This window comes from Panthera pardus, unplaced genomic scaffold, assembly GCF_024362965.1.
Source record: "Panthera pardus isolate Hobbes unplaced genomic scaffold, ASM2436296v1 HiC_scaffold_10, whole genome shotgun sequence".
Classification (NCBI taxonomy): Eukaryota; Metazoa; Chordata; class Mammalia; order Carnivora; family Felidae; genus Panthera; species Panthera pardus.
The window spans coordinates 83,265,647-83,337,735 of NW_026526655.1; positions in this window are offsets into that span (position 1 = coordinate 83,265,647).

Sequence of the window (72,089 nt, forward strand, 5' to 3'; positions counted from 1 at the left end):
TAATGATCAGTATCAGTAGCAGAAATCTTAGGTCAATATTTGGCATTGAATCAAATGATTCAGTGGCTAATTTCAAGGATGTTCACCAGGAGAAAACAAGTTTTGGGGCCAGAATGGCTAATAAGTAATAAGACCCCAAAATTCCTAGAGGCTGTGAACTACAAACTACAGGTAGTCAGGATAAGAATCAAAGAAGAAATCAGATTAAAGGAGTCAGGGCAGAGGGGATAGGGTTTTATCATAGGCATAACTAGAGCTGAGGGTAGAGTTGACTCAGTAACATGAACCACAAGATGCCAAATATTGAGCTGGAGCTCTTGAGAGCCCATCTTCCCCTTTACATCCCCCAACTTCCACATATACATACACACTGAAGGTCATTACTGGTCTCAGAACACTTGCTATTGGCACATGGAAACCCTGCAGAGGGCAGGTAATCGATTGGAGAGAAGGTTCCATTACTTGAAAGCCAGGCTGGCCCTAAAAGGCTGCCTATACACTTCAAATGTGTTGATGGAAAGGCAGACTTGGGAATGATCCATTAACAACATCAAATCTGTAGCTGGCTGCTCCATGCAATCAACAGACATTTGTGCCATCACCTATCCCTTTGTGTCCAAACTCCTTAGCATGACACAAAATGTACTTCACGGCTCAACCTTCCCAGCCCCATCTCCTTTCTCTTCCCTCCTTACTCTCTGGGAAACACCTACGCATCCTTCAAGACCCAGCTAAAATGTCACCTTCTCTGTGGAATGCATCTAACTCCCTTAGGCAACATGAATCACTCCTCCTCCATGTTCTCCAAGCAGAGTGCCTAGTATCCTTTACCATCCATCACATTACATCATCTTCATCTCTTTACACCTCCATCTCTCCCACTGGAGGTGAACTCCTCCAGGACAAAGATTGCCTTATTCACTCTTGTTTCCCTAGCACCTCATTCTATTCTTACCACGATCTTACACAGTTGCCAAGTAAGGGCACAATGGCCCAGAATGTTAAAATAACTTACCCAAAGATATCCAGCTAGTTAAGAGCAGAGCTAGTTGCAGCAGAACCAGGTCACCTGACTTCTAATCCAATGCTTTGCTCTTCCTATCATATTGTTCTCTCTCCCATCCAATGATAACAGTGCTCTTTTAAATTCTACAGCACCTTTAGTAACATTCAAACATGTATTCACTTATTTTATGCTTCTATCATTCGTCTGAAGTAGGTCAAGATGACCTCATTGCCTCCTTTTAGAGATGCCTGAATTGAGGCAGTTAGTGCATTGTTCAAAGTTTCAAAGTCAGTCATTGAAAGATCCTCTAACTTGTGCTTATGTTTTGCCACCAGACCACCTGGTCATACAGTACAAGTTGTTAGCTATTTGACATGGTTATCAAAACAACAGGAAGAAACCAGTTTAGACTATGCTGGTCACTGCTTGAGCTATTATTTATTCTTCCTGCAGTTTTAGAAAAATAAGTTAGAACTCTCCCTAGAGGAATTCTACTAATGTGGGTGATTTATCACTGTCCTTTTTCCACATATATGTTTTAGGAGTTAAAAGTAGGGAAGTTGGAAACAGGAGACCACCTGGGGCATTGTGAATTCTCTCTCTCAATCAGAGTCTTTGTCTAACTGGCATAGCTATTTGCTTGCTGTGCATAAAAAAAGCTTTTTACTACAGTATATCTTAAAGAAAGGTACTTTATGTTAACACTCATTTCCCTAAAGGAACATTTTATTGGAAATCTGGGATAAAACACTATTCTTAAGGAACACACCCAATGTGGATAGATCACATTTCATTTTTGTTTACAAGAAAAGGGATCTGTGTAAGACCATATGGCACCATGTGGACATTTTAAAGGCAACACTTGTTTCACAGGTTACTCTGTAGTTTTCTAAATAGGAGCTCCAATGATTTGAAAGATTATGTCTTTCTCAATTACAATGTAAGTGGGATACTCTTAGTCCCCAGTGAAAGGTTTTCTTGTCAGGGAGCATGCTTGTTAACAACAAATGATACTTTCTCAATAGTATCCTGGTTCCAAATATGGATATATCTTATAAAATGTCATGGATAAAACATTTCTAGTCTTTTGTCCTGATATATATACATATATATTTTTTAAGCCAAAAAGCCAAATCTAATTAGTCACATATGTAGAACTCAGTAATTTTAAGATTTTTATGCTCTTTTCATAATGAGAATAGGGAATAGAATTTCTCAGCAGGGTACAAGAAGGCGTAGGGGTCTTTGAGCCAGCAATTACAGAGAGCAGCCCTGGAGTTTGTGAGCACACAGGACTATGTGGTTAATTCCAGGACTCACTGGAAGCCGAGATGGGCTTAGGTATTGCTAGGTATTACTTAGGTGTTATTAAGTTAGAGAGAAAATAACTACCTTCTAAGGAAGAACATTTTTCTTATCCTTAAGTGACAATATTGCTACATTAGCTTTAAAAACAAATAATCAAGGCACAAACAGATGTAGTTTTCTCTTATGCAAAAATCTTACTTGGTTGAACATGAGCTTTTGAAAATTATTTATATTTTAAGAAGAGAGAAAATTGGGCTAGCATTGTCCACAAGACATTCGTTGTACTTTTTCTTTATTTTCCACAAATTGTTTAAATTAAATCTTTATTTGATGTGATAAAGAAAAGAACGTTTGAATTGCTTCAAGAATGTTCGACTATCAGTCACAAGATTGGTATGCCAAAATGGACTCAGTTGTTCCCCTCACTCCCATATCTTCACTCCTTTCAATGTGACTTTATAGTTCCTCCCATCAGAAGATAGAATCTCTTTCTTTACAGTCTGAACCTGGGATGGCCTTGTAGTTTTCTTTGGCTAATAGGATATGGCACAAGTCATGATGTGCCAGTTCTATTTTTAGGCCTCAAAAAGCCTTGATCGCCTCTGTTCTTTCTCCTGGACATCTGCATCCACCATTAGAACCAGCCCAGGCCTGCTTGTTTTAGGACACAAGACCAAGTGGAACAAAGTTAAATCAACCCAGCCAAGGCCTTCCTAAACTGGCCAGCTCCTAGCCAAATTGAAACTGATTACAGACACATGAAAAGCCCAGCTCAGATAAGCCAATTTAGAAGCACCCAGGTAACTCACACACCCGAGCAAACTGAATACTGTTGGATGCCTCTGAATTTTGTATTTGCTTATTACACAATTTTGTTATGGCAAAGAAGTTAGTAAATATTTACTTATGTAGACACTTTTAATCATAATTCCAAAGCCCCTATAGAAATGAAACTTTCACTAAAAAGGTACATGATAAACAAAATGCTACATTTTGCATTCCCTGCATTCCACCAGCGGATGGTACACTATGCCCAGTGGGACCTACCAACACACGAATTTACAGATAGCCTTTCAGAACCTAATCTGCTTGTCAGTGGAGAACCTTCTGCAGAGGAGATGGTCTTTCTTAAGTTAACAAAGATTTTTTCATCATTGAAGTGTAACCCACATTAATTTATAATTTGTTAGTATGTTTTTCCTGCTAAGATGTTTAACTCCGTCCAATGTTTGTTACAGTCATTTTCTTTCCTTAAGGCATATTTTATCTGCCTATGTCTGGAATATAATTCTGCTTTAAGGAGCTATCCTTTGCAAAGAGATATCTTATACATCTGATAAGCCGTAAAGTTCTATTTCAAAAGCAGACAAACAAGTAAGCTATTTTCACATAAGAGTTTAGTTTCTAGAGAGTCAAGGCTTACTGAACAGTCTGGAAAGCAAGTGATGAAACTAGCCAAACAGGGTTGGACCATGGCTTAGCAAGACAAAGTAGAAGCCAAGAGAGTGAGGAGGAGTAACTCAAATCCAGTAGACATTCAAAAGATATGAATTCATAATGAGGAAGTGCTTCTCTTCAGTTCCCTAATTCATTGCAGAGAACATTGGAAATCATAACTTGATGATTTTATCTTATAAATAAAAGATGCAAAATCCCAGGTCCAACCGTATTACAACTAACTTCTGCGACTCAGTTTCCTCACCTGTAAAATGGGGATAATAATAATAATAATACCTACCTCATACAGTTGGTAGGAGGATTAAGGGACTGAATATTTGTAAAACAGTGCCTGATATATGGCAAATGTTTGTTAAATGAAAAGTTACAAACTGGAAGCTGAAGAGTTCAGTTTTTAACCTGGAAAATTATGAACTAGTAGTCTTACTTGATCCTAACAAATAGAAAGTTGAATTAAAATATCAACAACCCTTGTTAGAGTCACCCAAAATGTGAAATCATAGGGCAAAACACTGTCTGCCCCCCAAGTTATAGAGACAGAGAAGTGAATACAGAAAGTCACAGGTTACCAGGACAGAAACCCACAAGCATACCACCTCAACAGAACCAGTGCCAGGGCAAGAAAACCTAAACTGTAATTCATGAACTGCTGGGAGCTCAGCCTAGACAAAGCTGAAAGCTAAAAGCTCCAGAGGGCTCAGTAGGCGGTGGGGTGGGGGGAGTTCTCACACTGTTGTGAATTTTACCTCCAGAAGCTTGTCCAAGTTCTCACAGAATATATCGGAGAAAAATCCCGCCCCATGTTTCCTGTAGAGTCGAAGTAAAGAGCCATTTTGAGATACTCCAGAGCATCTGTTCTTCTTAATAAGGTCTGCCCTCCAGAGAAAGTAGTTAACTAGAGCCCAACGTGCAACGTGCTGGAATTTTATCAGAGCCTAATTGACTGCAGGGAAGGAAAACACCCAACTTCAGCTCATTCTAGCCATCCTGCTCCATCTGGGGGAGCACTGAGAAGCACATGTGAAGTTCACACTCCAGAGGTACAGAGTCACTCAAAGACTTAAGCTACTCATATCACCAGAGAATACTTCTCCCACCACATCACCACCACATTACTAAAGGCCTATTTATAGCATTTCCTTTTACCCAATGCATCATGTCTGGCTGTCAAGAAAAGATTACAAGACAAATCAAAAGGCAAAAACCACAGTTTGAAGAGACAGAGCAAGCATCACAACCAGACTGAGATATGGCAAAGATGTTGGAATTATCAGACTGTTAATTTTTTAAAAGATGATAGAATCATGATCAGGCCAACAACATTAATTGGCAATCATTAGTAACATAAACTGTGGTCTCTGTTTCTGTGCAGATGGTGGTTCAGCTGGGAAGATGACATAAGAAACATTATCAAATAACTCAGCAGCACAGGTATATAATACTGAGAACATGAAGTCCATTAGACTGTAGACTAAAGGAGTTTTCAGTATGGGGTTGTATCAGGAAGCGGGTTTTAGAAAAGCTAAATTCTGGTATTAAGAAGGACTAAGAAAATGAAAGTCAAAGATTGAAAAAGGAGTTGTCAATCTTTTCCATTATGAAACTAACTCACATCCCTAGAATTACCCGTAGTAAGCTAAAGATAGTTTACACTCCGTCTCTTAACCGGTAGAAGGAGTTTATGCAGGTGTCAAAGGTAAAAAACTCAGACCCAGAAGAAAGTATACACATTGAGAGGATCTGGTCTGATATTTGAAATGCTTCTGAGAACATCATTTTCTGAAACAGCAGCATACTAAGAAGTCAACTGTGAGAAAGTGAAAATTAACTTAAAGCAACACTGGAATTGTCAACTACTTTGCTTCTTTTAATTTTTTTTTTTTTGTCTTCCTGAAAAAGATGAATCTGGTACATGGTAATTAGCTGCTGTGCTTTGCTTCCTCTTTGCAACCTGATGGGCCCTACCTTATGAAACAATTGGTGCTCTGCACTGTAGACATTTCTTAACAAATGGTGAAAGCATGTGCTCACCCAGATAGATGAAAACACCACTTGGAACGACAGGAAGCTGTATTAGAGGGCAAGATTGCTGTGCATGTGCAGTCCCCCCATGGAAGGTGTTGGGGAGGTTCATTCTTTTTCAAATCTTTTGGGAAGGTGGATACAGAAGTTCAAGAAAAGAGATGCCACAATTCTGACAAGTTAATTAAGCTTTCACTTCTGAGTATTATATGTATAGCAAAGAAGAAAAACCTTAATTTTCTTTGTACTGTCTGACAAAAAAGAAACACAAGATAAATGCAGGCAGATTCTTTCAAAGTTTTCCTTATTACTGATTCCTAGTCTGCAGAACAGAGGTTTTAAAGCCTAAATCAGAACAAATGAAAAGTCTCAGCATCTTTTATCTTTCTGTAATTTACATATGTATGTACATATATCAATAGATATAAGGATGTTATTCACCAAGATGTGAAAGCTGAAGAACTCATACTTGGGTTCTTCCCTGTGTGTGCTTTCTCCACTTTCACTTCTTTTCACCATGTGGAAAATGAAACATCCATTGTGGGAAGCAGAATTTTGTCTCCCCCACCCGTTTTTTACTCCATGATGTTCCACCTGGTTATGTTACATTGCAAAAGGAAGTTTTCAGGTGCAATTAGGTTTACTTTAAGGGGAGTATACTGAATTATCCAGGTGGACCCAATATAATCACAAGCCCTTAGGAGCAGAAGAGGAAAGCAAAGAGATTCAAAGCATGAGACCAATTCAACATTCCCCTGTTAGCTTCAAGATGAAAGGGCCACATGTCAAGAAAATGGGAAGCTCAGTCCTACAACAGAAAGGAACTGAAGTCTATCAATATCAAATGAGCTTGAAAGACTATCCTAAGCTCCAAATGGAAACCATTACCTTGACTGCTACCTTGTTTTTATGCTGATGAGATTGTAGATAATCTAGCAAATCTGTGCCAGGATTCTGACCTACAGAGACTATGAGCTAATAAGTGAGTGTTGTTCTAAGTTTCTAAGATTGTGGTGATTTGTTAAGGCAGCTATGAAAAAGTAATACAGCCATATTTTAACCAATGTGTTGTCTTACATTTAAAAAGTGATCATGTTAGGGGCACCTGGGTGGCTCAGTCACTTGCGCATCTGACTTCTGATTTCACCTTAGGTCATGATCTTGTATTTTGTGGGATCAAGCCCCTCAATGGTCTTGCACTGACAGTGTGAAGCCTGCTTGGGATTCTCTCTGTCCCTCTTTCTCTGCCCCTCACTCACTCAAGTGTGGGCACACTCTCTCTCTCAAAATAAACAAATAAACTTAAAAAAATAAAAAAGTGATCATGTTATAATTTGTTATCCATTTTTTTAGATATTGTATACTACATTTTGACAAACACATAAAAATATTGAGTATACACATTGTATATACACATATGTATGTAAATGCAAATAATTTTCTAAAGGAGTTTTTCCCCCTCAAAAGTATTTCTTCAGGTAGGTCTTCAAGTGAGTTCCAACCTATTTCTGCATTAAGCCAATTTACATGAATTAAGGGGCTAACTAAATTTAAGACCTTATTAAATAGGGTTCTGGCTGGATATTTGAGGTCAAGGACTAAGGATCTAGGAAGGAAGTGCTATAATGGGCATCTCTTGTTTGCTGCCTGACACTGTCTCTCCTCTTTCCAGGTACAGAGACTATGTTTCTTTGAGCAACACTCACACACATACATGCATACACCTTGTCCTCACTATTAGCCATGTTGTTTGTATAGAACTAAACCCACACCTACTATGAGAGGTAGAAACTGATTGCATTAGGCTAATCTGAACACGCCATGCTTATGAAACAGTAAATGGTTTAAGAATGGGTTTATTGCTCAGACATAAGTCAATCAGCTCATAGCATTACATTGCCCTGGTCCAAGGATATTAGTTTGTGGTCTAAGTTGGTCCAATCAGAGTGAACCTAGAGGATTTTGCAAAGAATGCCAGGACATAGGCTCTTCCCTTCCTTGACAGACACAAACAAGGAATTATGAAGCCTCAGTTGTTTCTGGAAGCAGTCTTAGATCTACAAAATGGGAACCTAGCTAAGATTAAAACTAACATCAAGGAAGTGGAATGGAGGCAACAGAGATACAGAAACATTCTCATGAACACTGTTAGGCCCAAGTGAATTCTATTTTGCCCCTAGACTCCAGTTAGAAAAGCCAGTAAATATCCTTTTCTATTTTTTTAATTAAAAAAAATTTTTTAATGTTTATTAATTTTTGAGAGAGAGACAGAGACAGGGCATGGGTGGGGGAGGGGCAGAGAGAGAGGGAGACACAGAATCCGAAGCAGCTCCAGGCTCTGAGCTGTCAACAGAGAGTCCAATGTAGGGCTCAAATTCACGAACTGTGAGATCATGACCTGAGCTGAAGTTGGACACTCCACCAACTGAGCCACCCAGGTGTCCCAGTAAATTTCCTTTTTTAAATAGAGCCCGTCTTGGGTTTTCTGTGTCTTTCAACTAAAACATCCCTAAATTGCAGAAGGTGAAGGGATAAACAAGAGTAGAAAAGACACATGTCATACTTCACAGTGTTTCCCCTAGCTAGTTAGGCTTGCATTTAGCCTTGACCAACTTGCTTTTCCCAGGTATGAGTCTAGGTTATAATTGCCCCTGAATTCAGATTTCCCAGGGTAAACAATGCCATGAGATAGTGAGCATCTCACAGATTTCTTTTGCTCAGCCTTTTCAGTACCTGCCTTCTTCCTTTGATTGTGATTTTTGTCTCTAAGAAACATACCTTTTCTTTTTTCTTATTTTAGTTTATTTATTCTGAGAGAGAAAGAGAAAGATAGAGCTAGTGAGGAAGGGGCAGAGAGAAAGGGAGAGAGAGAATCCCAAGTAGACTCTGTGCTGCCAGTGCAGAGCCTGATGTGGGGCTTGATCTTACAAGCCATGAAATCATAACCTAAAGTGAAATCAACAGTTGGATACTTAACTGACTGAGTCACCCTGGCATCCCAACATGCCTTTTTTTTTTTAATGTGGTGGTTCTCATATGATTATTCAGGAAAAGTCCAGGAGAGGTGAAAGTGAATAATCATTACCAGGAATGAACTGTTGGGGAGACTTCTTATCTTGAGGCTGTACTTCTATTTGGGGTCTTCTTGCGTTCCAGGCCATTCATTTCATCCTCTGTCTCTATTTGTCTTCCATCCTTCTTTCCATCGGGTATATTTCTTCCTGTCACATTCTGAGCAGATTTTGCAAAAATGGTGAATGAAAAATCTCAAGTCTATTAGTGCTGGCTGAAAATAAAAACAAAAGATAATCTTGGCCTCCTGTTGCACATCCACCTGACAATTTGCCCTGAAGTAATTCAGTGAGGCAAATTGAGAAATCTGTGTCACTCATACACATTCTTGAACGGAACTGCCAAAGCTTGTCTAGGCAAGTTTTCTCACTAGGCAAAATCTATTTATGACAAAACCTTGTTCATTTATTTTCAATCTTACTTTATGAAAGTATGTATATTTACACATATGAAACACACACACCCAACACTGAAAATCCTTTATCATGGGATAAATCAATTTCTTTTAGATTATAAATTATAAGAAATAAGATGTAGCTTAACTCTATATTAAGAGGAAATTGTAAAATAAAAGTAGATAAGGTTAGTAGTAAACCCATCTATGTTTTTTGGGGTTTTTTTTCCATGTATTGATTTAATTTTGTCATGATTTGTTTTATTTTTTTAAGTTTTTATTTTAATTCAAGTTACCATCCAGTGTTATATTAGTTTCAGGTGTATAATAATGTAATTTTTTTATTAAAAATTTAAAGTTTTTTAATATTTATTTATTTTTGCGAGAGAGAGAGAAAGAGAGAGAGACAGCATGAGCTGGGAAGGGGCAGAGAGAGAGGCAGACACAGAATCTGAAGCAGGCTCCAGGCTCTGAGCTGTCAGCACAGAGCCTGATGCAGGGCTCGAACCCACGAGCTGTGAGATCATGACCTGAGCTGAAGTCAGACGTTTAACCCACTGAGCCACCCAGGCACTCCCCATGTTTGCTATTTATAGTTAAGAATCTGTTTCTTGGTTTGCCTCTCCCTTTTTGCCCTTGCTTGTTTGTTTCTTAAATTCCACATATGAGTGAAATCATATGATATTTGTCTTTCTGTGACTGACTTATTTTGTTTAGCATAATATTTGCTATCTCTATCCACATCATTGCAAATGGTGAGATTTCATTCTTTTGTAAGGCTGCATAATATTCATATATATATGAATATATATGATATATATATTCATATATATGGTATATATATATACATATACCACATGCATATGGTGTGTGTGTATATGTGTGTGTATATATATATATATATATACACACACATATATATACATATATATATATATACACACATATACATATACCACAGCTTCTTTATCCATTCATCAGTAGATTGACACTTGAGTTGTTTCCATTGTTGAGCATCTTTTTCATGTGTCGGTTGGCCATCTGTATGTCTTCTTTGGAAGAATGTCTATTCATATCTTCTGCCCATTTTTAAATTAGATTTTTTTTGTTTTGGTGTTGAGTTTTGTTGTTGTTTTTCAAAGAGATACAAGTTCATTGAATATACCACAAGGGAGTAGCGGGCAGCATAGCAAAGGAGAGACTCTCTGTGATGAGGCAGTGGTGAGGGGCCACGGTTTTAGGGAGGAATGAGGGAGTATGAGGACATATGGAATTTCCTTTTTTTGGTAATCTTAAAAACTGTATCTGGTTGTAATTGGCTGGTTATGGCCTATGGCCATTTCAAAGCTGGTCACTTAGTGAGCCTGTGTGCATCAGCTCAGTGGTCACTCTGGGCCCTTCTGTCTTGGTTGTTGAGTTTTACAAGTGCATCATACATTTTGGATACTAACCCTTTATCAGATATGTCATTTGCAAATATCTCCTCCCATTCCATAGGTATCCTTTTAGTTTTGTTGTTTCCTTCAGTGTGCAAAAGCTTTTTATTTTAATGAAGTCCCAATAGTTTATTTTTGCTTTTGTTTCCCTTGCCTCAGGAGACATATCTAGAAAAATGTTGCTATGACTGATGTCAAAGAGGTTATTGCCTGTGTTCTCTGTGATTTTGATTGTTTCAGATCTCACATTTAGGTCTTTAATCTATTTTGAATTTATTTTTGTTTTAGTGTAGAAAAGTGGTCCAGTTTCATTCTTTTACATGTTGCTGTCCAGTTTTTCCCACCATATGTTGAAAAAACTTTTCACACTGGATATTCTTTCCTGCTTTGTCAAAGACTAATTGACCCTATAGTTATGGGTCCATTTCTGGGTTTTTTATTCTGTTCTATTATCTGTGTGTCTATTTTTGTGCCATAGTGTTTTGATCACTACAGCTTTGTAACATAACCTGAAGTCCAGAATTGTGATGCCTCCAACTTTGCTTTTCTTTTTCAAGGTTGTTTTGGCTATTCTTTCGTGGTTCTATATAAATCTCAGGATTGTTTGTATATATATATACAACAACAAAAACTGCTGTTGGTATTTTGATTTGGATTGCATTAAATGTGTATATTGCATTAAATGTGTATATTGCATTAAATGTGTATATTGCTTTGGGTAGTACAGACATTTTAACAATATTTCTTCTTCCGATCCATGAGCGTGGAGTGTCTTTCCATTTCTTTGTGTCATCTTCAATTTCTTTTTTCTTTTTTTTTTAATTTTTTTTTTTAATTTTTTATTTTTTAATATATGAAATTTACTGTCAAATTGGTTTCCATACAACACCCAGTGCTCATCCCAAAAGGTGCCCTCCTCAATACCCATCACCCACCCTGCCCTCCCTCCCACCCCCCATCAACCCTCAGTTTGTTCTCAGTTTTTAACAGTCTCTTATGCTTTGGCTCTCTCCCACTCTAACCTCTTTTTTTTTTTTTTTTCCTTCCCCTCCCCCATGGGTTTCTGTTATGTTTCTCGGGATCCACATAAGAGTGAAACCATATGGTATCTGTCTTTCTCTGTATGGCTTATTTCACTTAGCATCACACTCTCCAGTTCCATCCATGTTGCTACAAAAGGCCATATTTCATTTTTTCTCATTGCCACGTAGTATTCCATTGTGTATATAAACCACAATTTCTTTATCCATTCATCAGTTGATGGACATTTAGGCTCTTTCCATAATTTGGCTATTGTTGAGAGTGCCGCTATAAACATTGGGGTACAGGTGCCCCTATGCATCAGTACTCCTGTATCCCTTGGATAAATTCCTAGCAGTGCTATTGCTGGGTCATAGGGTAGGTCTATTTTTAATTTTCTGAGGAACCTCCACACTGCTTTCCAGAGCGGCTGCACCAATTTGCATTCCCACCAACAGTGCAAGAGGGTTCCTGTTTCTCCACATCCTCTCCAGCATCTATAGTCTCCTGATTTCTTCATTTTGGCCACTCTGACTGGCGTGAGGTGGTATCTGAGTGTGGTTTTGATTTGTATTTCCCTGATAAGGAGCGACGTTGAACATCTTTTCATGTGCCTGTTGGCCATCCGGATGTCTTCTTTAGAGAAGTGTCTATTCATGTTTTCTGCCCATTTCTTCACTGGGTTATTTGTTTTTCGGGTGTGGAGTTTGATGAGCTCTTTATAGATTTTGGATACTAGCCCTTTGTCTGATGTGTCATTTGCAAATATCTTTTCCCATTCCGTTGGTTGCCTTTTAGTTTTGTTGGTTGTTTCCTTTGCTGTGCAGAAGCTTTTTATCTTCATAAGGTCCCAGTAATTCACTTTTGCTTTTAATTCCCTTGCCTTTGGGGATGTGCCGAGTAAGAGATTGCTACGGCTGAGGTCAGAGAGGTCTTTTCCTGCTTTCTCCTCTAAGGTTTTGATGGTTTCCTGTCTCACATTCAGGTCCTTTATCCATTTTGAGTTTATTTTTGTGAATGGTGTGAGAAAGTGGTCTAGTTTCAACCTTCTGCATGTTGCTGTCCAGTTCTCCCAGCACCATTTGTTAAAGAGACTGTCTTTTTTCCATTGGATGTTCTTTCCTGCTTTGTCAAAGATGAGTTGGCCATACGTTTGTGGGTCTAGTTCTGGGGTTTCTATTCTATTCCATTGGTCTATGTGTCTGTTTTTATGCCAATACCATGCTGTCTTGATGATGACAGCTTTGTAGTAGAGGCTAAAGTCTGGGATTGTGATGCCTCCTGCTTTGGTCTTCTTCTTCAAAATTACTTTGGCTATTCGGGGCCTTTTGTGGTTCCATATGAATTTTAGGATTGCTTGTTCTAGTTTCGAGAAGAATGCTGGTGCAATTTTGATTGGGATTGCATTGAATGTGTAGATAGCTTTGGGTAGTATTGACATTTTGACAATATTTATTCTTCCAATCCATGAGCAGGGAATGTCTTTCCATTTCTTTATATCTTCTTCAATTACCTGCATAAGCTTTCTATAGTGTTCAGCATACAGATCTTTTACATCTTTGGTTAGATTTATTCCTAGGTATTTTATGCTTCTTGGTGCAATTGTGAATGGGATCAGTTTCTTCATTTGTCTTTCTGTTGCTTCATTGTTAGTGTATAAGAATGCAACTGATTTCTGCACATTGATTTTGTATCCTGCAACTTTGCTGAATTCATGTATCAGTTCTAGCAGACTTTTGGTGGAGTCTATCGGATTTTCCATGTATAATATCATGTCATCTGCAAAAAGTGAAAGCTTGACTTCATCTTTGCCAATTTTGATGCCTTTGATTTCCTTTTGTTGTCTGATTGCTGATGCTAGAACTTCCAGCACTATGTTAAACAACAGCGGTGACAGTGGGCATCCCTGTCGTGTTCCTGATCTCAGGGAAAAAGCTCTCAGTTTTTCCCCGTTGAGGATGATGTTAGCTGTGGGCTTTTCATAAATGGCCTTTATGATCTTTAAGTGTGTTCCTTCTATCCTGACTTTCTCAAGGGTTTTTATTAAGAAAGGGTGCTGGATTTTGTCAAAGGCCTTTTCTGCATCGATTGACAGGATCATATGGTTCTTCTCTTTTTTTTTGTTAATGTGATGTATCACGTTGATCGATTTGCGAATGTTGAACCAGCCCTGCATCCCAGGAATGAATCCCACTTGATCATGGTGAATAATTCTTTTTATATGCTGTTGAATTCGATTTGCTAGTATCTTATTAAGAATTTTTGCATCCATATTCATCAGGGATATTGTCCTGTAGTTCTCTTTTTTTACTGGGTCTCTGTCTGGTTTAGGAATCAAAGTAATACTGGCTTCATAGAATGAGTCTGGAAGTTTTCCTTCCCTTTCTATTTCTTGGAATAGCTTGAGAAGAATAGGTATTATCTCTGCTTTAAATGTCTGGTAGAACTCCCCTGGGAAGCCATCTGGTCCTGGACTCTTATTTGTTGGGAGATTTTTGATAACCGATTCAATTTCTTCGCTGGTTATGGGTCTGTTCAAGCTTTCTATTTCCTCCTGATTGAGTTTTGGAAGAGTGTGGGTGTTTAGAAATTTGTCCATTTCTTCCAGGTTGTCCAATTTGCTGGCATATAATTTTTCATAGTATTCCCTGATAATTGTTTGTATCTCTGAGGGATTGGTTGTAATCATTCCATTTTCATTCATGATTTTATCTATTTGGGTCATCTCCCTTTTCTTTTTGAGAAGCCTGGCTAGAGGTTTGTCAATCTTGTTTATTTTTTCAAAAAACCAACTCTTGGTTTCGTTGATCTGCTCTACAGTTTTTTTAGATTCTATATTGTTTATTTCTGCTCTGATCTTTATGATTTCTCTTCTTCTGCTGGGTTTAGGCTGCCTTTGCTGTTCTGCTTCTATTTCCTTTAGGTGTGCTGTTAGATTTTGTATTTGGGATTTTTCTTGTTTCTTGAGATAGGCCTGGATTGCAATGTATTTTCCTCTCAGGACTGCCTTCGCTGCATCCCAAAGCATTTGGATTGTTGTATTTTCATTTTCGTTTGTTTCCATATATGTTTTAATTTCTTCTCTAATTGCCTGGTTGACCCACTCATTCGTTAGTAGGGTGTTCTTTAACCTCCATGCTTTTGGAGGTTTTCCAGACTTTTTCCTGTGGTTGATTTCAAGCTTCATAGCATTGTGGTCTGAAAGTATGCATGGTATAATTTCAATTCTTGTAAACTTATGAAGGGCTGTTTTGTGACCCAGTATATGATCTATCTTGGAGAATGTTCCATGTGCACTCGAGAAGAAAGTATATTCTGTTGCTTTGGGATGCAGAGTTCTAAATATATCTGTCAAGTCCATCTGATCCAATGTATCATTCAGGGCCCTTGTTTCTTTATTGACTGTGTGTCTAGATGATCTATCCATTTCTGTAAGTGGGGTGTTAAAGTCCCCTGCAATGACCACATTCTTATCAATAAGGTTGCTTATGTTTATGAGTAATTGTTTTATATATCTGGGGGCTCGGGTATTTGGCGCATAGACATTTATAATAGTTAGCTCTTCCTGGTGGATAGACCCTGTGATTATTATATAATGCCCTTCTTCATCTCTTGTTACAGCCTTTAATTTAAAGTCTAGTTTGTCTGATATAAGTATGGCTACTCCAGCTTTCTTTTGGCTTCCAGGAGCAAGATAAATAGTTCTCCATCCCCTCACTCTCAATCTAAAGGTGTCCTCAGATCTAAAATGAGTCTCTTGTAGACAGCAAATAGATGGGTCTTGTTTTTTTATCCATTCTGATACCCTATGTCTTTTGGTTGGCGCATTTAATCCATTTACATTCAGTGTTATTATAGAAAGATATGGGTTTAGAGTCATTGTGATGTCTGTATGTTTTATGCTTGTAGTGATGTCTCTGGTACTTTGTCTCACAGGATCCCCCTTAGGATCTCTTGTAGGGCTGGTTTCGTGGTGACAAATTCCTTCAGTTTTTGTTTGTTTGGGAAGACCTTTATCTCTCCTTCTATTCTAAATGACAGACTTGCTGGATAAAGGATTCTCGGCTGCATATTTTTTCTGTTTAGCACACTGTAGATATCGTGCCAAGCCTTTCTGGCCTGCCAAGTTTCAAAGGAGAGATCAGTCACGAGTCTTATAGGTCTCCCTTTATATGTGAGGGCACGTTTATCCCTTGCTGCTTTCAGAATTTTCTCTTTATCCTTGTATTTTGCCAGTTTCACTATGATATGTCGTGCAGATCGATTCAAGTTACGTCTGAAGGGAGTTCTCTGTGCCTCTTGGATTTCAATGCCTTTTTCCTTCCCCAGTTCAGGGAAGTTCTCAGCTATAATTTGTTCAAGTACCCCTTCAGCACCCTTCCCTCTCTCTTCCTCCTCTGGGATACCAATTATGCGTATATTATTTTTTTTTAGTGTATCACTTAGTTCTCTAATTTTCCCCTCATACTCCTGGATTTTTTTATCTCTCTTTCTTTCAGCTTCCTCTTTCTCCATAACTTTATCTTCTAGTTCACCTATTCTCTCCTCTGCCTCTTCAAGCCGAGCCATCGTGGTTTCCATTTTGTTTTGCATTTCGTTTAAAGCGTTTTTCAGCTCCTCGTGACTGTTCCTTAGTCCCTCGATCTTTGTGGCAAGAGATTCTCTGCTGTCCTGTATACTGTTTTCAAGCCCAGCGATTAATTTTATGACTATTATTCTAAATTCACTTTCTGTTATATTATTTAAATCCTTTTTGATCAGTTCATTAGCTGTTGTTATTTCCTGGAGATTCTTCTGAGGGGAATTCTTCCGTTTGGTCATTTTGGAGAGTCCCTGGCGTGGTGAGGACCTGCAGGGCACTTCCCCTGTGCTGTGGTGTATAACTGGAGTTAGAGGGCAGGGCCGCAGTCCGACCCGATGTCTGCCCCCAGCCCACTGCTGGGGCCACAGTCAGACTGGTGTGTGCCTTCTCTTCCCCTCTCCTAGGGGCGGGATTGACTGTGGGGTGGCGTGTCCTGTCTGGGCTACTTGCACACTGCCAGGCTTGTGTTGCTGGGGATCTGGCGTATTAGCTGGGGTGGGTAGGCAAGGTGCACGGGGGCTGGAGGGGCAGGCTTAGCTCGCTTCTCCTTAGGTGATCCACTTCAGGAGGAGCCCTGTGGCAGCGGGAGGGAGTCAGATCCGCTGCCGGAGGTTTGGCTCCGCAGAAGCAGAGTTGGGTGTTTGCGCGGAGCGAGCAAGTTCCCTGACAGGAACTGGTTCCCTTTGGGATTTTGGCTGGGGGATGGGCGGGAGAGATGGCGCTGGCGCCTTTGTTCCCCGCCAAGCTGAGCTCTGCCGTCCGGGGGCTCAGCAGCTCTCCCTCCCTTTGTCCTCCAGCCTTCCCGCTTTCCGAGCAGAGCTGTTAACTTATGACCTCCCAGACGCTAAGTCGCGCTTGCTGTCGGAACACAGTCTGTCCGGCCCCTCCGCTTTTGCCAGCCAGACTCGGGGGCTCTGCTTGGCCGGCGAGCCGCCCCTCCGCCCCGGCTCCCTCCCGCCAGTCCGTGGAGCGCGCACCGCCTCGCCGCCCTTCCTACCCTCTTCCGTGGGCCTCTAGTCTGCGCTTGACTCCGGAGACTCCCTTCTGCTAATCCTCTGGCGGTTTTCTGGGTTCTTTAGGCAGGTGTAGGTGGAATCTAAGTGATCGGCAGGACGCGCTGTGAGCCCCGCGTCCTCCTACGCCGCCATCTTCCGGAGCCCCCCCCTTCAATTTCTTTCATCAGTGTTTTAGAGTTTTCAGGTCTTTCACCTCTTTGGATAGGTTTATTCCTAGGTATCTTATTGGTGTTGGTGCAATTGTAAATGGTATTGATTCCTTAATTTCCCTTTCTGCTATTTCATTATTGGTGTATATAAATGCAACAGATTTCTGTGAGTTGATTTTGTATCCAGTGACTGTACTGAATTCATTTATCAATTCTAGAAGTTTTTTGGTAGTCTTTTGGGTTTTCCATATAGAGTATCATGTCATCTGCAAATACAAAAGTTTTAGTTTTAATGAAACCCATATATATCTTAACTTTTTACTTCAAGACCCTTCTCTAGGCTTTAATGACTGCCTAAAGTTCCTTTAATATGGATAGAAATTTTTATTTTACAATAATTGGTGAAAAGCTAAATGTACAAGTACAAATTTTTTCACACTAAAATTTAATTTCAGTTAAACCTTTCTTTCTTATGAAGAAGGTTTAATAATGGATATGATAGTGGAGAACCACAGAAAGAAGTATAAAAGTATGGAAAAGGGAGTCTTTAAGAAGTTGGAGACAAATTTCAGTTTCATAATAAAATTACTTTTTATACTTCAGCCTATAACAGCAAATTTACATGTGACTATTTTTTTCCAACTAAAATCATTTGTCAAGGACCTGAAAAAATAGCCAAATGAGTTTCCCCTATTTTGTTTTAATTGCTATATGCTCTGTTAGGTATTGCCTAATGAAAGATTAGAACTGATGGAAAGAAAATAGACTTTCCTTTAGAATCTGTTTACATTTAGGGGGCTAAATTTCTTTTTCTTTTTTTTTTTCGATCCACTTATTTCTATTTTTATTTGTTTATTTATTTTTAATATAATTTATTGTTAAATTGGCTAACATACAGTGCTCTTGGTTCTTTCTTTATATTATTAACTTTTAACACTGCCATTTTAACATGTTCTACTTCCCCCCACACCAGTTTGCTCAAAAATCATGTTAGATATCGGGGCACCTGGGTGGCTCAGTCAGTTAAGCATCTGACTTCAGCTCAGGTCATGATCTCATGGTTTGTGAGTTTGAGGCTCATGTCAGGCTCTGTGCTAACAGCTAGGAGCCTGGACCCTGCTTCAGATTCTGTGTCTCCTTCTCTCTCTGCCTCTCCCCAACTCACACTCTCTCTTTCTCTCTCTCTCTCTCTCTCTCAATAATAAATAAACATTTTTTAAAAATCATGTTAGATATTGATATTGGTCAGCTAAGTTTGAAACATTCTCATAACTGGGATTTTTTTGGAGCATCTTTTCTCAGTATCTTTACTATGTTAAAGCCCATTGTAAATCTCGAAGAGGGATAGATTATCCAGAGATTTTCAAACTCAGAATCTTTTTATTTTCTTCCAGAACACCCATTTACGCCTCATATGACCCAGTTGTTTCTCAAAAAACAGATATATACATATATATACATATATACATATATATGTATATGTATATATGTGTATGTGTGTATATATATATATATATATATACACACATACACATATATATGATAGTTACAGGAAAACTGTGCTGTTGTCATTAGTTCAGGATCAGGTTTTCAGCCCTTATTGAACCAGTAAATTTTGCTCTTCCTCAATACTTGAGCTTCTGTGTAGATCCTTTCCACCTTTCTACCAGGCTCAAAAGTGAGATTGAAAGTCATGATGCCATCACCATCAGTCCAAATTTATCCCAAAATTGAAAAAAAAAAAAAAAAAAAAGCAGTACCTGCTAAAGAATTTGGAGTAGATGCTATAGAATGATATCTGATTTTGTTTATCTAACCAAATGCCTTCTTTTCAGATTTTAACAATGAATGATAACAAAAAACTAAAAGTGTAATTAGAGTGTTGATTCCAATTGCCAAATAATCATTTAATTTCAAACTTCCCATTCTTGTTTTATTGTATTGGTATTCCTGTCTTTTTGCTTGCTCATTTGTTTAAAAGTCAGTATTTTTATTTTTTGAAATATTTTCTTATTGTACTCAGTTGGTATTAATACTATTGTCATAGCATCAAGATTACATCTTTTATTATTTATTTTTTAATGTTTATTTATTTATTTTGAGAGAGAGAGAGAGAGAGAGAGCATGTGCTTGCACGTGTGAGCAGGGGAGGCTCAGAGACAGAGGGAGAGAAAGAATCCCAAGCAGGCTCCACAGTGTCAGCAAGCAGCCCAGCCCAATGCAGGGTTCGATCCCATGAACTGTGAAATCATGACCTGAGCTGAAATCCAGAGTTGGACACTTTACTGACTGAGTCACCCACATTCCCCACATCTTTTATTATTTATAAGTGAACATGTGTTATTCAGATTTGAAAAAATGTATGTGGTCAAAACTATGCAATTATAATGATCAAGTATTTATAAAATAAAAAATTAAAAAGATCAAACTATTTTAGAAAGAGGAACCCAGAATATCCATGCTCTGCAAGAGAAATGGGTTCTCAGAAACCTTAGGATTTAAAGGTGTGTGTGTGTGAGTGTGTGTGTGTGTGTGTGTGTGTGTGTGTGTGTGTGTCTGTGTGTGTGTTATGGATCTGCAGGATTAAATATGACCAAAAAAATGCTGATTGCTTCCTAAAGGGCATAAAGGACACCTTATCATGTGCCTGTTCTTACAGCTATATATGTGACTATAAACAGAACCAATAAAAGGAAGATTTATGAGATAAATTGTAACTCGTGTAAGTAACAGTAAAGACTAGATCCTCCGATGCCCTGTCCAGTGCTCAAAAAGAATGCCATAATGTTCTCCTGATCCTTGTTTTGATATCTTTAATGTTACATTTTTTATTTCTCTCAAAATGGTCAGCTATACTAATTGTGCCATTAACATCATCACAAAAAGTCCTAATATCCACAGGTTTATGCTAAAGACCTGCTGGAATTCATTCACTTTGTTTTTCCAGCTTTAAGGGAGGCACCTCAGCTAAGCTTGCAATCCTCTTATTTCTAATTGTTCTGTATCCAAGACATCCTCTGAAACAAAGACTCATTGTTCACTGTACTGTTTTTCTAAGGTGTGCAGATTTTACCTTGAGTCCTTAATTCACCTTAGAACTATTTCATTTCTATTGAAATGGGACTACATATTATATAAATAACAACTTCACACTCTTCATCACTGACAAGCCAAGTTAACGAGGATGGAAAGAACTCAGAATTAAATGTACACTTTCTGACATTATTTCCTTATGATCTCCTTTTGCTTTCTGTGCTCACTTCTCCACTGAGAGATGGTTGTAGTAGTCCAGTTTTCAGCATTATCACCATGGCTCTATGAGAAGTTTGAGCTATGATTTTCCAAGAGGGCCTGACTTTAAAACATCAATGTTTAGTCTACTGACTAGAAGAGGATAATGGGAATGAGCCACTCAAGGAAAAGATTGGGCTAATTATGGAGCATTAGACAACAAGGGCCATTTACCAATATTGTGTATTTTATTACCAGCTCAACAGATTTTGGTTCAAGTGTGCTCAGACCTCTTATATGGTAGAAAATTACTTCCTGTTTATATAAAACACTGAACTTACATTTTGGCCAGTGCATGAAATCTTGTGGGAATTCTCTACATCTTTCAACAAATGCAAAGTGAAGAATTAAGAATATGCAAGCTAGGTCAACAGAGATTTTAGTGGTTCAGGTTCAAATTCTTTCTCCACATATGAACCAATATCAAGTGCAAGGATCTGTCGATTTTTTTTAATTTCCAATGAAATTAGCATGGGGCCCTTTGCCTTGAATTAAAAGAAATGGCAAAAGTCCTCCAGGACCCCAAGAAATCCTGAAAATCACAAATGAGGATGTGTAACGATTAGAAAGATTGGCGCTTAGGATAATAAGAACGTGGATATGACTGAGTTCAAGTTTATCCAAACTATTGAAAACAATTTCCTATCCTAGATTATCAAAAGGAGAAAAAAAAATAGTGTTAGTGGGAGTGAGAAGACTCAAAGGGCATTTGAACAAAAATGACTGTAAATGGACTGATAGCAAACTCTGGTAATTATACACAGCTGCGAAGGGTTTAGAAATTTTGGTTAGTATCTCATGGGTTTTAGCTTTGACACTTGCTCTATGTTGTGTAAAAGCATCCTTTTTTTTTTCCTCCCCCATATCTTTTGCAATACTTGGTATAACTATTTGTACTTCTCAAATTGGACAAGGAATAGGGCTATAAACCAAGGAACAAGAGGGCTCAATTACAAAGGAAATGGTTCATCAGTTACAAAATAACTCCTCCCTAGAAATATTTTAAATTCAATTCCTGCCGCGTGCTACAAAGCTGTGGTAGAAATGAAAGTGCTGTTGTTTACACATAGCTGATCATACGTAGAACTCTCCAATGCTCCTGTTTGTTTGGGGCCTCAAAAATCTTCTGCGCCATCTAATGGAAACCATGCAAACTGCAGCTTGCCTTCCTGGTCAATACCCTAAAGTTCTTCAGAGCCGATCAATACAGAGTAGATGAAAGCCATAGAAACTTAATAGATCAAATACCAGCCTCTAAATGTAATAGCTTGGAGGAATTGGCCCTCAGTTTTATAGTGTATACAATTCAAACATGCCCAGGGTAGTATGATTTCAACATGCAAATGAATTAAAATATAATGTATCCATTCATAGCAGCAGACAATGGCATTAACTCACATGATTTGCCAAACCAAATCCAGAGTATTCCAGGTTTTATTTTTTTTAACTAAAGTATTCATTTGCAAGTTAGTGCTGTATTTCTTTTTCACATTATGCTACAAGCTCAATGTCATTTAATTTTCAAGGTGTTTATCACTTTCAAAAACCGTGAATTTCGTAAATATCATGTCAGAGTCTACACCTAGAATTGTCAACTCAAGCACAAACAGAGATAAGAAGGTATAACTTAAATTAAAAGTGATAAGGGTATGGTGTAGTTAAGTAGGGGTCTTGGCAAAATGAAATCACACTCCATGTCTGAAGGGAATGAATGCTATTCAGCAACAGGTGATTGTCATCCAGTGAGAATGTCCAACAGAGGTCGAAATCTGTACTATTATGTATATTTCCTTAGTTTTTAGACACTTGTTCACACCAAATGCATCTGTGGTCCAGATATGACCTAGAGCTAAGACCTACCATTTGTGATTGCTGATTTACCATAATCCAAGGCAATATAATAAGAATATAGTCCTAAGTCCCAGTTGCTGGAATCATTTGGGATACAAATCCTTTGAGAAAGAAGTGCTGTTATACTTTAATTAATATACATAGATTTGTCTTAACCATAGATGGTAATGGGGAGTATCAAATCACACATATTGTACCATCTTTCTATTATTCTTGGCCAAGTAGTTTTAAGTCTAAAATGCACTGCACCCATAGCCAGACTGTCGCCTACACAGCCCTGGGATAAAAGGCAGCTGTCCAATTTTGTCAAATCACAGTTTCTATTACTCTCAGCCCTTGAGTTGGAGACAAGAACACACAAATGAATGAAAAGTGGATTTCAGCATTTGAAAGTTGTTTTCATGTAGTTATCAATACAGTTTTATATTTCTTGGACAAATAAAGAAAAGGAAGTGACTAGCAATTAACTAAAATTCAAACATGTAGAAAATATAAAGAATGATGAAAGGTATACAAGATGTTGAATATTAATGAACTCAACCAGACAAAGGTGTGTTTTCCCCCTAAAAGTGTTTTGGATTTGAGGGAGGTTTTGTCAACCCTTCTCTCTACTTTTCAGATTCTGTTGCTTACTATCTCACTATTTTGAGTTTTTTCTGAAGACATAGTTTCTTTAAATAGAATGTGTGTTTCCCTCTCTCATAGACTCATAGGGTCTGGAGGGACTTCTTTTACCAGCCTTGGGACTGGTGAATGCCCAATTCACACACTTTCTAACAGTAGCTTTGAGAACAGATTAGCATCTTATGGATCAAAATGTCCCATCTTACTAGCATGTATCGACCTGCCTCTTCATCTGCCAATTGTTCTGTCCCAGGACTGGATCCTGAGTTCAGGAAACAGTCATAGTACAATGCCTGTTAAGTACTCAACACAGCAGTGGACATATCCAAATGTACATAATCATTCTTATTCAAGGATTGCCAGAAGAGCTGTTTCTTTTACGTTCTAAGAAACAGGTAGGGATCTATGATGACAAAGAAGCTAGCAAGGTTGAATCTCCTTCCTGTATGCTCCCTTTTGCATGGTGGACCTTGTGTTTTACAGTGTGGAAGTGGAGGGACTATTTCATGAGACAGTGAAGAAGGAATAAATGATGGTGGTGAGATCATTCCAGCTGAAGGGACTAGCCTGGCCATTACTATTATCATCATTAAAGTATTTAAAAACATTTTCACATTCATTCTTGTCCATCACATTTCAAGTTTCTTGAAGGCAAGAACTGTGTTTCTTTTCCTTTGCGATCTTATCTATTCTACCTTAACATCCAGTTAAACATGTAATAGGTTTTAAAAAAGTGATTGACAAATGAGTACATGAGTAAGATACCACTTATTTTGTTTCATTATAAATCTTGTCATTGGGGCCTCAGATGGTTAACAAGTTAATTGCATACAGTATTTTATTTATTGTACATCGGTATTAATCTTTGTTTATGGAAGTTAGGATTCATTGATGACAACGCATTACAATCTTAGTAAGGTATAGAAATAGATGAGTTAATATTTACCAAATAAAACAATTTTGATGCTTGTGTTGACCATTCTGTGAGACTTAATATTGCTTAGTTGGTAGCATATTGAATTAATGGTCAAGAAGCCCAGATAAAGTTAAATCATTAACTTACTTCTTTAACACTTAAATGAGAAATTTGGGTAGAATAAAAAGCATCCAAATCAGCAAGGAGTAAGTCAAACTTTCACTCTTCACAGAAAACATGATACTCTATGTGGGTAGATTTTAAAGCAAAATTACATTTAGAAATGGGTATCTTCAAGGTACAAGTACTGAAGATTTTCTAAATGGCCCATATATGGCACATTGTACACTCCAGTCCTTTAATCTTACCTGAATTCTCACTTTTGCTCTCTCATAAATGAGTCCCAGCACACCAGATGTTCTTTGAAACTATAATCCAGTAAAGCTGATTCACTATTCCCTCTATGAAATATTTTTACTTTGTTTTTTAATGTTTTATTTATTTTTGAGAGAGAAAGAGAGAGAGAACACAAGTTGGGAAAGGGAAGAGGAAAAGAGGGGAACAGAAGATTCAAAGTGGGCTCTGCACTGACAGCCAGAACCAGATTCTCAAACAGGGCTCAAACTCACCAACCACCAACCATAAGTTCAATACCTGAGCCGAAATCCGACACTTAACCAACTGAGCCACCTAGGTGCCCCAGAAATATTTTTACTTTAATCTCAACTTCACCTTCTTCTGGACTCTTGGATCTACTGACCCTGAATTCAGGTTCTGCCTTTGGCTTTTCCCAGTGTTGATATTAAGTTCCTCAACATTTGAATCTGAAACATTAGTCTTCTCCACACAAGCCTAAATGTCTCTCTGTCCTAAATGTCCCATTTCTTTTAATGTCCCCAGTATTTTAAGGCACCATCTATTCTCTCTCCCACCACCTTCAGCCCTGTAAGAACCCAGCTACCATTCCTGGTCTAAGAAACAGCCACACAAAGAGCTTCTCTGTTCCACCCTGTTAATAGAACGGGGGAAAAAAATTATGAGGCTTGAAAAACCATAATCTTGTTTTGTACAAGGGACCCTAGGCAGTTCAGTATTGGGAATTCAGCAAATTTTAGATTTATAAAATCCAATCACTTTAATATATTTTAAATGCCAAAATATTATAAAAAGATTATTCCCAAGACTTAACCATCTGTTTTGAAGGCATAAGTTGCAGAGGTTGCTGGGAAGAGAAGGAAAAGACCATTTCTCTTAGCTGAATCATGGGCACTAGGGATTGTTTGAGAACATTTGAGTGGAGTGAAGCAATTCCTATGGAATGAGCCTTGGCCAAGAAAATACACTGGTGTTGAACAGAGGGAATGCAATATCTATGGCTTCAGCTTTGTTGGAGCAAAATCTTAATTAACCTGATTCTCTCCCTTTGGCTTTTACTGTCTTTCAGATTTGCAAGGAAATTGGTTATAACATATGAGTACCTAAAAACCATTCTTTCCTCTTTGGAGTTTGAACAGCATCTTTTGCACAGAGGATTAAATATTAGTTGACATTTATTCTCATATTAACACCATGTATTTTCAGTTTTAAAAATAACATATGCCCATTATACAGTTTGGGAAATTTCAAAATTATAAAGAAGACAATTATAATTCACAAGCTAGATAACACAATTTGTTAAATTTTTGGTATGTTTCTTTTCAGTACTTTCTCCACATATTTTTTATCTATTTTTGACCATAATATTTTGCCTTTTATTATTTAAAAATTCCTTGATATTTTCTTCTATTCATTGAAAAATGCTTTTTGAGCATATTTTGAATATATTTATGTCTTTAGGATTTTTCCTATATAAATAGACTATAATTTAGTTCACTATCCTCCTTTATTACCCATTGTGGTTATGTTTGCAATTATGCTTTATTTCCTCTTCCTTACAGAAGTGAAGTGTAACTTCTAAAGCTAAGGGTAGATTGTCCCATCCTGTGAGGCCACAAACTTGGAATTAAAATGATGGAGGAGGAGTCGGGACAACAAATTTTTGTCTGCCCATGACATAGTTCAAAGTTGGACAATGAACTGCTTAGCTATTAAATCAAATGTCTGTTGTCAAGTCTGATTTCTGGCAAATCACTTAGAAAATTATCTTTATTTTACATATTTTGCTAAGAGGAAGTTTGGGATTTGGAGAGGTTTGTTATCTGAAGCTAACTCAATTTTTCATTTGCAGAGTCTATGTTAAATGTTGTTTGATGTCTTCTTATGGAGTTTCATTAGACAGGAACGTTGGTGCCCTTCATTTATGCATATTTATGTTTTTATATTAAAACACTCTTAATAAATTACTCCTTTATATATACAATATAAATCCAATCCAGTATTTATAGAGAAAAGAGAGAAAAGAAACAATGGGCATTTCTGTATTTTGTGTTCAATATATTGTTCATATTGAATTCTCCATAGACAGTAATAAGCAAACAATATAAACCCATCAATATTAAATACGAAATCTTAATCACAAATGAGTTGTAATTGGATTCAATTGCAAATGGTTTTTTTTTCCCTCACAGCACAATTAAAATTTACTCACAGATTTTTTCATTAGAAAATAAAATCAGCTGCTTAGTTCTAAAAATGTACTGTGACAAGAGCAAGGACATTTTCTCTCTGCTGATTTTGCTTCTTGGAGTCTATAATACTCTGGCTTTCAGTACTCAGTGTCAGTAACCTATTCTAAAGAGGCAAGGACTCTTTTAAGATGAAACAGAGTGTAAGACGTTGTGAAGCAACAGCATCATGGACTACTTAGACTTCAGTTGCCCAGAAGCCCACAGTATCTTTACTCTGAATATATCCTGGGCTCATATATATTAAGATTAAATAAAAACCGCATTTCTGTGGAAGTTCATGATAGCCTCGATCCACTATTCCCATGTGGATTTTGTCTTTGCTGTGGACAGAAATGTATCAAACTAACAGGTCCCCCTTCATTTCTACTCTCACAACAAACAAACAAACAATAGCAACAACAACAACAGCAAACCAGACAAACAAGACTTCAGATTCAAACCAGGATCCACTTCTCAAGCATTCTGGTTGAAGCCAGAATGGAAACACACAAGAGAGAGAAAGACTGAAGTTTGATAAAAACGAGACCAAAATTTCTCCACTTCTGATTAAAAAAAAAAAAAAAAAGACTCCTTTCCCTCTCTCTATAGGTTTTGTCAAGACACTGATAAGTGTTGTCCTGGATGATTAACTGATTAAAAATATTTCTGGGAGACACTGTGCCAGATTTGGGATAACCAAGAAATTTGGCTAAGCTAAGCCATTCAAAATGTGGCTGCCATTTTTATTCAAAACACACAGTTGCATGTACATCTTTAAGCTAGAGTTTATTAACTCATCTTTATTGCAGTTACATCTTACCATTATGTCCTTTAGCTTCTATCATTATGTCCTTCTCAGTAGAATTTGGATACCAAGAAGAGATTAATTCTTGAGCTCTGTAAATGTTAAGTAAACTTCCATAGATTAGGAGTATCACAGACCCAAAAGGCAAAGTTCATATATGTGTACATATGCACACACTCATGTGTAGATTCTCTGATCCCTTTTTAAGCAAGTATGGAAATGACAAAGGAAAAACAATGTAACTGTTTCGATGTCCTTTTTTTCTTCCCTTGTAAATGTAAGTCTGCATGAATTCCACCAAAAACTTTTAAGTGAAAAAGGCAAGATTCTAATAATAAATGTGAAATAGGATGAAGATCAACTCTGAAATGTAAGTATTATGAAGGTGAGCCTGTCAGGGCTCTAGGCCAATCTTTTGATCTGCTTTAAAAATATTACCCTCAAAAAAAAAATAATTTTGTTAGGTTTTAAAATAGTCTTATAATATTCAAGGAGAATATTTGGTTCTTCAATGCTATGTTTGAGGCAAAGTTCTCAAAAGCTTTATAAGAAACTAGTGGATATCTCACCGAACTCTGAAAAGAAGATTCTAAGCTTTAAAAAAAGAAAAAAAAAAAAGAATAAGTTCTCATCTTTCCCCAAAGATTATGCTCTCTGTTGTAAATGAGCACAGATTTGATTTCTAGGTATAATACTCCTCTCCTTCCAATCCCTTCTCTACCCTTAGTCTTTCTTAGGTCTGCTTTCCAACTGAACCCATTAGTGAAGTAAAGACCAAAGCTTGGGGTAGCCTGGAAAAAAAAATAGCAGGAACATCCTTTGTTCTCTCAGCTACAAATCTTAAAACCCTTGTCCCTGGTTACCAGCATAATTCCATTCCAGAGAAATCTATCATGTCACATCAGTGAAAGCTCATAGAAAATCTACTCTTGGGTCCTAATTACATCAACAATTCATTTATACATAGAACTTCCATGAGTTTATAATCTCTAGGGACAGCATTTCCCTAAAATAAAATAAAATAAAATAAAATAAAATAAAATAAAATAAAATAAAATAAAATTCAGGGATTTTATTTTTTCAAATGTTGAATGAATTTATACTGATTCAGACCAGTTTTGATGGGTTCCCCTTGGCTGGTGACTATTGGTATGCAGTTTATGATGACTGGTAAGAGATCCAGAAGTAGTTTTTTGCTATGAAACTCAAAGCAATGCCATAACTCGTTTATATGATGAATATACAATGCTCTTAGCAAAGATATAATCTGCCATATTGATATAGGGGATATCTAGTTAGAGCTAACAATGTAGATAGGCAAGAGGAGATTCTGGATGCCTGAATGAACAATAAGTAAGACAAAGGACTCTGACACTGCTTTCGAAGGGATTGCAGAGGCAAACCAGAACACTTGGGGGCTGATATCAATAAGAGTTTATTTAGATTTGTATGGGACTATGGAACAAAGTAATAGGACTCAATTTCAAAAATAGGATGTATCTAATATCTTAACTTTCTTTGTCTCTTGGTCCATCCAAAAGGATGGATGTTATAATAAAATCATTGCTTGGGAGAAAAACAAACCCAAAGGAGAACCAATAAAAATAGTTCAACTTAATCCCAATCTAAATTGTGTTGACCTTCCTTTTTGCCATTGCTTCTTATGATCAGAAGATGCTACCAATTGAAAGGGCATTAGATAATGTACTGGAATAGCTCCTTGGTGAATACATCTATTAAAACTTATCCTCTAAACTCATCTGCCACATGGTATCTGTTGCTGCACTGGCAATAAATCCTCAGGGATAGAGGATGAAAAACTCAGGGGGATCTGGCAAAGTCTGGAAATAGAAATAGACCATCTGCCTCATGGAGAAATTGACAAGAGACTCAGAACAGATGCAGGCACCCCTTCACCATGAGGCAGATGGATAAAGAGAGCAAATAGAACCCAAAGCTGATTCTGGGAGACAAATAAGTAAAAGGCACAGGAGAAGGCTGGTTCTGAAGGGTAAAGTACAAATTTATCATTCCAAGCTTGAAGCCTTTCCTAGTATGGCTCCACTCTGGTTTTCCACACCTATTCTTTACTACTCTCCGTAAACACATCTTTCCAGCCAGAAATACTAATTTGGCATCATCCAGACATGACTTTTACATTCATGACACTCCTGCCTCCTTTTTGGCAATGCATATTTTACCCACACTTAAAGGCTCTTTTCTCTGCAAATCTTCCCTAACACAACTCATAATGATCTCTTCCCTTCATAAATGTTCAGCATATATTGTTTATGCTTCCCATTTTACAATGACATGGTATTGTGCTTTGGATAAAAATTCAAATTTTTTCATCGCTGAACTATAAGATTTTCTCTAACTGGACCCTATTTCTCTAATTTATCCTGTGTAAATCTCTGCATTCCCTTGCACCAGCTACATTTGACTTCTTAGAGGTTTTGGATGTGTCATGTTGCTTTCCATCTCATAACTTTGGCAGAAGACACTTGCTCACTTGAGTATCAGAAAGACAAGACCATTGGAATATTAAGGTGAAGGAAGCAGAGAAAAGTTAGGGAGGGCTGCATCTTAGGCAAGGCTGATAGCAAATGTGAGTGAGGGATAAAGGAAATGTAGAAGGAACACCTTTGGGAGCAAGTAAGCAAAGGACGTGGTAGAGAGTGCAGAATTTCCACAAGCTAAAGGGAGGGCAGTCATGGAGATTCTGTCACTTGATAATTGAATTCCTTGATCTTGAAGACCAGGCATAATATTTGAAGGGTAACAGCTGGAAGCAACTGAGGAGAAGGGAAAGGGAACCATATTGATAGTGATGAACCCAGCATATGTTCTGTTTCCTGTCATTCAGGGTCAGGCTGGGCAGGTTTTCTTCAGCCTTCATTTTTCAGACTTTGTTATTCTATAGCTGAGGAATCTACCAAATATGAATAGGAAAACAATCATATCTAAGAAAAGTTTTTTAAAGCCAGAATTGAAATCAGGAGGTTTTATATGTTTTATTCAGAGACCCAACATCATTCAGTAGATACTCAATCAAAAACAAGATTAACATGCACAGATTTGTGAGACTCTTAACCCCACCTATTTAAAAAAAAATTCTTTTTCTATCTCCAAACCTTATTATGTAACTATCTTCCACTATATATATACATATATATATATATATATATAGTGTGTGTGTGTGTGTGTGTGTGGTGTGTGTACACCTTGGACATATTTGGTTTTCAAATAATATTTGTTGATTTTCTGTATAACCATATATGCCACCAGTTTTCACCAGCCCATGAATTGGAGTAAAATTGTAAATGACATTTTTACCACCTTGCATTGGCATTCCAGTATCTTAACATGCCTCCATTGTTTCTGTGAGACCTTGGCTCCCTACACCTTTCCCCCAGCCCCTTGTGTTTTGATGGGCCTGGCAGTGCTTCACACATTTCCATCTGAAGGCATGTTGCTGGACCTCAGGCATACCTGGGCTGGACCTCTCTGGCACCTGCTGCCATGTTCTCTAGAGATCTGTGGCTGTGGTTTGTACAAATACCCTGGAGAAAACGTACAATCACCTGGGGAAAAAGAAGCCTAAGGTGCCATCTACTCAGCTACATAATCTCAATTTAGTCTCAATTCACATTCTTACTATTTATGTGTACCAGTAGACTTCAAAGAAATGGGAACATTGAATAGGGGATGACATTTTCATGGAATATCCAAGATAAAAAGTTGTTTGCCCACTACCTTTGCAGCTCAATTTCAAGCATTTCTAAAAGGCCAAAGCCTTATTTCAGACTCCATTAATAGAACATATGTTCCAGGAAATTGTGTGTAGACCCCAAGGCAGCAGAATTATAGATATATCCCATCGCTTTCTTAGAGACAACTATTACTGTTGCAAAAATTATACCATATGTTAATAACATATTAAATCATGAACAAAATAACTGTAGTAGGAATTTAAGCATAGTCTCTGACTCTATTATTTCTAACCAAGTGATCTAAAAGAGTAAGAACATTGCTATCATCTCTGTCAATGAAAAGAGAAAGAGCTTGATTATGTGCCATACTCTTGTATCATCTTGATTCCCCAGAATGGACTAAATCAATTGAAAGATAAACTCACTGTAGTCAGGCATATGCTGACATGTTGGCCCCTTCACAAAAGCTCATGGACAGATTTCCTCTAGACCCAAACAAACTATGTAAAGAGTCTGTTTTGATTCTTGTTAGCTTTGCACTCTCTCAGCAAGCTGCTAAGAAAATTCAAATATGGCTACTCTTTTGGAAAGAAATGGCATTCCAGAATCTTTCAGGTTTTTTTTTTTAATATAAGACAAAGTTATTTTTACAGAACAGTGCTACTCTACAAAGCATTCTTAGGATTGCATATAGTTCTGACAGTTTGGTTAATTCAGAATTTGAGCTTCGTGTGTGGTTTGAAAGGCTTAAACTAATGAACATTATATGTAGAAATTGACCCTCAAAGTCATGATAACACTTGGCTCACTCTCTGTACCTGAGGAGCCACAGCTTGTCACCAATAATGTAGTCTGTGTGGCTTTAATGCCACACTATTCTCAACATGTAAAATTCTCCCTGGTGATTAAGATTTAGGAATACACAGTTAATATTTGTTAAATGAAAGAATAAACCAAATGTGTGTGTGTGTGTGTGTGTGTGTGTGTGTGTGTGTTAGAAAATTAAAGGACTAATTTAATCTAAGCCTCTCGTTGCTCATATGAAAGCATGTTTATATGTTCCATCCTTGGCAAAGGGAACTATCTGATAAAACTATACATGACTACCTTGTAAAAGACTGTTTTATCTTATCTCATTAATTCTTACAACTCTGAGGTAGGTGTTAGCTTCCCCATCAGGAAAATCAGGATAATAAGATGTATTTTAAAATGAGTTTTTAAGAATACAGAGTTGTTAAGTGGCAGAACAAAGGCTCAAACTGAGTTTTCTAAATTTAAGGGTTTTTTCCCCTAAAATTACTTAATGTTTTCTATATAAGGACACTGAGTATAAGAAAAGTGGAAAATTAGGTACTTCTGGGTCCCAGTATAAGGGTTTAGCAGTATATCCTACTCGGATTTAGGCAAAGCATTGACTGTCAATATTCCCCATAATCAGCCCTTAAACCAGAACATTACCTTTGACAGAAGGCTTTGTCCTGGGCACAATGGTATAAGAAGTCAAGGTCTGGATTATCTCTGAACCAACTTCACATTACAAGTTGTGAAATAATTCAAGTATTTTTCTGGAGTGTGTAGAAACATCATTCATTGTAACTGTGGGGGCCTTTTACTTACCAAAGTTGTTCCAGAGAGATTAATTTTCTACTTCAAAAGAGTAGGAAAAAATAAACTCTGCCATCATAGTGCTTACCTGCTTATAAAGATCCCATCTCGAATAAATTAATAAGGCTTACATTATCTTCTTAGTTTTCCCATAATAATCTCAGCATAAAAAAAGAAGGCAATGGCTGAGAGACTCCAGTTGTGGAAGCTATGTAATTCTGAGGATTATAAATTCTTATAGTATTAAGAACAAGAATATTGATAGAAAATAGTGGTGTTTTCTCAAAACCATAAGATATAGATAATTTCCCTGAGGCAAAGCAGTAAAACAATTATAGATCACCTGAGTCCTGACTACCGGACATCAGCTTCTCCAGTAGACAATACACCCTTGATGATCATTCTGGAAGATGTTATGGTTTAATATTTTGAGTACTTTTGGAATGAAAGAATATATTTATCCAAGAGACTTTTTAATCATACAGATGACTCTCATTATCATCTTCTAATTATACTCGTTAATAGAGGTAAGAGATCGAAAAAACAGAATGGATAACCTGAGGCTGTATGTAATTTAGATATAACTTATCCTTGGCATCAGACTCTAAATTAATACTTATAATTTGAATCATGGAATTTATAATATTTCAAGCAAATAATAATACTTTACAAAGAAGACAGTCCATAAGAATTGGCAATTTTTTCATTATGGCACACTACCCAAAACTGTTTAGAAATCAGCTTTTCTCAGCCCTTCTTATATCAGTTCAACAAAGTTGTTCTATTTATCTATGCTGTCATCTGTCCCACATACTGAATCAATTTTATGACTGTAACAAGCTTTAAATTTAAGACACAAAATATTAGCCCATAATTAAAGCACCTTGATAGGAACCACCTCTATTCTCTTCTTGGCCATTCTCATAGTCTTGCTTCACAGACTAGATTTGAGGCTAAACATTTTTATCCAATATTCTTCACTTCAAATTCACCTTTCTAGAGAATAAGTCTATCATCCTCACTCTCCTTACCTTCACTCAGCTAATTCCTAATCATCCTATAGATCTCAACATAGATACACTTCTCCCAGGAAACCTTTCCTGATGCTTTAATGCAGGGTTAGGGGCACCCCTTAAGGGTTCACATGATTGCCTCTTTACTGGATATAACTCCTATTATATTATCATGTCGCTTGAGGACAGAGACCAAATCATGTTTATCCTTATGACCCCAACAGTTACCATGGTGCCTAAAGATGATTAGTAAGTATTTGTTAAATGAAAGTACAAAAAAATAATAAATGCACACACTATTTCTAAGTCAAATAGTGCAGTAAGCAATCTAAACCTCCAAGGGAAAAATGTTCCTCTGGAATCCGAGTGCAGTCAAATAGTTTCAACCAAAGAGAAGAGAACAAAGAGAAGATGAAAGATACCTGGTTCCATTGTTAGAAGGACACTTTGACTTCTTTAATGTTTGCTCTCTGTGTTGTCAATCCAGACGGCCTGGAATGGGGAGCATTTTCTGGTTTTATACTGGCCTTTGAGATATAGATTTTTATACTATTGATATTTTTCTTAATATTCATAGGTTGTATCCAGGAGTCTCAAAGGTAATTTTGCAGTGTCTAAAGTTTCAAAGCAAATTGTACATGTGATTACTTGGGATTTTAGACTATGGACTTTTTTCTAAATAATTTTTTTTCTTGAATAAGATCAATCTTTTACCTGATAGCCAATCAGAGAAAATTAAAGACTCAGCAAAATCTCAATCCTGACCTGAGGGTTTGTTAATCTAGGTTCCTTGAATTCCACCACCCCCACCACCATACTCTCAGAATAGACATCATCTTCAATTTTTTTTAAAAGCTGTATGTGCATGGAAATAGGAAAAGGAAAACTATACTGAACATCTGGGAGTGTCAAGGTGTTTCTCCACTCCCAAAAGGGAATTAAGCATTTACCTCATTGAATTTTTTTCCTCTGCCACTCTTTCAAAAGAAGTCTGTCTTTTTCACCATTATACTTAAACTTAGGATGCAGAATCAAGCAAATGTAATGACAAAAACAAGGCTGAACAGGTTAAAGGAAAGGAAGAAGGATTTTTGCTAACTAAGTCAGTTGTTGGGCCCTTCATTGCTATGGAGAATCCAGGTGAAGGATCACTTTAAGAGGAGTGTGAAAAAACTACAGAAAGTCTGAGCAGTGGGAGAAGAATGGGGATCTGGTGAAAGGCAAAGAAAGCTGGTGAGGCTGGGTGCCAGGAAGATAATTTGGAGGGTTCAAGTGAGAGACTGTAAATATGAGAAAGTGTTGGAGAGGATAATAAATTGAGATACTCTAGTATTGCATATCCATGTGCCCTTTTTTTTCTTATTTTATGGAGAATATCCATATCTTTTGTCACATTTTCAAAAGGGCCTAATGATCCAAAAATGTTAATAAATATTGATATATACTCAGTCACATTAAAGCATTCTGGTCTCAAAGAACTTCTACTAGGAGCTATAGCCTTTCCATAGAAACACTAATACAAACGGAGAAATTTTCAGGTACAAAGGACCCATTTGAAGAGAAGAGTTATTGAAAAAGGAAAACTGTCTTGTATAGCCTATAATTTGTGTACTGAGTTGTACCATTCGATTTTTGACCCTCCTTATAGTAGAGCATTAGAGTTACCTTCCAGTAGAAAGTAAGATTATTGAGTAGCTACCATGTTGTATGTCTAAAAGAGTGCAAGTATAATGAGACCACATTTACATTTATGTCCAAATGATGATGGTTCTCAGCCCGCACCTGCATTACTAATATGATTTGCAGTCGTTTTTGGTAGTTTTTCCCTGCAAATTTTTCAAAACCTCTAGGGCTTGCAGCCTATGTCTATAAAATGGCTATTTTCTCACTTGTCTTTCTCCACTTGCTGGCTAGTGGAAGTAGAGTTGTAGTCCCGAGGACTGAGCTGTAACACTGCCGATCTTTCTGATAGCCCCATGGAGATACCAGAAACTTGAGTGAACAAAACCTGTTAACCTTGGTTGTATCATCAAAGTCTTCTGTTCTGTTCCTGGTAGGAGCCAAGGCTGCCTCTTCCTGACAGCTCTATGGAGTGATAGTTCACTTAGGGTTATTTCCTGAAATTGTCATACAAATTTTATAAGAGGTATTCCAACAATTTGCTGATTTTGCAATGTTTTCTACAAAGTAAGGGACTATTTTTCATTTCTGCCTTTTTTTTTATTAAGGAGTACCCCACAGCAACCCTGCTGAGTACCTGTGCTATATAGCTTTTTAGTGACTCTGCTCTTCAGTTCTCACTCTCTCCTTCTCTCTTTCATTCATTGTGATGGGTTCTTTTTAAGCAACATAGTGGGCTCAAAACCTGTAACCTTCCACCTCCTTCATTCTGGGAGGCTATTTTTAATTCACTGGTTCCTATTCCTTCCCCCTTTAAGGTTTGCTTCTTCTCAGGAGTAGTGACTCTCTCTGCAATCTAACCTCCATCCACAGTCACTCCATCAGACATTGTCCTTTCTCTGTGGAATCCTTTCTCCTTAGGTGGGCTGAGTCTAGTGTGTAAATCAGTGGTCAAAAGTCAATACTCAGCAGAATGAGCTAAGGATCCAGCTACAGTGCAGATAGATGTTAGGGAGGGGGTGTTTTAATTCCACTAGCCAACAGAATTGGGGTCTCAGATTATTTATTAAACAATTTTACAAAAAAATCCACATAAGATATCATTTGTCCATTTACTGTAATAAAACTATTAGATGTGTTTTAATTTTTGGCTTCCCAGTCTGTTTGACCAATTGTTTTTGTTTTTTTTATACTTTTGTTATTTATATGTCGGAATCTACCTTTCTCATAATTTTTATCTAAATTAATTTAACATACAATGTTAAATAAAATTTTTATTTTCTAGTGATTTCAGTCAAAGTTCAGATTTACTTTCTTTTTAAATAAATCATTATTTCTGTTTTTAGGTTTATCTAAAAAACCCAAACTTAAAATCTTTATTCCCTTTAATATATGGAGCAAAGGGAAAAAATAGAGGAATTTACAGAACTTACAAAGTTACCTAATATTTGATATTTTAATAAACCAATACCAGAGACCTCGATGTCAGAAAAGCTATCTTAATTACATGCAAGTCTTACCTATGTCATGCATGTCTGTTGTGGGCTGCCTACAGGGGGATTCATTTGGATACTTAAAATATGCAGAGATGAGAGCAGGGACAATCCTGGAAATCAAAGACACTGATGTTCAAAGATCCCATGAAGAGGCTGAAATCTTTTTGGGGGCGCCTGGGTGGCTCCATCAGGTAGGTGTCCAACTTTGCCTCAGGTCATGATCTCACAGTTTGTGATTTCAACACCTGCATCGGGCTCTGTGCTGACAGCTCAGAGCCTGGAGCCTGCTTCAGATTCTGTGTCTCCCTTTCTCCCTGTCCCTCCCCACTTGCACTCTGTCTCTCTGTCTGTCTCTCTCTCGCTCTCAAAAATAAACATTAAAAAATTTTTAAAAAAAGAGGCTGAAATCTTTCAAAGCTCTATTGAGAGTAGCTACACCACTAGGTTTCAGTTTTGAAGAAGAGTAAGGACTCCTGTAGGCTCTATGCATTCACTGTTTTGTAAAACAGGGAACTGTGTCTTGGTAGGTTATTCAGCACAAATTTTCTGAGAATAATGCTTATGAATCAGCAGTATCTGGTCTTCTGTGGTAGTTCTATGAGCCTCCATATGGACAGTTCTGAGATGGATGGAACCACTCCATACCTTTATTCAACCAATTTAAGGAAAACAGTGTGGGGGAAACACTCACAGACTTGGTCATCTGCCTCTATTTTTATCTGCCCCAGAACTTAAAAGATGTGGTTTTATGGGTAAAGATGAGTTCTGGAACATGCAGGGTCCTAGTATCTCCATTGCTATTTCTGGGCATTAGACTAGGCAGTAGGTCAGGAGGTGGAGAGTGGTGAGCCCCTCTGGGTCCACAGAGTTGTGAAGAGCAGATGCTTGTCTCCTAATCTTTCTCTTTCACCTTTTAATCATCTTCTTACAACCGTAAGCTTGTTGTTGTTTTTGTTTGCTTGTTTGTTTTGTTTTGCTGTTGTTGACTAACCAGGCATTGGAAGGAGCATTCAGATAAAAAAGCATTGATACAGTGTGTTATCCTTCCTTGGCATTTTAAAAGAAGATAGACAGGGAGAGAGAGAATACAAAAAAACAAACAACAAACAACAACAACAAAAACAAAGGCTTAACACAAAGCCATGCATTTATAAGTGTGATCTTTTAGTCTTCTGTAAGAGAGGGGTTTTTGTTTGTTTGTTTCTTTTTTTTTTTTTTTTTTTGGTTTTTCATCAGCATGACTTTCTAATATGATGCCATATCAAAATGATACCCTGTACTTGCCTTAAAAAGACAATAGTCTTGGGGCACCTGGGTGGCTCAGTCGGTTGAGCGTCTGACTTCAGCCCAGGTCATGAGCTTATGGTCGGTGAGTTCGAGCCCCTCATCAGGCTCTGTGCTGACAGCTCTGGGCCTGGAGCTTGCTTCTGATTCTGTGTCTCCCTCTCTCTGCCCCCCGCCCCTGCTCGTGCTCTGTCTCTCTATCAAAAATAAATAAACATTAAAAAATTTTTTAAAAAAAGATAATAATCTTAACAACCAGATCCATAGGAAAGCAAACATCCTAGAACAATATCATTAAGCTCTGTTTAAAAGTTATGTGATATTGAATAAGGCACTTAGTCACTCTGAACCCTAGCTTCCTGATCTTCAGACAAGAATCATTTTAACCCCACAGAGTTATTCTCAGAATCAAATGACATACTAGTTTGCACAGATTTACACTGCTAAACAAGGCTTGGTTGTGAGGAATATGGACATCTAGCAATGGAAAGGTTGCTATAGGGATTGAGCCGTGAAAATTAACATTCTGAGAACAGCAGGACTACTGTACTCAATATTGAGTTTATAACTTATAATTCACAAACTGCCACAACGTGGATTAATTATAGAATTCAGTTGTGTGTTCTTATTTTGGGGAGCTGAGTTATGGATTTCTACAGAGTCAATATGACTATGGTAATTTCCCAAGACAGTCTTCGCTGGATCGTGTTGTGAATGATGCTTAGAAAGTAGTAGAAGGATCGACTTTAGGTCTGTTTCAGTCTCCATCTCTCTAGATCTGTGTAGATTTGGGTTACACTAGGGAACTTGAGACTGTCCACATGAAGATAAAGAAGAGTACAGTAAGATACTGGATGAGCCATCAGTGATGGTGGCTTGGAGCCACTTGGAGCCACAGAGAAGGGGCTCCTATGATTTCCACATTAATATCATTGGTATAGACCTCTTGTGCATACATGATAATTAGTCCATATTCTTTTAGTTTCAATGGGATATTTGACAGGACTCTGTCCTGCCCATTATTTTCCCCTTTGTAGACCCTGGATAGCCAGGATGTGATTCATTCTTCATCCAAGTTATTCCAAATATTTCTCAGTAGAAGCTCTAATTTTATATCTCCTGGACATCTTTTTCACCATGAACATCCATTTCACTGTGTAATAATCAGCGTTCTCTGTTGCAAGCAACAGAAACAAAGTCTGGCTAAGGGATTTATTGGAAGGGTATCAGCAAGAAGGTTATAGAACCAGGATTGACAAGAGCCAAAGGAGGCAGATATAGGCAGATCTCTACCATGAAACTGGTATGTTGAAAGATGCCATTGATGGTTTCATTGCCCTTACAACTCCTGTGAGTAATCTCTAACTGGCACCGCTCATATTTGTCAGTCCCTGAAGGTTCAAAGTTCTGCAATATCTTCTGACTAGCTATACAGAGGTCATAGGCCATGCTCCAGCAGGCTTAGAGGGGATATCACCCTTAGCTCCCACCTATGATGAGATTTTCCTCAAATAGAAGGATATTCATATGTTCACTAAGCATGATCAACATGACAGGTGGTCTTCTCTTTGGAGGATTGGCTGTCTTTAGAGGGTCTTTGTCCCATCTCAGAGCTTTCTATTATCCTCAAACCTCACCATCCTTCTCAATACTGACTCCTTTCTCTCTGGGCCTTGACCCTTCTCTAAGAGTCAGGGAATAAGCTTCTTTCCCACAGTCTTGATCACTTAGACTCCTTCCCTCTTGGCACTCAAAGCCTGGGCTCCTTTACTTACTGTTGTAAGGTAGAGAATTCCCTCTCTCCCCTACCCCTCAAAGATCACTCTTTATGAGAGATTCATGATTATTTTCTTTTCCTTAGATGTGTTCATGTCTATCATTCAATTCTTGCCATTACCTCTCACTTCCCTGTTACCACCAAATACCTTGGAAAGAGCCTCACTTTGTATATTTTACTATGTCAAGAAGCAATTTTATGCTACAGATGGAAGGAAAATGTTAGTGCGATGTTACATCTCTTCACATGCTTATAACCCCCTCCTCCTTTTTTCCCTGTAAATGCCCAGATTTATGACAGACATATGGGACAAAATACATATATTATTGTAGTAGTTCTTGGGTTTTCAATAATTAAAAAATTGTCAGTAAACATGATTTATTTTTAAAGAACAGATGATTTGGAATGAGATAGATCTACCTTTAAAACTTGGCATCACCACTTCCAAGCTTTGTGACCTGTAACAAACCCTTAATCTCTAAAATCTCAGTTTCCAAACACCTTGGATTATTGTGAAGATTTAATGAGAAAATTAATTGAAGTACAAAGCCTAACATATAGTAGGCACTCCATAGGAGTATTGTTGCTATTAGTTCTAAAAGAGAAGTATTTCCAGAGACCTTCATAGATTCCCAAATCCTCATGTGACCTATGTTTCCACAGACACCTGTGTTTCTCTAGAATCTAATTCCCATGAAAATGGATGCGTTTTCTATATATACATGTTATTAAATTCTATGTCTCATTATATGGTTGTTTCTCAATATAAAATTAGAGTTATTCTAATTAAAATGGTGGGAAAAAAAACAATAATTCCACGTGGAATTAAGGAGATTTGGCTAGTCATATAGGGGTCACTCACTCAGCCCCATAGACTTTGTGTTTCAAATATAATCCTCAGCCAAACTCCAAAGTATTTTACATTTTTATTACATTATTTATATTTTACAAGGTATTTTGCATTACATTAATTATTTTACATTTCCCTCAGTTTATAAAAAAATTGTCAAAATCATATATTTTACATTTTTGAATTCCATGAGGATAATCTGCACTGAGTATAGAACACACATATGACGACTTCAAACATTCTAACCTGTAACTACACCAATCTGTCATTTTAGTCTTCATTTAAATTCTGGATTCAGAATTTCATTGTTTACACTTGAATACATATGGATAGTTCTAAATCAAGCTGAATATTTCAAAATATCATGGCAAGGAGTAAGCTATTCTGATGAGATTTCTCCTTTACCAGCAAGGTGACTGAATGCTAGGATTTTGGCTTTCTCAGTAATTCTGAGATGAGAAAATTAAAGCCCCATGGAATCAAGGAAAATACATTCTGAGGCCCTTCTTAGATCTTGGTTGAGACTTTTGCCCACCAAACTTGACTTTTTCATTAGTGTTATCTATGTCACTTTATAATCCCATGAATTGCCAACTTACTGGCACAACTTGCTCTTGTTGGCAAAATTCCTATTTCCTGAACACTTTTAGGAATGAAAAACTGAATTGAGGACAAGTGGAGTGATGACAAAGAAAGAACCTAAGAGTGCACCAGAGCACACAACAGTAGTTTCACTTGTGTTTATCCATCAATTAACCAATCACTCCAATATGATTTATTGATTACTTCCTCTGGGTCACCAGGGCTTGTTCCAGTAATGCAGGAGTCTACAAAGGCTTTGTTCATACACCTCTTTCAATAAAAAATATTTTTTGTCTTTGCCTCTAATATATGCTATTTATTTATAAAGTATACAATGATACCACTCTGCTATTATGTACACTGTTCAATGCTTGCAAGAATATAAAATAAAAAGGAAGAGATAAAAATAGATACAAATAGCAGTTTTAGTATTTCCTTCCACATCTGCTCCAGTGGACCAGTTGGCACACCTATGGTGGTATTTGAATTTTATTTTGAAGACCATTGGTCTAAAGGTATTGGATGGCTCTCAACAGGTTAAAGTAAACAGTTTTGTACAACGGCCAGCTTTTCCAAGGGAGGCTATGATCTTCATTTCTAAAGAGTGTAGGCCATATCTGGACAAGCTGAAGTTAAGCCAGTTTTCCATTCTCAGGCTCTCACTAGGTGTTAACACACTGGCTCCATAGAATGCTAAGTGTGAAAGATAATGGAGAGGGAGAAAGTTTGGGGTAAATGTGGATGTGCTAATAGTTTTAAAGGGAGTGTAACAACTGGAACTCAATTCCAAGCAAATGAATGGCCATTCTGGTTCAACTGCAGGACAGGTAGGAATTAGACAACCGGAGTACATGAAGTCAGAGTCCATCATAAATGTTAAAGTCTCCAGGGTGATATAGAGCAAAGAGGGTAGGAAGTACATGGAGGACAGTGAGAAAAAGCTATGGTAGAAAACAAATCTCAGATGCACATCTAGAGAGGAAAAGAGGGGTCCCCTTAATTCAAGGAGTAAAGTATCAGGCATCTAGGTGACAACAAGAAGTTCCAGGTTCCCAGTAGTGCTGATCATAAGAAGACACAGACTGCCAGATTCCTCTAAGCTCTACTGCTCCCAACTCACCACCTGAGTGTTTTATTAAGATGCCGTTGCTGCCTTTGCCTCCAGCAAGCTGATCTATGAGGCTCCTGACAGTTCCTTATATCCTTCTTGGAACAATATTTATAGATTTGGCTGGGGAGCTATATTGAGAAAAGCTGAACAAAAGGCAAGAACTGACATGGAGCTCTGGGGACTGACCAGCATCTTCCTCACAAGGAGAAAAAAAAGGAAAAATGTAGTGCTTTCATTTTGTCTGCCTTATTATTTTTATGCCTTTCTTTCTAGTTTCTGATATACATCTGGACCTCTATTTTCTGATTCATGTGGTCATTCCATTTTAATAAACCCAGTGGTTACTGGAGATTCTGCTTTACCCCTTCATCTCCCCCCAAATAATTCCTGTGTCCATTTGGCCAAATCCTGAAGCCTGAAGTAATCCAAAATGATGATAATCCTCTATTGCATTTTGAACTGCCAGATCTTCATACCAACTGGTAGAATCACATTTAAATTAAATGATTGAAATATATCATACAACCACCCCATTTGTCTTTCTTTCCACTAGGGAAACAGGATAACTATAGCTACATATTAGGCATAGAAAGTTAGTTTTACCTGGAAAAACAGGGCCAAAATTAGACATGACACCTATTTGTGTATCAAATACCATGGTATGAGTGGCAAGAAGTCACAATGAAAAGAATAGAGGAAAGTCAGGAGACCTGAGTTCCAGTCTTACTCTTCATTAAGCCATAAAATGTTTAGTCTATTTATAACTCACTTCTGATCTGTAAAATTAGACAAACAGACTAGAGCATCAGAGATTCCTTCAGGAATTAATATTCTATGATTCTATATCATAATGGTGTGGCTTAAATAATCTTGATATAAAATATTGTCATTCCTAGTTTGGGGGGGTTGTTAAATGAACTGTGCCCCAGCTACAGATTAGTACAAAACAGAAATATAATAAAAGCCAACTGCAATCATCCCCTACAACCCCACCTCTGGAATAATAGCAACTTTCTTTTCCTTGCATTGAGTCTGCTGAACCACCAATTCTATGGGAAGGCTAATTAGAAGGAGATATGTTTGTAAGAGAGTGCTGGGAACCATCCAGGATATGTTTATTCCAAAGGGAAACAGAAACTCATGCAAATTAACAAGACTGTTGACTTTGAAAATAGCATATTATTAATTCAGAGAATATGTACTTAGCTCATAATAACTTAATAGTTTCAGAAAAGGGAAGGATGGGGCTTGCTAAAATATGTCATTATTTCTGAAGGTATGTTTTCAGAAATGCTCGCAGGAAGAACGAGTTGAAACGAGTCTACCTGTTTGTTTCAGCCCAGAAGGCTATTTGGATAAATTCTGAACTCAACAGGTTCTTACATGTCACCTGAAAAATATTTGTTGTTTGGGTGTATTTGAAATAACTTTCAAAAGACCACAGTGTGAACATTTAAAATTTTTTCTTTCTAGCTGAAGTCAATTGCAGAAACTCTTTTACTCCTTTATCTTGTCCTTTAGTTTTAGACCACACATCAAATGGTTCTTGGCTCAATTTAAAAAAACATTAAATTTTTTATTTATTCTCAAACATAAGAGCCCAGGTTGGGGGGAAAAAAAACTCCCTTGTTTAGAAAAGTGGATGCTATTGTTTCTAAATGATCTCTTTTCACTGAGAGAACAGAATGTAAAGAATGACTGTTTCTCTTTCCACTAGTAAATTATATGGAAATAAAACCCTGAATTCAGCATTTTTCAAATATGATTTTCAAAGAATGACATATAACATTTTAAGGGCAGCAAAAAGTTTAACCTTTAGAACAAATAAAACAACATGAGCAATAAGTATGTAATTTCAGAAGGGAACACATTGCTTTCTGGCTGCTCTGCTAACAATTGGCTACTGTACATTGTGCAATTCTTCCAGTAATAAGATTTCTATATATGCTGGGTCTATTATACTTAAAGGCTATAATCTGGGAATGCAAGATATTTTTCTGGTAATTTTTCACTATCATCTACCTTTTTGGGGGGACTAAGTAAAAAAATATATTAAAAATATGCATGTTGATATTTTACAATAATCAAGTAGCCTATAAAAATTCATTAGCATATTTGGAATGATTCGAGTGAAAATGGGCAACTTCTGAGAAAAGGCAAACAGAGGAGACAATTTCTTAAGTTATTAACCTGAAAGGAGGACTTTGAAAGTGTCAGAGGAAGGAGATTGTGAAATCCATATGTTTACATAATTTTGGTGATTCTAAGCAGACTCCTTAGAGAATGTAGGTAGAGTCCACATTTGGTGGCTTCTCTTTCACAATTTGAGCACACAGAAGCAAGAATACCATTTGTTGACTTTTTAGATTTATAGCAAAAAAAAAAAAAAAAAAAAACCTGATTTGATCTACAGTGGAAACAAATCCAAGGTATTACAATGTTCTTTATGGATTACAAATTAACATTTAAAATACTACATAGCAGTTATAATAGGCTAAAGACTGTTTATGTTCTTTATATACATTAACATATTTAATACATCAGTAAGATAGGTATTATCATACTTTGCAATGTAGAGACTAGACCCACCGGTGAGAAGACCTGCCCAAGTATGCACAGCTTGAGGGGTACCCTGGGATCTGAGCTCAGGCAGTTTGGCTGAGGCAGAGTCTCAGCCCTTAATACAGCCCGCCTTCCCGTCTTCAGTCATAGAACCTAAAAGCATGCTAAAAGTCAAGTAGTTCAGCCCTCTAACTGAAGCTCAGAGAGATGAAAATATGTTTGTATACCACAGTAAGTTGGTCACAAAGCCAGAAACAAAATACTGATTTTATTAGCCCCACTTGAGAACTCTCAACTCCATTTTTTTTTCCCTTGGAAAAGCAAAGTACTTAATAATGCCTTTAAACATTTATAATTAGATCATTCTGTCTTTTCTTCGGTCTAAACACGGTTAGTCAGTTGAAGAAAAACTAACTAGAATTGTCATTGCCCACTTAGCGGGAGATGAGGTATACACCATTAGCCAAATGACCCAGAAGCAGCTGGAGTCTCAGACAAGGAAAGATCTTACAATACATTTCAAACAAAGCACTCTTTTCCTCAAAATTCATTTTCCCTCCAGGCCACATTTCCTACAAGAAGTATACCTTCAATTATTTGCTTTGGATTAAAGCACACAACTTTGTTTTCTCCTTTCTCCCTCTGTCTCTGTGTTTCTTTGGGAAAATGGAAAACTAGATTATTGAGCTCCTGGAATGCTTCTTCCTCTTCCCCTTATGGTGATGTCTTAACCTTTTTTCCTTCGTTCATAACATTTCTATCAGGTGGTGGCAAGGAAAAGGAAAGAAAACTTCTGTCATTTCCATGAAGGCCTTGAAACAACAAAACGATGAAACTATTGGCTGGATTCAAAGTGCTTCTACAGCATTCTTCACATTTCTGGATTCTTCCCTGTGGTAGGAGAGAAAGCTGATGTTCACATGCAGAGTTCACTGTCACAATCACAAGAATTTTATGAAAAACTAAAGCTTCGTGAATAATTTGCAGTCACAACTATTAGAAGTTGTTCCTTATAGACTGCATAATAGATGGAGTAAGAATTGGAGTAAGATGGAGTAAGAATTGTCATGTGCACCCTATTTCTGTACATGTAACCTCACCCTTTTTCTCCCACTCAAATGAACATACTATAAGTCATGTTACTTACTATAGGAATCACCTTGATGTGTTTTGCCTTGTTTTTTTTTAAAGTAAATATCAGATATATTTTAGTACTTTTCTTAACATTCCATTTAAATGCATCTCACAACCCACTGGTGCCCCAAAACTACAATATCATTAGATGACCAAAAAATTCATAAAGCAGAGTCAAGCATACACTCATTCATTTATTCAACAATATGTATGGAGCCCCTGTTATGTGTTAGGCTCTGTGCTGGGGACTGTGAGATACTAAGATGAGTAAGAAAAGGTCCTGGATCTCAAAGCTCACATTCTAGCGAGAGAGACAGAGAAATCCGCAGAGTAACAGTGGTGGATTTAGGGTGAGGCTTATAGGGTCGCTCAGGATATTTGCCTTATCTGGAGTCCAGGGAATTCCTACAAAGTCTTCTTGACTTTTTGGAGGAGGAAATGGCTGGGAGCCTTTGGGATAGGTGGTAAGTGGCCAGGTGTAGTTAACCACGTAGATTTGCCTGTAAGACTTACACGCACTCTTTCCCGTAGAAGCTCTAAGACTTAAAAGGAATTATCTTCATCAGAATAAATCTTCCTGGAGTAAGGTCATGCCCCCCTCATGGAGACATTGGTATGCAAAGACTTGCTAATAGGGAAGGGGAGCAATTGAAAGCCCAGCTCTCTTGCCTCTAGACAGATAAGTATTGAAGGTCCATCCTAGTTGCTGAGTTCCCCTAGGATCATCTGAGCATTTTGTTGTACATTTCTTTCTTAATCTTTTGTTTGTTTTTATTATTGAGAGAGAGAGAGAGAGTGAGAGAGAGAAAGTGAAAGAGAGAGAGCTTGAGCAGGGTGGAGCAGAAAGAGAGTGGGATAGAGGATCTGAAGTGGGTTCTGCACTGACAGCAGCGAGCCCAACGTGGGGCTCAAGTTCATGAACCCTGAGATCATGACCTGAGCTGAAGTCGAAGCTGGAGGTTCAACTGACTGAGCCACCAACACCCTGTTGTGCTTTTTTTTATTCCTTTCTGCCCAATCCTACTGTCTCCACCTCCCTACAGGGACACTTCCCAGTAAATGTTTTTTCTCACAACTTTTTATCTCAGAATCTATTTTCAGGCAACATTACTGAAGATAAAGACTGTAGAAGCAAACAGAAGAAAGATCTTTCTGGCAAAAGGAACAGATTAAACAAGAGAAGGGTAATTTTGTTAAATTACCATTTGTTAAGTAGAGACAGGGGTGTCAGATGGTGAGCTACTGTTCAACAAGAGACCACAAAGGAATTGAAATAGAGAAGATTGTTACCCTAGGTGCAACAGGAAGTACAGAGCCACTCAGGGTGCTCAAGGCAGGGTGCAGGCAGAGAGAGAAGCAGGCCTTAGAGCACGTGCCTTTATTAGGGTCCATGGATAGAGTGGTTTCAGGCTCCTATGCTAAGGCCAGATTGGTCAATATAAGCCAAAACAAGTGGGGTTTCAGTCAGTTCTTCTTTTTTTTTTTTTAATTTTTGAGAGAGACAGACAGAATGTGAGTGGGTTAGGGGCAGAGAGAGAGAGAGAGAGATGCAGAATCCAAAACAGGCTCCAGGCTCTGAGCTGTCAGCACAGAGCCTGACAAGGGGCTCAAACACACGAACCGCAAGATCATGACTTGAGCCGAAGTCAGTCGCTCAACCGACTGAGCCACCCAGGTGCCCCAGTCAGTTCTTCTTTTTAATGTTTTTAACATTTATTTGTTTTTGAGAGAGAGCGAGAGAGAGAGAGAGAGAGAGTGAGAGAGAGAGAGAGGGAGGGAGTGTGTCAGCCGGGGAGGGGCAGAGAAAGAGGGAGACACAGAATCCAAAGCAGGCTCCTGGCTCCAAGCTGTCAGCACAGAGTCCCATACGGGGCTCAAACCCACAAACCATGAGATCATGACCTGAGCCAAAGTCAGATACATAACTAACTGAGCCACTCAGGCACTCTGACAGGCATCTTATCTAAGAGGTATACAAGGGGAAGATCCTGGGAGGTGGAGGAGGTTTTGTATCACAAGGGAAGTCCTATCAGGAACACAACATCTACTTGCAATTCTGTAGGCTGATATCTAGGGCACTTGTGTGAGGGGCTGTGAGCTTTAACACCCACTTCCTCACTAGCTACTTGACCAAAAGAATGGATGCCAAAGCAACAATATCAAAGAGTAGCTTAGCTAACCACTTAACACAGAGACAAGAAACAATATGTGCGTTTCATATTGTAAGCACCTCATACCTGTTGTACAACTCCCCTGTTGTACAACTTAAACAGAAGATGAAACTGGAAGGTGAGGTGGACATCAGGACTTCAGGAAGCTTATAATCAAATTTTAGGGAATTTGGCAGCATCATATAGGAGCTGGTGAGCCACTGAGGGTTTTAAAACAGAGGAGTAAGTTGGTAGTGGTTTCTGTTTTTAATGGAGCATGCTGTTGACTGTGCGAAGAAGTCATTTCAGGGGCAAAATGTCAGAGGTAAGGAAATCCATTAGAGACTGTTATAGTAGTCTAGGAAAAAAAGAATGAGAATCTCAACTAGCTAGTGGTAGACTCCAGGCAGACAGAAGGGTCAAGATGACCTTGTGATTTCTAAAATAACTAAATGGATGGTGGTATCATTTACTGAGTTAGAGAATACTAGAAAAGTTGAAGTAGTAAGGTGGAAGTCATGAGTTCACTGTTATGCTGTGGTTTTGAGGTGCTTATGAAGACATCCAGGTTGCCATGTCCTGTGATAGATACTTCGGTGAGGTTTCTGGTGGAGATAAAAATGGGAATATCCCCACCACATGGCTGAGAGCTGAGGTCCATGTGTAGGGGGGTAGGACTGGAGGAGCATACAGAGATGAAGGAATTGGTATCCAAGCATAGTAGCTTGGTATCGATATTTTATGGGTGAGACAAGGAAGAAGAATCTGCTCCACAGACACCTTACTTCACAGGTGGAAGAAGAGAGCAGAATCTGAAGCCTTCTCTGGCAGGACTTATTATTGTGGAACACAGACTCTAAGCAGAGATACTTTTCTATCAGTGATTTTTCCGATGGCTGTGTTATGCATCACATTGAGAATTCTAAAATGACTTCCTCCCCTTAGTTGTTTACCCCATCACTCATTCATAACAGGATACATCTCATCACCCCTTTGCATTTCCATGCCTGTCGGCGCACTAAATAGAATTATTTCCACACTCGATGTAAGGATACTGTGTTGTGTACAAAAAAACACCGTTAACAGATTTTCTGAGAGAATATTTTCAAGGTACCACTTCTGAATAAATGCTGGGTGCAGTCTGAATATTTTATGGAATGCTGCCTGTCCTCATTTCAGAGCTTTTTATTTAGATTGATAGATTGTGATGAAAGTGGCCTCCATTGAGTAGGTTCATAAGCAAACTGTCTCTGTGGCATGTTTTTACCATGTTACTCTACAGAGCAACTTCTTAGTTCTTGCCATCATAATGCTTTTGAGATTACGATATAAGGAGCTAATATCACACAATGTTAATCAGGTTAGATATTTGGCTATATAGGAGGGAAATGAATACGCAAAATGCTAATTTTGGCACAACTTTGGTCACTGGCAGATAACGTTCCTGAGTTTTTAGGTGCCTGGAGTTCTCCTGGAATCCCCTAACTAGCTTGTTTTTGCCACCTGTTTTCTGTATCAAATTTGATGTTCTGTGCAAAAGACATGGGCTATTTCTGGTAGGAATGAAGTGACATAAATATTTACAGAAATACCATGTAAAGTCCATTTCTTATTTTCTATGTCATCAATTATGCTGTCATCAAACACGCCCACTCTACTAGAGGAAAAACGCACATGAATAAAAATGGAGATAGCCTTCCTAGCACAGAAAATCCAGAAATATAGAAGGCAAGATTTCACAAACACATTGTTGCCTAGTTAACTATCATTCTATCTTTGGCCATGTTCTTAAATATAAAGGTTCCTCTGAAACCCTGTAGGAATGAGAACACTGTCCAGTTTCAATTATTTTCGAGTTTTCTATTTCTAATCTGCAAATAACTTTTGGATGATGTCTGTGGCCATTGAGTGGATGCTTCAATCCATGAGTTTCACATGAATAAATGTGATATCTTTGAGAACTAGACATTTAACTTCTGTACACCTCAGTTTCCTTGAATGCAAAAGCAGAAAATAACATTTGATGTGATAACACATATGAAACCACTTTGGAAAGTTTGTAAAGCAGGCTACAAATGTCACTGTTCTATTCTGTGTTCATTAAACACTTCCTGGTGTCCCCAAGTTATCTACAGCATGGTGCTCCTTGGGCCTGCCTTAATAAAGCTGAAGAGGAGGAGTGAGAAGGAAAGAGGTTTCCGTTGCTTAGCAAAGCTGTGAATGCATTACTGTAGTTTTTGATGGATCTTGATGTTGAATTTGAGGTTCATTACCCCACTTTTGCTTGCTACCTAGTTGTGGTAATTTACTGAGACCAATGGGTTCTGCTACTTCATGTAGGAAAAACTCCTTGGACGTTAGTGCAAAGACAGGAAAAGCTCTTTTATATTTGTAGAAAATAAATGTCATTTGGATTCAAAGTGGTATTGTGGGTATATGAAGAGAAGTCCTCAGATGAAAGCATTCACTCAGAAAGACAGTGTCCAATTTCTGTTCATAGCACTTCAGGTGATCTTACCTGTCAAAATGATAAAGTTATTTATTGCCTTTAAGGACACAAATTTGAGTCAGCCCAAATTGTTCCTTCAAGTACTCATATTAAAGTTGTAGTTTTGTCAGTAATATTAAATTGACCCAGAGGCTTTATTTTCACAGGGGAATACTTACTTGAGCTTGTAAAAGGGGCATTTTTATTCTTGATTGAACAACATACTGGAAGGTGTTAACACTTTTTATTTCCAAGGCGCTATACACACATTATCCGACACTCATACTATCTATGCAAACTGGTTTGATATTCTTGTCAGCAGCACCAAATTTATAGCCAAAGGACCTCCAGGGCTTCAGTGATTTTTTTTAAAGGCAAGAAAATATAGTTTCAGAGTGCCCTATCAGTCCTCCATTCAGCCCAATCCCCCACGGTGGACTCTGCCTTTTTGCATGCAGAAATCCCTGCCCACTTGCTCAGACACACTTCGGGGGACTCCCTTCTTTAGGCAGGTTCGTGACCTGATTTTAAATAAACACATTGCTATCACTGGTTGAGGGAAGGCTATTTACTTAATCGTTGGCACTCCATTTATTCTGAAATAATTTGAAATTTAGCCTTTTCCTATGTCAGTTGAGAAATTATGCATAATTAATATATTTGAGAACAATTTAGAGAGGACTTCAGACATAGATGTAAGAAAAGCCAATTTGTGAAATGTAAATTGTCACCAATCTCAATAGCAACTATAAATATTTAAAATATACCCTAGGAAAAACAGAGGGGTGAAAAGAATGTGTGATGGCCAGTCTTCTAATGAGTCCCATGGAAAGACACTGTGTTTGGGGTTTTATAGGTTTATTAGGGAAAGTAGCAAAGGATGAAAAACTGAGCACCTACACTATTCTGGGCATCTTACAAAGTGCTTTGTATAAGTTGATGATGCCATTTGTTCTCCACAATTCTTTGATATTTGGATTATTTTTAAGACAGAGTAACAGACTCTGAGAGGTTAGGCAACAGTAAGGTTAGGATTTGCAACTGGACAGTCTTTGATGTTTTTTATACATTTGTTTTGATTTTTTTTTTTTAAAGAGAGAGAGAGTGCCAGCTGGAGAAGGGAGGTAGAGAGAGAGAGACAAAGAGAATCCCAAGCAGGCTCCATGTCCAACACGGAGTCTGACGTGAGGTTCCATCCCACAATCCTGGGATCATGACCTGAGCCAAAATCAAGAGTGGGACACTCAACTGATTGAGCCACCCAGGCACCCCAGCAACTGGCATACTTTGATTTGAATCTATTAAAAAAGAGACAACAGGCCCAAAATAGAGTCACTTGTGCTAACCATGTCACTAAACCAAGATTTAATAACTAATTTAAATACAGCTTCAATCTCTCCCAGGAATGGAATCTTAACCCAGTCAATCTGGAATTATCTGCTCAGCACTAGTGAGGTATTCTGTCTGACAGACTCCTGCTGTCCCCCAGAGGAAGGTGACCGTACCTTAAACTATCCACATTGTGCTAGTAACTTCCTTGTCTTGCCCTCCTCTGCCTATACAAGTCTTTAATTTTCCACAGTTCTTTTTTTTTTTAATTTTTTTTCAACATTTTTTATTTATTTTTGGGACAGAGAGAGACAGACAGAGCATGAACGGGGGAGGGGCAGAGAAAGGGAGACACAGAATTGGAAACAGGCTCCAGGCTCTGAGCCATCAGCCCAGAGCCCGACGCGGGGCTCGAACTCACGGACCGCGAGATCGTGACCTGGCTGAAGTCGGACGCTTAACCGACTGCGCCACCCAGGCGCCCCAAATTTTCCACAGTTCTTCAGAGACCCTTTCTATTTTGCTAGATAGGATGCTGTCCAGTTCATGAATTGTTGAAGAAAGCCAGTAAGATCTTTAAAATGTACTCAGTTGAGTTTTGTTTTTTAGAAAGCCTAGCTCCGTGCTCCTAACCTACAGACAGCGCCACCCCTAGACTCAGCAGGCAGCAAAGGAAAGGAATAGAAAGAGGCTAATTCCTTTCCAGATAGGGGCAGTACAAGATGAATATTCTATGTCTATCTAATCCCAGCCTGTTCTGTTGCTAGTTACCAAACAAAATTTTGAGTACCAGAGAAAGGGTTAGAATTAAACCAGATTAAAAATCTGTCCCATGGTTGATAATCGGGAAGGTTTAATTTGTGAACGTGGCTATGTGTGACACTATGGGTGGTATCTCTAGACTCGATCATTTGTACATATAGATTATATGTTCTCCTCTTGTAGGGAAATCACATGGTTTCCTGGGTGTGCAGGTCAGAAAGATGTCAGGACAGGAGTTTGTGTCTGACTCTAGAAGGCTACATTTACAGCTCTGTTGATCAGCAGTTTAGATGGAACACCACAGGCTCCTGACACTTGAAACAACAAAGATTTGGTTTCTCTTTCCGGATTCCACCCCATGGAGCGGTATTTTCATCGCTCTCTTTTTTTTAGATGTTTGCTTCTTGGTACCTAAACCTGCCACAGAATTCAGCTTTGGCCTATGCTGCTGCCCTTATGCTTTCAGTTCTTAGTTGCTGGAGTGATGTTTTTCTTCATCAGTTCTCTTTCCACTGTGTGTAGCCTTGCCTCCATTCGTGCACTCCCTGGCTGACCCCTGGCCTTCTTCGGTTTGGATCCACTACCTCCCCTTTTTCAGTCTAAAGGTCTCTGGAGTGTTTGTGGTTTTGTGTGTGTTTGTTTGTTTTCATGAACAGCTCCTTGCTGCCCCCATCTGGCTCAAATTGTAATTGACCTATCTGTTGGCAGACCAAGAGTTGAGAGTCCTACCTGAGCATTAGATCACACCGTGTCGATCCCATATTCTTCTCTCTTCTTTTTCTCCTATTACTCTTTCCAAGCGTTTTTTTTAATTACCTTCTCTAATATTATTTCAATAATAACTATTTTTTCTTGGATTTGTCAAATCAATAAAACTGGTTATATATGTGTTCATCTTAAATTTATAACAATGAGAACTTTTTATTTTCCTTTGATTTTAAACATAAAGTCTGTTTTCCTTATTAATACAGTGTACCTGCTCAATATTGAAAGTTTTGAAAACACCAAAAGGCATACAGAGAGCAAACATCATTTATAACTCAACTACAACAGATAGTTACCATTAACATTGTGTTGTTTTCTGTACGTGTTATTTATAAGATTCTGTGTGGGTGGTTCCATAGCCTGCTCTCCCTCTTAGCAATATGTCATTGGCTATTTTGGCCCTTTTAATAGTGACAACCTCCTTTCACAGGCGATCATACTCACAACTTTGTTGGGGTCTCAAATCATTATAAGATTATAAGCATCTGCAAAGCAGATTTTGGATATATGAACAGAAGCTTCTGCATTCTCTCCACACTGTAAAATGCTAGGCTGTTTATGCTGTGATGCTCAATGAATGAGGTTGACTGTCTGTTTTGAGTTCATGATATGTTTTCCAAAATGGCAATAAAAATGGTAATGAAATGTTAAGTTATTCTCAGCTACTAAATTCCTAGTACCAGGAACATCATAAATTGTCTTTTTGATGATCAAAACTATTTGACCATAAATTTCAATGAAGTCACAATAACCTCTGAATTTCTCTCCAGTCCTTTTTATCCCATATGTTTTCATCATGACTGAATTACTTTACAACTAATTAGAACGTAAGAGAAAATACAGTATATATTAAGGTGGTTTTGAGAAGTCACTAAATTTATTTAAAAAAAATTTATTATAAAGGGCATTTGGTGGAGCATCTTACCCCAAATACCCTTTTTTGTCAATAATTCATCTGTCCATCTTGCCTCCTTTCTGGCCATAGTGAAGTAATTCCTGTGTATACTTTCCTGTGATCCAGAAGGGAATGGATAGGCTCAAAATCAAAGCTGCATGTCAAAGGAGAGCTCAAAATCACCAGCCCTGGTGCTATACTATTTCTTTCTAATGTTTCTAGCTTACAGAAGCTGGTGAGGTTGAATAATATCCCAAGCCTGAAGGAGAATCTATGGACAGGTCTGTTTTTAGCCAGTGCATGAGGTCAGCCTTGATATGGGAGGGATGGCTCCACTCCTCTTCTCTCTTAATGGTAAGAAACAAAATGTTACAAAATAAAGACTAAATTGAAGAAATGAAGTTGTTTTCATCTAAAAAAGATAATAAAAAGAGCAGAGAACAGGAACATGCTTTTTTTTCCCCCACCAATTAATAATCTTCACATTTTAAAGAAGTTTTAGGTTCACAGCAAAAATGAGAAGAAAGTACAGAGAGTTTCCATATGCTCTTGCCTTCACACACCCACAGCCTCCCCCACTATCAACATCTCACACCAAAGTACATTTGTTGCACTGGATGAGCCTATATTGACACATCATTACTGCTCCAAGTCTATAGTCTACATTGTGGTTCACTCTAGTTTTTCATATCACATGAGTTTGGGCAAGTGTATATGTACCCAACATCATAGTATTGTACAGAACAGTTTCACTGTGCTAAAAATCCTCTGTGCTCCGTATATTCACCCCTCCCTTCCAGCCCCCCACCCCCACCCCAGCCCTCGTCAAGCTCTAATCCTCTTACTGTCTCTATAGTTTTTCCTTTTCCAGAATGTTGGAATCATCATACAGTATGTAGCCTTTTCAGGTTGGCTTCTTTCACTTAGTAATATGCATTTGAGTTTCCTTTATGTCTTTTCATGGCTTGATAGCTCATTTCATTTTAGCATTGAGTAATATCCCATTGTCTGGATGAACCACAGTGTATCCCTGTAACTACTGAAGGACATCTTGGTTGTTTTCAAGTTTGGGCAATTAGGAACAAAGTTGCTATATGTATCTGTGTACAAGTGTATGGTTCGTCATTAAGTTTTCAACTCATCTGAGTAAATCAGAGTGTGATTGCTAGATTGTACCACAAGAGTATGCTTAGATTTGTCTTTCAAAGTGGCTATACCATTCCACATTCCCACAAGTAATGAATGAGAGTTCCTGTTTACTCCACATCCTTTTCAGTAGTTGGTGTTGTCAGTGTTTTGGAATTGGCCATTCTAATACGTATGTAGTAATATCTCATCATTAATTTACAATTCCCTAATGACGTATGATGTTGAATATCTTTTCATGTGCTTACTTTGTGATCTGTATATCTTCTTTGGCGAGGCATCTGTTGAGGTCTTTACCCATTTCTTTCACTGGTTTGCTCGTTTTCTTATTGTTGATGTCTAAGAGTTTTTTGTCTATATTTTGAAGAACAGTTGTTTATGAGAGGTGTCCTTTGCAAAAATTTTCTCCCTGCCTGTGGCTTGTCTTCTCATTTTCTTGAAGAGCATGCTTTAGAAAAACAGCTTTCTCTTTACTTTTGTCTCCATGGATAACCAATGCAGAGAGTTCTTCTTAACATATTTAGAAAATAATTGTTTAACCAGAGAAACTGAATAAATTATATTTGCCTGACTGTTCTTGGTTCTAATTCTGGAAACTCAAAATGCATGTTCTATGATCTATGGATACTTAGTATCTAGCTCTTCCTACTCTAGATGCTACATGGATGTGAACCGGCAAGAAAGAATAGAGCAAAGAGACTTATTTTTTTAATGTTTGTTTATCTTTTGAGAGATAGACAGAGTGCAAGTGGGGGAGGGGCAGAGAGAGGAGAAACACAGAACCTGAAGCCCGCTCCCAGATCTGAGCTGTCAGCATAGAGCATGATGAGGGGCTTGAATTCATGAATAGCGAGATCATGACCTAAGCCAAATTCAAAAGCTTAACCAACTGAGCCACCCAGGCGCAATGCAAAGAGACTTCTTAACTTTATGTTTAATGTCTCTGAAGGCAATTCTCTTCTGGCATAGTATTTCCTGTTCAGGATTATTTCTGTCCAAGTACAGTCAGGACTTTTTTTTTCTTCTTTTTGCTATCCTAGAAAGGACTACCAGGAGATTAAAGATAAAATATATGGTATTATATTTCAGCTCTCTACCCAGCATTCTCAAACATCTTACAAACACTTATCGAAAAAAGATATTATGTGATATTTTCCTTAGCGCAAATTAAAAAAGAAATGTTTGCTCTCTGTTTATATTCTGGTACCATACAATGTATTCTCAAAGAAGAAAAAGCTTTACAAATTCCTTTGAAAGTAATGTTTTTGCTATTTCCTTTCTTTTTCTCTCTTCCACCCTTTCTTAAACATTTTCTGAATGCAGCTGAAATTATCTTCAGTTTGAATTCCATGTAATTCTTTGTTTATTTTCTGTTTGGTCATGATAGGGAATGATGAGGATGATAAAGTCAGAACTTTATAAAAGCTATATGTAAAATTTAATTATAGATATTGAGTACATTGGGATGTTAGGTAATCTTCCATTTATGCTTTGATTATATAAGCATACTTATAATTTCAAAAGTGTTCAGACAATAATTTTAGATGAAATCAATCAGGCACTTAAGCAAAGTTAGATTATTATGGTAAATACACATCCCTACACACAAAAAAATATTGGTTTTGATTACTCTATATTCTATCATTACACACATAAGCATAGTTTTTCTTTCTCTCAACCCTTTCCATCTTCTCCTGATGAAATCCCCTATCCTTTGAAATGTTAGTGTGACACTAAGAACTTCATGATAAAAGATGTAAGAGAAACATGACCTTTCTCAGCAAATGCAACACTAAGAGTGTTGTCTATATTTCCATTTCATCTTTTATATGAAAAACACAACAGTCTTCACTTTTTCAATAGAAAGAGACATTGTAGCAGTTAACAAGCTAATAACACAAGTGGACTGTGTTTCTCCTAAGGAAAGTATTACATAGGTTCAAAACTCTTCAGAATTACAGTAATTTGAGAAGAGCTGCCCTATCAGTTGTATTTAAGGGCATGTTAGAACTAGTACTCCAAGCTCTTCAATCTGTCAATAGACAATTAGATGTGCTACAAAACATCTCTCCTCTACAACTTGTGTCTTCAGTGTGTTTAAATTGGGTGAAATCACAGTTATTAGCCTGATAAGCAATGATGTCATTGACTCTTTGGGCTACATTTCTTCCAATTAAACATGGCTGCATGAGGGAATAATTTTTGGACAGCTGCATCAGATGTTGCTGTGTTTTGCAGATCTAGCTAATGTGGAAGCTTCCTCTCTATTGAACTTGGTATCTGTACTGGAATAAATTCTCAGAAATCATTAATAAAGTAATTTTTTAAAATGCTCCTGCCGTTTCTGTGAGCTCAGATTACAGCAGTTACAGTAATTACTACTAGTGATATGCAATATACCCAGGGCCTATTAAGGAGATTTTTATGGGCCTCTTTTTTGCAATCTTTGCACCTGAAAGATTGTAAAGGAAAAAGGGTGCTAACGATGGAAGCCTCAGTACTGCTATCACCTTACTGTTTATGATGCTTATATGAATACTTAGAAATTTTGGTCCTTTCTGACACAGACTCCTCTCAGGCCATTGACAGAATTACCACCTTTAGGCAATTTGCATGTTCTAATTAGGGTTCCCTTAAAAATTTACTTGGAGGACAAACTACAGCTCTTACAGAGGGTAAGACAATTATGAAGACTCATCATTTGCCATCTGTGCTGTTTTCCAATAGACCAGTGGAAAATCATTTTCTTGGAATACTCATAGTCATTTATGTCTGAGCCCCTTAGGGAATTGACTTTCCCATAGGACCCTTCTAAGGAAACAGCATCTGCCTATGGTCTTTTGCTTCCTACTTGAACACAGCCAAGAAACAGGATTGTCTCTAATTGAGAGTTCCATATATAAGAATCCTATTCAGGCTTTCTAACAGGCCTGAGGCTGGCTCTAGGAACAGATTGGATTTTTCTTCTCATGGCTACTTAGCCATTGTTTCAGTGTCTGCAGATAGGTGGACAATTTCTCCTTCCTTTCCTCCTTCTTTCTTTCCTTTCTTTTTTCTTTCCTCCCTTCCTCCCTTTCTTCCTTCATCTATAACATTTATTTATATGTAGCTCTTTTCTGAGCATGGACCCTGGTGTGGCTTGTGGTTTATTTATAATGTACTGTCTCCCTGTCTTCTGTTTGGAGGTGGGCATATCATCCAGAGATGATTAAGCATTCTGTAGTTCCGTTAGATATCAATGTAGATTGCTGGACTCTTAATAAAGCAAGCCCAGTGATGACCCCTGCAATAACAAGTTTACCATTAAGTATTATTTGCTCAAGAAGAGGTTATGTTGTCTCTTCAGTCTTAGACTTTAGAATCAGTGATGGGTGGGTCAGAGTGGGCATGAACATAAGGAGAAGGGATGTGGGAAGAGTGTTCCTTTCAAGTCAGTGAGTACTCTCAGAGAAGCAAGTGGAAGAGTCAACTGAGAGGCATTCTCATTCCATTTTGAAATCTATAAACAAATAAGTTGAGTTATTTTCATCTCATAGTTATCTTTAGTAGTGCCGCAATAGTATCACGCATAAGGGGGAAATGTTGCCTTTTTTGAATAGTCAAAGTAACCTACATCCTTTTCAGAATAAAACTTTTTCATATATGAGGAAGAGGATAGTGTAGTGATATACATACACTTGGAAGCCAGGTTACCAAGTACACATTTTGGCTCTGTATTGTGACCTTCTTAACCTACCTATGGCTCAGTTTCCTAATGTATCTAATGGGGTTAAAAACACCATCTACCTCGCAAGGTTGTTAAAGGGATTAAAAGAGCATATATTTATAAAGCAGTCAGAATGGTGACTGCCATGTAGCAAGCAACTTGAAAGTGTGTTCCAAACAAGTAAAAGTTCAACCCACTCCAATAAGATAGAAATTGTACATTAATAGGGAATGGAGGAGTAGCAGTGAAGGTAGCTTATACAGCATTACATCAATGCAAGATGACATTGCTTATGATTCATTTTCCATGGACAGAGTTTAGATATACATTTGGTAGATGGCCTATAAATTTTATTGAGTGATTGAGCACTGTGCTCAGTATTTTGGTCCACATTGCTATTTTTCATATAGATTCTATTTTACAAAGCCTTTTCATTAGATTTGAACAAAATTATGGTCACAGTGGTTCTCAGGATCTTTCACCGTAGAGTATTGCTATAGGAAGCACTTAGATAAAGGCATTAAATTATCCTTTATTGATAAGCTACACTTGGTGAATTAATTTTTTATTTATACATTAACTTTTAATAGTCATTTAACTTCAGAAAGAGTCATAGACATATGGTCTTTCAATATCTTCCAGTTAAGATATTCTAAAATCAATCTTTTCATTTCCAGAAATAAATCCAATTTGATCGCGTCATTTCCCTGATTAGAGGTATTTAGTGTCTCTCCATCATCCACACAAGATACAATACAAGTGCCTTAGTGTACATGGCCTTTCATGATCTGGCTATAACTTTTTTTTTTTTTTTTTTTTTGCCTAATCTCTTATCATTTCTTCCATTTCTCCTCACTTTAGCTCTACAAATATAAAACTTAACGCAGGGTTAATACCTTTTACATTTGCACCTGGAAAAAGCTGTTCTCAGCACCTGTAGCATATCCTTTTTGATTCCTCACTGTCTACTTTCTCCTCTTAGCTCATACCAAACTGTGACTTGGCCTTTACATTTTAGCTCTGTTTAACGAAATTTCTAGGGCTACATAAGCTCTTTCCTCCATGTTGTCACTGTAATAACAATAAGCCTAGCATGTGTGAGGTTCTACTCCTGTTGCTTTACATATTAACTCATTTAATCCTCATAATTAACGTGGAAGGCAAATATTCCCCCATTTTACAGACTGGGAAACTGAGTCACCAAATAAGTTAAATAAGTTGTCCAAGGTCATACTGTTGATTGATTACAGAGCCATATTTTAAGGGCACTGCACTACACTGAAGCTTGTATATTTTTATATTTTTCCCTTTATCAGATCTTAATAAGTATTTATACACATGACTCTGTTCCGGTAAACACTTCCATGGCCTACTAAGATCCTTAACTGATAGATGCTCAATAAATGTTTGCAAGATGGTTACTCATTCATTAAAAAAATTTGAAAATTAGAAAGTGCAATTATTGAATCCAAAGAAATTCATATGATTTCTCAAATCTCCATTGCTTTTTTCCATCTTCTATGTTTTCTGATTAATAAAAACCACAGTGATGATATTGCTACTATTTTATTTTCAATATACATAAACTCTTGCAGTTGAATTAGAGACTGGATCTCATTTTGCCTCTTTTTACTTGACATTACCAATAATTCACCGCTTTAGTCATCTTTTCATTCAGGCTATAGTAGACCAGATACTGAGTTTATATGTTATTATAATACATTTTCTCAACCTTGAAGACATAACTGCCTCTGTTTTAAAAACTTCTGGGGCACCTGGGTGGCTCAGTTGGTTAAGCACCAGATTTCAACTCAGGTCATGATCTCAAGGTTTGTGGGTTTGAGCCCCATGTCAGGCTCTATGCTGACAGCTCAGAGCCTAGATCCTGTTTCAGATTTTGTGTCTCCCTCTCTCTCTGCCCCTCCACCACTCACACTCTGTCTCGGTCTCTGTCTCTCTCTCTCTCTCTTTCTCTCTCTCTCAAAAACAAATAAACATTAAAAAATTTTTTTTAAAAAAAGCTTCTAGGCAAAGGGGGAGGAATTGAAATAAAAATGAAACAGAATTTGTCACACTCTAAAGAAATATTTTAATAACACACCACCAGGATGTTCTGCTTTTGAAATAACAAATTATTTATTTTCGAGTATGTAGGGAAAGTCACGTATAAGATCACAGTAAACATCAGCACATTATAGAAAGATGACTTCATTACTTTGCTCTAGTCTTAATTCCCACATTTCTATATTATGTTATCTTATAGGTTGATTGATTTTTTTTTCAGGCATTTAATAGTTTACTTCATGGTCCTTTGAAAAAATACCACAGGCCCTTACCTTACTACCCTCTGCCTTTTTTTTTAACAATACTTCATAGCACATTAGCCTGATCTGGATCTCGTAGAAAACACGACATGTTTGTCAAAATAAAAAGCATTGTTAGCCATCTCCATTTGACAACAAACCTAGTCAACTCACTTTAAATGTAGATCAAACTGATTGGCTCTGACAGGAAACCACTTAAATACGTTTGTATTTTATGCTTAAATTCATGCTATATTTTTCATCTGTTTTTTTTTTCTTTTTTTTTTCTTTCTTTTTTTTTTTTTTTTTTTTCCAGTTCCAAGAAGACACAACTTTTAGGGAACTTAATAAATTAGGTATGGTCAACTTTCTGTGTATTTCAGATTTTCCTAGTCTCTTTGTAATGGCCATAGAAAAAGAACTTGGGAATTTACCACTGGAAGAGTTTTTAACATTAGAATGGTGGAATCTTTCTTTCTTTCTGAATTTAACAGTGCATATGGATGCATGTGCAGGTGCAGAATGCATCGCTAGAATGGCCTTGTGTCCTCACCAGTCTAGAGTTAAATTTCCACCCCTTGCTGCTATTTTACTTCTCTAGAAATATTTCCTATGTAATTTCCTGTTGCATCGATATAGTTTTTCCTATTCTAAGTTCTATTGAGTCTCACAGACCTAGCTTTGAAGATTTCAAATTTCATATTCCTTGAAAAAATATTTTCTTTCATAATAATTATGCCCACTCCCCCAAAAATAAAATACAAAAGGAATAATTGGAATGTCTCTAATAGCCAGGTACAAACTCCTAAAACATAACTATGATCTTTAAAAAGCATGCTACTTTTTGCTTATGATTCTGTCAGCTGAATCAACCTACAAATTTTATCTAAATGTTAAACAGTATGAAACAGAATAAGGTAGCCAGTATAGTTCCAATACAAAGAAAGAAAGTAAATCGTATTGTTTATTTTGTGACATTTTCTGCAACGTGTTGCTTACCATGGTAAATTTTTTTTTGCAAAGTTTTGAGACAGCGCATAAGTAGATGATATCCATTTCCAGCACTGTCAAAGTGAATTCCAATTGAGCTCATTTTTTTTTAAATTTTTTTTAAGTTTATTTATTTTTGAGACAGAGACAGAGCATGAACGGGGGAGGGGCAGAGAGAGGGAGACACAGAATCGGAAGCAGGCTCCAGGCTCTGAGCCATCAGCCCAGAGCCCGATGCGGGGCTCGAACCCACAGACCGCGAGATCGTGACCTGAGCCAATGTCGGACGCTTAACCGACTGAGCCACCCAGGCACCCCAATTGAGCTCATTTTTTATCTGTTTGTTGGAAACCAGATTTATGACCACAGGTAATGTCTCTCTGCTCCCTTCCAACAGGACTTCCTACCAAAAATTGAACAATACTATTTTGCTATTTTAGTTTTAAAAACAAAAGTTCCCACCCATATATGTTTTACAACCCTGCTCACCAATTTGGATGATTTTGTTGATTTGCCTCTGCATACACGTGAGTGAATTGCTTATTTCTCCCTTCTCCTCTAATGCCAGGTCTCTCATTCTCTGCCTCTCAGAGCCTGAATGAACTACAAGTCAAAGGAGACACTTAGGAAGATCTTAGATTATCATCATCCATCCATCCCATTAAAAAAATCTTAAAAAACATTTTATGGTGGCTAAAATAACATTCATAAACTTAACAATATCTTAGTTTCATTTGTATGGGTATATTTATGTCCAAATAGTTTCCGATGCTACCTTATATTATTTTTTCTCTTTGGGTAAGTACAGTATCCTTGTAAATGCTAAAGAATCACGTAGTTCCACAATTCAAACTCAAGTATTGTTGCTGTGCCCTGGCTAGTCATGTGGTCCATAGGCTGGATCTGTGGTAAGAAGTAAGAGTGTGATAAAAATATTTTAAATTCCTTCAGCCTTAATACTTTTATTTTGCTCAGATTATGGTGAAGACAGGCACACAATAAGTCATTAACTTGCTAACAAGAGAGGGTCTGGTGAGAAACACTCTCTCTCATGCCAGGTAACCTCCTTTTGCTCAGTATTTAGGGCCCCCAGGGAGAGGCCCAGGACCATGAACATATCAAGTTCATTGGATATTTCTTAGCAGCTTTTTCCAGGGTGGCCCTTGTCATACACTGTCTATTTCTCTTTCCCTAGGGGCACAATTTGAATCAACATTCCTCTCTTGTTGAAGACTCCAAATCTTTTTACAAATCAAAATGTGTGAAGTTTTAATCTGCATAGCTCTAAAGTCTAGAAGACATTTCCTGGTTTGTGGGAATCCTATATCAGATGGGCACCCCTAGCTTGAAATGTTAAATATGTTAAATTGATTTTCTTAAGGACTTCAATGCAAATGAGAAACTTTAGAAGGGAAAAGCTATAAAATTTCATATGGAATCATGAAACCATCATGGTGATTTGGTAACAGAAAATGTGGGCAAATGGTCAGACAGATTATGTTGTAGAAATCTTGATTCCAAGGCTTTGGGTGAGATTCTAAGAAGTATTCATTGATTTAGATGACTGACTTAGAAGTAAGGTTAATGGACTTTGGAAGAAGCATTCAGAATGGAAGTGAAGAATGAGGTCTCTTGACTTCTTTAAAACATAAGAGACTCCTAAAAACTGAGAACAAACTGAGGGTTTATGGGGGGTGGGAGGGAGGGGTGGGTTGGTGATGGGTATTAAGGGCACCTCTTGGGATGAGCACTGGGTGTTGTATGGAAACCAATTTGATAACAAATTTCATTAAAAAAAAGATATTATTAATCAGGCCCAGAAGCTGTACTAACAACAACAAAATCATAAACACTCAGGGAAAGAATACAAAGAATTTTAGTGACAAAATAGCATAAAATATGAGGATGTACATAGGAAAATCCTCTTAAGATGAAAAGGCAAATGGGCACCTGTGTGACTCAGTCGGTTAAGCGTCCGACTTTGGCTCAGGTCATGATCTCCCAGTCCGGGGGTTCTAGCCCCATGTCAGGCTCTTCGCTGACAGCTCAGAGCCTGGAGCCTACTTCATATTCTGTGTCTCCCTCTCCCTCTGCCCCTCCCCTGCTCACACTCTGTCTTTCTGTCTCAAAAATAAATAAATAAATAAACATTTTTTAAAAATAAAAAAAAAAGATGAAAAGGCAATATGATAAAATTAAATAAATAACAAATTAAGGAAGTAATTCTAAAATACCACAAAAATAAGCATTAAGAAAATCCTCCAAGAGAAGATAGGCACTAAAGGAAGGTGTGTTTATAGACAGATGGCAAAGTAGTCAGTCACACGTGGGTCTAGCCCACTACTCCAATTCAACTGGTCCCAACCCAAATTGTGTTTATCATAGTTAAGGTCTGAGCAATTGGATTTAATTTGAACTTTACAGAGATTAATATAATTAGATAAAAGATGATATGCTAATGGATAAGAATATAAAACTATGAACAACATAGTACTATTTCTCTGAGATAAGAAAAAGTTGAGCATTTATATTATTGAAAGGGTGTGTTGAACTCTAGTCACCATGTGGATAGCAGATAGCATCTCCAGTAATGCTCTACTGGTGAGAAAAATTTTTCCTCTACCTTCTAGGTTCTTTGGCTGGTCTAATAGTCAACTTGATGTAAGACAGGTTAATAGGAGAAAAACAAAATTACATATAAACAGGGGCCCCATAAGAATATGTGATCCCAGGACAAGTAGGGCAATTGAGGTTTATATACTATCCTGAGCTAAGAAATGTGATAAGGGTCTGGGACAGCCAAGCAGGGGAGGATAATTCACAGACTATCAGAAGAGCAGCTGTTTGGTAATTAGGTGCTTACCTTGCCATACAGATAGGTCATTCAAATAAAAGTTATCTCTAATAATATCTCTAGTAATATGTCTTTCTCTCTGAGCCAGGCCCCCTATCTAAATTCTTTTAGGTAGGTAAGGGAGAGGTGAACATTTTTCTTAATCTGCTGGGTCTTGATTGCATCCAACTCAAAATAATCCCCATGCCAAAGTGGCATATTCTGGGGTCACATATTCTCTTCCCCTTCACTGCTCAATGCAACATGTTCCCTTAATAATTTAGAGGAATTCAATTCTCCAGTGCCCATGTAAACTATATTTTTACCTTCTTCATCTAGTCTTCAAGTTAGAGTCATAGTTTTCTGACACATTACAAAAAGATTTCTTGGACTCAAAAAGTGATCTGAAATAGTGGGGATTCCAAAAGTCTTGCTCAGTAGGCAGCACACATAGATCCAGTACGGAGAACTGGGCCAAATGAGGGGCAAACATGACTTTTCTACGTTCAATTTTAAGTCTCTACGTATAGAGGTAGTCGTGAAGGAGTCACAGTTACTTCTTGGAATGGAAAGGTGTGCTTTGCAAATGGAATGCACTTTCATAATTTCAGATAGCTATGTTTACTCACCCTGTAATAACAAGATCTTAAGTCTTAGGTACTTCTTTGCTATCCTTGTTATCTGGATTGCTCATTCAAGCAGTTACTTGTTCCTTGTTTACTCATTCAATAAATATTTTTTTAACTTATGTTGGCCAATGCAGACTAGTCTATTTTAGCAAACAGTTTGCTTAGCATGTGTCTGGTCACTCCAAATATAAACTACTTTAGGGCATAGATGAGCTTATATTTTCTTTATATTACCCCACTCGCCCACATCAGTTCTTGGCATGTAGTAAGCAATTAATGCCTACCTAATTAATTTAGTTTAATTGAAATTACATTCATAAGGTGTGGGGATTTTGACTAAATAAATTCAGGTATTAGAATAACTCGTTTCCATAAACACTAGAATTCTGAATAAATGAAGCCAAGAATGTGAATGTTTTAATTCTATTGGCAGTAACAGAGAGACATTAACAATTGCTACATCAGTGTCATGCTTGAAAGAGAATGCTTATTTTGAAAAAAAACAAAAGAGTCTTGGACATGAATGGAAGCCCCAGAATCATTCCTGGATTGTTCTTAAAACTATAATCCAGGTAAGAAGTTGAGACTGGTAAATAAAGAACTCAGTCAAGTGTCAGGTTTCAGGAACAAGAGTTCACTCGCAGGACGATTGTTAAAACTTTGATAATCTTAAGTTGGCTCTTTCAGTATATTGCCTACATTTGACTGTCTCTGGCAAATTCTACCCAAATATAGTCATGTGTTTAAGTGAAGAACCTCACATGATCTGAGACATCTAACTGAGCTCTCCACAGGTAGGTTAGAAAAGTAGTTAGTGGTGCTGTGTTGGGCTCAAAAAAGATGGGACACTTTTTTCAGTATAAAGAAGTGTTGAAGAAGCAGAATTTCCTGACTTTGCTGAGGGCCAGCCCTGCCTTTTTGTATATGGGCCTGGTACTTAGAAACACAATGAACTCTTGGTTTGAGAGAATCTCTCAAGGGTGTATATTTTCCATGTCAAGACTTGAGTTCCTGCCAATAAGATGAGGTCCTTACTATTTTTGCAACATAATTGTAGTAGTAGGATGGGGTTGAAAGTTTTGAAAAAGGGAATTCCCATGTCAACCCTGCCACCTCCTGCAACATTCCTCTATGCTTTTGTCTGTATTTGACTCTAGTCATAGGAAACAACTCTTCCTGATGATTCTGGATGGAAGAGGCCATAGAAGAAGGAGCATTTTCCAATTGCTTTAATGTGCAACCTTCTTACTTCTCAAGAGCCAGTTATCAACATGCCACCTCAGTATGTGAAAAATTACTTGACTCCTAGAAACTCCCAAAGAACTTTTACACTATATTCTGCCTTTCTTGGCAGCTTTCCTTAGAGACATTTTGGCATAGTTTTTCCTCTCTTAAAGGATAAGCTTTTTCTCCTCCATCAGATATTTGCTAGGCATCATCAACTGATTTCTTTGCTCACCTACATAACTTTCTGATCTGGCCTAGGACGTTATCTCCATAATGCCTTTTTCTAAAACTTAAATTTTAAAATGCATGCAACTAAATTAAATACAGTTTTAAAAAATATCCTAGGGACAACCTAAAGAAGGGGAAAAAAAACTTTTAAAACAGCATCCAAAAAGATCTTCAGTAAAGACAAAACATTTGTCTTGGTAGTGGCAAGGAAGTGTATGAATTGATTTCATGCACAAGCAATCTCAAATTTTATGAAAACAGGTTGTATTCCAGGACTGTTTGTTTGGAATTTGGAAAGTATTCTCTCATAAAAACAATATGTTGACTAGGGATTAGAGTGTCAGGCTAACTCACAAAAGCTTACTTAATTCATGGAGTAGAACTGCAGTATGTATTGTCAGAATACCTGGTAACAGGAATCAGGCAGCCTTGAGAGTTAAATGGAAGAAGAATGTCTTTTCCCATTTCCTAGGGATGCCTCTAAACAGTAATTTGAAGCCTGTGGGGTTTGCCCTTGACATCCTTCTACAACCCTGTCTGATCTTACTTCCTGCACTCAATGCTACTCTGGCAGTCCTAGCACACGCTTAACCTGCCTTAAGGCACTCATACTCAGGCATCTCACCCATGATTTCATTGATTTTTAAAGGATCTGTCTTCCTTCATCTCTCAATTTCCAATTTTCTCAGCATATTTACATTTAAGTGCTAAAAACAGATCAATCAAAACCAATTAAATCATGCTATGGTGTGGAAAACCAATGACTTCTCTGCAAGTATTCTTTTAAAAGAGACTTGTTGACCCAAATATATAAATTCAGATAAAATTGTGCAATTTAGGGTAACCTAGGTGGCTCAGTCAGTTGAGCATCTGACTCTTGGTTTCAGCTCAGGTCGTGATCTCACAGTTCATGGGTTCAAGCCCTTTGTTGGGCTCTGTGCTGACAGTGCAGAGCCTGTTTAGGATTCTCTCTCTCTTTCTCTCTCTCTCTCTCTCTCTCTGCCCCCTCACAGTTTCTCTTTCTCCAAATAAACTTTTTTAAAAAAACGGAGTAATTATGGCAACTGGACAGGTGTTTTTAAGGATGTAAGAAGTATCCTAGAAGCAGGCCAAATTGCAATTCCCATCACATAATTAAGCATATTAAAATTACATATATATATATGACAATCTGACTTTATATTTGACTTGGCACTACAGTTTCATATGCTTCAGCTCTTGGTTCTGGTTCTGACACCTCAAGACTACTTGCCATTTTTTTAAAAAGTATTTTGTCTCAGGTTAATTAGCATTACCTACTGAAACAAAGAGTTCCCAAATCCCAGTGGATTTACACAATAAAAGTTTATTTCTGTACACACAAAATCCTGTGGAATTTTTCCTCCAATAGGAAAATCAGGTGGTTCTGTCATTTGAGTCTTTCAATCTAACTGCTAAAGAAAGAACATGGGAGATTGGACATATGGCACATAGCTTTTCTGCCTGTTTTTTTGTTGGCCACAATCTATCACATGGTTCAATCCAACTGCAAGAAAGCCTTGAAATGTGGAATAGCACAGAGATAGGGTGAATGTTAGCACTCTCTGACACACTCTTACCAGTGGATATTTGTCCTCAGAGTAAGCTGCTCATCTTTTTCATGGTTTCTTCTCTATCTGAAACCAAAACTTACTTGAATCTCCGAAGTTCCTTCCCTTCACTTCCAGATACAGGGATACCAGTTGTGTGTGTGTGTGTGTGTGTGTGTGTGTGTGTGTGTGTGTGTTTGCTTGGCTAATGTATGGCATAATTTATGGCAATGAAATGAGCAGGAAGGTAGGCAGAGGAGGCTAGAGTAGTGTGGGACATAGAAAGAAATGAGCAACATAGGTAGAAATAGGAAAGACATGGAAAGATTATTTGTACATCATAGTTTATAAATCAAGGACTCTTTTTCTCTAGTCATTTGTTTGCTTGTTGTTTTAATAACAGCTAGTAAGTCAGTCTTTTTTTCTCTGCTAGTAACTTCTTCAAATAATTGTTTAGATACAAACAGTAAGTCTCAAGGTACAGGGTCCAAGATGATTATGTCTAGCGCTTAAAATCTTAGAATGACTATACTGACAAACTCCAAATATGTAGGCAACTCTTTATATGATGCAAGTCCGAAGAGGAAGCATACATAATTGAGAATTATGGATAAGTCACCCACTTGACTTCACAATTTTGCTGGTGTGGACCTCTTGGGAATTGCTATGAATTCAGTTATTTGTGAAATGGAAAGTGAATAGTATCTGATACTTCAATGGGTTTACACAATAGGTTCTGAGTTCGGTTTTGTAAGTCAGGAAATATTCAGATTCCTGCTTGAGTGGACATTCTTCTGAAATGTCTGATGTGTTTTCACTGTGGAATTAGCCCCAACGTTCTTAATGTGGAGGCTGCAATTCCTCAAATTGATTCAATCTTCTAACTGCACTTTTAAAACTCAAACATTTTATTTCTTTTGTTTATTTTATCTTCCTTTTCATTGTAATTTCCATTATTTATTTAAAAATTTCCAACCGTAGTTTTCATTTAAGCAAAAATAGTCACATGTTACAAAGAAGATGTGGACAGCAGAGCTGATATTAGAACACAGAGCAATTGACATGGCGTGGAAAGGGAAAGAAAGCAACATACGCATGGAGAAATATGTATGGAGTATGGAAGTTCTGGAGGTTGTTTTTGTTTTTGTTTTCCTGCAGTTGAAAGTGAAGTCTATCAGTATGCACACAAGTCCCAATAACAGGTGTATTAAAACTCAGATTATGAAATTTATGTAACAAAAGGTAATTTGACTATTACCAATACACAGATATAGTAAATCTGAGAAGAAAGAATTGTTATGTACTGAAATGTGCCACACTTCAGAATTTTTAGTATATTTTATCTATTTCATTTAATCTTCAAAACAACCTCATGAGTATGTAGGACATGAATTATTATGCCCATTTCATTGTTAAAGCAAACACAACCAAAGGGTTTAGGCATCTTGCTGGAGTCACACTCTCCTTAAGTGGTTGAATCAGAAACAGAGCCCACTTTTCTTTACAGTCCAATTTTCCTTATGTTATAACAACCTGGAGTTTTCTTATCACCACGTTAAGACCTAACTGGGAAAGCTAGTCATGTGTTGGCTTTTCTAGAAGCTGTGGTTTCCTCATCTCTAGGGAGGGTCTTTCTCTAGATTCTCAATCCTTTTTCTTGAAAGGTGGGAATACTAATATCCACTCTTTGGTGGACACATGGAAGCTATGCACTATGATAGTTAAAAGCCTCATTGTCATCCTTGGTTCACAGTTCCTATGCAATCTTGAAGCAAATCCCATGGCTCTTTATCCAGAGTACATCCTCAATTCAACCACTTGTCACTTCTGCCTCTGCCATATGCCTAGCTTGCACTATTGCAGCAGTCTTCTGACTGAACTCCCTGCTCCTTTTCTCACTGAGCCCCCTTCCAAGTCTAGTTTCCCTACAGCTAGTAAACCATTCCCTCCTCTGCTTGAAACCTTTCAAGTCTCCCTATCAGACTCAGAATAAAATCTTCCACAATGTCCTACAATATATGTCCCTGGGAACTTTTTTATTGCATTTTCTACTACTCTCCTCCCTTAGCATACCATCTTTAGTCCCATTGCCTCCTTCTTATCCCTTTAATGTGACAATCAATCACTTTGTAAGCATGTGCCACCCCCTGGAGTTCTTTCCTTGCAAATGTGTGCCTGGCTGGCTTCCTAACTTTGGATGGGTCTAATTACAAAGATACCCCTGCAAAGAGCTCTTTAAGCCATCCTGTCTGGCTAAGTTGTACCCAACACATCATCACTTATTTTGTTTTGAGAATTAGGATTTTATTTTATTATTTATTTTATTTTATTTTAAGTCCAGTGTTGTTAACATACAGTGTTATGTTAGTTTCAAAACACCATCATGTTTATCCCTTATCATACTTATTATATCAGAAACATCTTTATTTATTCATTTTCTATCTTCTCCACTGCAATGTGAGTTCCATGAGGATAGGGACTTTGTTTGATTTGTCATTATATTTTCAGTGCCAAGAGTAGTGTCTGCCATGTAATAGATGTTTAATAAATATTTACTCAGTGGGCAAATTTGTTGAAGAAATGAGTGACTGATGAGGTAAGCCACTTGGGTCTTAATATGGCTTGGCTATATCTTAGCTAGATGGCATTCAGTATTATTTAACTTTCTTAGCCTCAGTTTTCACATCTGCAAAATAACAATTACAATAATCTCTGCCTCACAGTTGGTTTGTTATGAACATTAAGTGCGATCATTCACATGCATTGC